This window comes from Apodemus sylvaticus, chromosome 4 (genome assembly GCF_947179515.1).
Source record: "Apodemus sylvaticus chromosome 4, mApoSyl1.1, whole genome shotgun sequence".
NCBI lineage: Eukaryota > Metazoa > Chordata > Mammalia > Rodentia > Muridae > Apodemus > Apodemus sylvaticus.
This window is the reverse complement of record NC_067475.1, coordinates 57,338,585-57,410,673: the sequence shown is the minus strand read 5'-3', so window position 1 is coordinate 57,410,673 and position 72,089 is coordinate 57,338,585. Positions and strand designations below refer to the sequence as shown.

The 72,089-nt window shown below is 38.1% G+C and overlaps 1 protein-coding gene and 1 pseudogene across 1 annotated transcript; both read left to right on the top strand.

Moving 5' to 3' along the window:
- The first annotated feature begins 14,476 nt into the window (after positions 1-14,476).
- Positions 14,477-45,619, top strand: LOC127683581 (acidic mammalian chitinase-like). The gene is made up of 12 exons (XM_052180916.1): positions 14,477-14,626; positions 15,210-15,252; positions 16,444-16,473; positions 16,972-17,173; positions 30,370-30,426; positions 31,121-31,286; positions 42,427-42,551; positions 43,200-43,323; positions 43,582-43,767; positions 44,260-44,379; positions 44,466-44,607; positions 45,375-45,619. The coding sequence occupies exons 1-12, from the start codon at positions 14,477-14,479 to the stop codon at positions 45,617-45,619; spliced, it is 1,590 nt and encodes a 529-aa protein (XP_052036876.1).
- A 17,953-nt stretch (positions 45,620-63,572) lies between these two features.
- LOC127682144 (protein ABHD18-like) lies at positions 63,573-64,974 on the top strand (annotated as a pseudogene).
- Positions 64,975-72,089: the final 7,115 nt, after the last annotated feature.

Below are 72,089 nucleotides of genomic sequence, written 5' to 3'. Positions count from 1 at the left end.
CCCTCACTTAAGTCCTCCTTCTTGAGCTTCATGTGCTGGCTGAATTGTAACTTGTTTATTTTGAGCTTTTGGATGAGCATCCGCTTATTAGTGAGTGCATATCATGTGCATTCTTTTGTGACTGGGTTACCTCGCACAGGATGACACTTTATAGTTCCATCCATTTAGAAATGTTCAATATCATTAGTCATTAGGGAATTGCAAGTCAAAACAACCCTAAGATTTCACCTCACACCAGTCAGAATGGCTAAGGTTAAAAACTCAGGAGACAACAGTTGTTGGTGAGGATGTGGAGAAAGAGGAACACTCCTCCACTGCTGGTGAGATTGTAAGATGGTACAACCACTCAGGAAATCAGTCTGGCAGTTCCTCAGAAAACTGGGCATGACACTTCCAGAGGACCCTGCTATACCACTCCTGGGCATATACCCAGAGGATTCCCCGGCATGCAATAAGGACACATGCTCCACTATGTTCATAGCAGTCTTATTTATATTAGCCAGAAGCTGGAAAGAACCCAGATGTCCCTCAAAGGAGGAATGGATACAGAAAATGTAGTATATTTACACAATGGAATACTACTCAGCAAGTAAAAACAATGATTTCATGAAAATTATAGGCAAATGTTTGGAACTGGAAAATATCATCCTAAGTGAGGTAACCCAATCACAAAGGAATACACATGGAATGCAATCACTGATAAGTGGATATTAATTAGCCCAGAGGCTCTGAATACTCAAGACACAATTAGTATATCAAATGATTTACAAGAAGAAGGAAGGAGTAGGCCCTGATCTTGGAAAGGCTTGATCCAGTATCATAGGGGATTACCAGGACAGAGAAATGGGAGGGGTGTAATTGGGGAATGGGTGGAAAGAAGAGGGCTTATGGGACATATGGGAAGTGGGGAACTGGGAAAGCGTAAAGCATTTGGAAGGTAAACAAAGAATAGAGAATTTTTTTTAATAAAAAGGAAGTTAAAAAAAAAGAAAAAAGAAAGAAAAAAGAAAACCCAAATTCTCTGCCCCAATGTCACAATAAGCTTCTCTCCTGCTGCCTTTCCTTAATGGCAATTTTTTTCCAAAATGCTGGGTTTATGGCTCAGATATTATTTTCACTTCCCAGAATCTACTCCTAAAAGCTGTATGTGCAGAATACAATGACTCCCTCCATTTATATAAATACACCTTTTGTAGATCTGTGTCTTTCATAATGAGTGTTGAATAATACAAGGTAATATATTGATAATTAAATATGACATTTAACAGTCTGAGTTTTCTCTATCAGAGGGAAAATGGAAATGTAGCAGATGAATTCATCCTTTTCTGGCTTTATCAAAAATGTGTGCAAAATAATTCATGTGTAGAAGTCTATTCAGCTTCAAATCTATCAGTTATTGATAATAGATAGTTTCCCACTCTGAATTTAGGAAATTCATTGAGAAATTAGACTATGACCTTGAGAAAAAACAGGGAGTGGTATGAGAGAAAGCCTGGAAGGAAGAAAGGAAAAATGGAAAAATGATGTCATTATGATTAAAAAAATAAGAGAAATAGCTAGAAGTGTCAATATACTCTCCTTTATAGTCTATAAAAGGCAACTAATTCAATTCCTATCTAATATTATTCTTGGGTTAATTAATAGGTTTTTTTTCAGTTCTGTGCTATTAAATGCAGCAACACCCAAAACCAGCCAAGTAGCTTCTTATATTACATGTGGGATTAAGAGGAAAATCTCAAAATAGTTACTAGGTCCCAAATTTTGAATATTCCTTTTGGTATGGGTATTGCTCAATGGGAAGCAAGATAGTGAAGCTGTGGAGTGAGACTTCTGGGTGGAGAGAATGGGTCTATTAAAATCTGGCTCTATAACCTTCAAAGATATTTATTATGTTTGATTTTTAATTTTCTTATGGAAAAGAAAATTATAGTAACTGTCTTCTAGAAACACTGTATTCAACAAAGTAATGCAATAACTAGTACGCTCACATCAAATAGTTGATGCCTTCTTGCTTTCATTTGTTCTTTATATTTCATTGACTATATATATATATATATATATGTGTGTGTGTGTGTGTGTGTGTGTGTGTGTGGTGTGTGTGTGTGGTGTGTGTGTGTGTGTGTGTGCAGACTATCAAAGTAGCTCCGATTCCACAGATCTCTCATTTCAAATTACTGCCCCTTTCTTTTCTAATTTCTGCTCCAACTTCATTTATCAAGGCATCTGTCTGTTATGTCACATTTGATAGGCTGTGTTTTATCCCTTCTCTTGGCACAATACAATGTTATGCATTGACATTAGAGGGCCCCAGAAAGATATTTTGCTCTGATACATTGAAGCATGACAGCCAGGAGCACACAGGGTCTTTAACAAGTCCCTACCTCTTTCTGGGCAGCACTGTCCAGTTACAGCTTCCTATTAGATCATCCCTGGAGTAATTGACAAGTGATTTCTACAGGATAGTACCTGTGTGTGGGAAGTCCCACTGAGAGTTTGGGAGGGCAGCATCCCATCAAAATACCTTTAAGAAAATTTATGAGGAGTTCTGAGATATAACACCCACTTGTTGAGCATGTCCTGCAGTTGAGCAAAGGAATCTTCCCAAGGAATCTTATCATCATGGCATCTCCATGAAATTTTCCACATTCTGGATTTCTGTCATGCTTACTTCAATGAAAACTGAAGACCTCTTCTGTATTTATTTCATTTTCATTTTCTGTGCCTCAACTTTAGAAGTATTGATTTTAGTAAGTTTTTATTTACATGACCTTTGGAATTCTTTTAACCTATTTCTTGTTAGACCTTGTTACATTAAATATTCTGCATATTACATTTTCCTTGTTCAAATTACTACATAAGTCTATCATCCAATGAAAGTAATATAAAATACCTTACCCAGAACAGAAAGCTTAGAAGTAAAGTTTTATTGCTGACTACATACACACCACATTTTATTTACTTGGACTTCCATAGATTGATTCTGGGCTGTTTTTTCCCCTCCTGATCCATATTTATTTATTTATTTTTTAAAAATTTTTTCGATATATTTTTATTTACATTTCAAATTATTTCCCCTTTTCTTGTCCCCCACTCCCTGAAAGTCACATAAGCCCCTTTCCCTCCCTCTGTTCTCCCACCCATCTCTTCCCACTTCCCTGTTCTGGTTTTGTCTTATACTGCTACACTGAATCTTTCCAGAACTAGGGGCCACTCCTCCGTTCTTCTTGTACCTCATTTGATATGTGGATTATGTTTTGGGTATTCCAGTTTTCCAGCCTAATATCCACTTATTAGTGAGTACATACCATGATTGATCTTTTGAGACTGGGTTACCTCACTTAGTATGATGTCTTCCAGTTCCATCCATTTGCCTAAGAATTTCATGAATTCATTGTTTCTAATGGCTGAATAGTACTGCATTGTGTATATATACCACATTTTTTGCATCCATTCTTTGTTGAGGGATACCTGGGTTCTTTCCAGCTTCTGGCTATTATAAATAGGGCTGCTATGAACATAGTGGAGCATATATCCTTATTACATGCTGGGGAATCCTCTGGGTATATGCCCAGGAGTGGTATAGCAGGATCTTTCGGAGGTGACATGCCCAGTTTTCTGAGGAACCTCCAGACTGATTTCCAGAGTGGTTGTACATGAAGTGATTATTATGCATAACCTCTCTTTCAACTTTTAACACCACTTTTCTGTTGACATTTGATTTCATTTTCAATGGGAAAACACCCATGAACAGAACATCCTAGACATAGAGCTGATTTGTTTTCCCCATTTTAAAATGTATGTGCATGAATATTGTCACACTCTTCATAGCTAGGTTCCAGAAACTTGACTATGGTCATGAGGGAATGAATAAGGGACAGACTCACAGCCCCATGCACAGAAAAGCTGGGATCAGGTGGTCTGCCTGCTCGGTCTTCTCTGAGATACTACCTCCACCAGTAGCATCTTGGAAATTTGATAGGTTTATTTTATACATCTGATTTGAAAATACAGGTTTATTGTATTCAGCTCAATAAGGTGGTAGGCTCATACTATTTAGCTGAGCAAGGAGACAGAATTTATACAGCTAATCTCTTCAGGAAGCCTCTCTAAAGAAGTCTGAGGCTGTAGGCACTCAGCAGGTGGAAGCTGTGGCTGATAATGTTTCCATACACTGTCATTCTCACTCAGACTAGAAGGCTTTACTATGCTTCTGACTAACACCTGAGAAGGCTTTGCTGTCCCCACAACTCTGAGTGATGGGATTCCTTGACATCCAGTCTATGTTCATGTCAATAGTCCATATTCACTCAGGACTTCACTGCTCCTTACACTGTATGATGTGCATTCATGTGTATGTGTGTGCATGTGTGCTTGAGTATGTGTGTGCATGAGTGCATGTGAGTGTGCCAATGTATGTATGTTATTCATGAGTATGTGCATGTATGTGTGCATGTGTGTGTGTGTGTGTGTGTGTGTGTGTGTGTGTGTGCTTTGTAGAGGCAGAGTTCAAGGACTGCCTTTGGTGGCAGTCATTTCACCTGCACTTTATTTGAGATAGGGCCTATTATTATTTGATACTATACATGCCAGAGTCCATAGATTTGAAGGATTTTTCTGTCTCTACATCTCTTCTTGATGTAGGAGCAATGTGATTTCAGATGCATACTGCTGTGCTGTGTTTCACAGAATTGCTTGGGATTTGAACTTAGGTCTCCATGTTTGCCTGGTGAGCATTTCACTCACTGAATAATCTTCCCAGCACATGTATTTCACTGTATGGAACTTCGCTTAATTCTTTTATCCCACCGATAATGTATGAAAATCATGGTTGCTCTATATACACTTCAAAAATTGCTCTTTTACAGCCTCATTCTGAAACAAATACTGAAAGGCTCAGATGTTCAGAGATGGTTTGTTGTCCTTGCTTTCATTTTATACTTTTTCTGTTCCTGACTCTCATGGATGTTCTGTATTCATTCTTTGAGAACAATTATCTACAAACAACTCCAGTGTTTTACAATTTTTCTGTCCTTCCTTATTCAAGAACTCTTTTTGAGTATTAGAATGTTTATTGATTTGGGTGTGGTAGTGAATACCTGTAATCCCCAGCACTAGAAGGGCAGATGCAGGCAGATCTCTGTGAGTTAAGTCCATTATGGTCTACATAGTAAGTTCAAAGAAAAGCAAGAGCTTTGTACTTTGATCCTGTCTCAAACAAACAAGATCAGAACAAAACAATCAAGCAATAAAACAAGTAGTCAAACAAACAGTAATTTTTATTTTATTCTACCTTGTTATACTGTGTTGCTGATACAATCCTTAATCTCTGAGAGTCAACTGAAAGCTCAGACTATGGCTTAAACCTAGAGTGACTGTACAACACAGTTTGTTGAAACTGTGTTTGGATGATGTTTGTTAGCATTCATATGCTCCTAATAATACAAATATTTAAAAGATTTTATTTTAAATTATGATACACATTATGTGAATTTGGGAACATGAATGCAGGGCACATAATAACAAGAAGAGGACATAATATCCCTGAACGAGCTCATAACAACATGAGGAATGAGTGAGAAACTTGTGCCCTCTGTAAGAGCAGTAAGTAAATTCTCTTAATCTGATGAACCATTTCTCCAATACCTAGCAATATTTTCTGAATTGGTACTGACCTGTTCTCCAAGACACTTAGATAGAGATTTAAAATAATATTTTTTTTCATTTTTATATTTTTTGGTATTAGTATAGCTTCTTTTTTCCTCATGGTTACAAACCTTACATTTAATTTTTCATGCTTTATTTTAAATTCTTTCTTTTTTGGTACAATTGAAATGTTTATATTTTATTAGATATATTCATTTACATTTTAAATGTTGTCACCTTTCCTAGTTCCCTCCTCCCCCAAAATCCCAAAAGCCATCTTCCCTTCTTCAATCAACCCTACCACCTTCCCTGTCCTGGCATTCCCCTACACTATGGCATCGAGTCTTTCCAGAACCAAGAACCTCTCCTTGCTCTGGTATCCAACAAAACCATCCTCTTCTGTCTATGTGTCTGGAGCCATGGGTAACTCCATGTGTATTCTTTTGTTGATGGTTTTGTCCCTGGGAGCTCTGGGAGTACTGGGTAACTCATATTGTTCCTCCTGTGGCACTGCAAACCCCTTCAGCTCCTTTGGTCCTTTCTCTAGCTCCCACATTGGGGACCCTGTGCTCAGTTCAATGGCTGGCTGGGAGTGTCCCCCTTCTGTATTTATCAAACACCAGCACTGCCTCCCAGGTGACAGCTATATCTGGCTCCAGTCAACAAGCACTTGTGGGCATTAATAATAGTGTCTGGGTTTTGTAACTGTACATAGGATGGATCCCTGGGTTGGGTGGTCTCTGGATGATCTTTCCCTCAGACTCTGCTCCACCCTTGGTCTCTGTATCTTCTTCTGTGGGTATTTTGTCCTGCTTTCTATAAAGGACCCAAGTATCCATACTTTGTTCTTCCTCCTTCTTAGGCATCACTTGGTAGGTGAAATGTGTCGGGTATTCCAAGCTTCTGGGCTAATATCCACTTATCAGTGGGTGCATACCATGTGTGTTCATGTGTGACTAGGGTTACCTCACTCAGAATAATATTTTCCAGTTCCATCCATATGTATAAAACTTTCATGAATTCATTGCTTTTAATGACTGAATAGTACTCCATTGTGTATACATACAACATTTTTTGGTATCCGTTCCTCCGTTGAGGGACATCTGGGTTATTTCCAGCTTCTGGCTATTATAAACAGGGCTGGTATGAAGATAGTGGAGCATGTGTCCTTATTACATGATGGAGAATCCTCTGGGTATATGCCTGGGAGTAGTATAGCAGGGCCCTCCAGTAGTATTATGCCCAGTTTTCTGAGGAACTGCCAAACTGATTTCCAGAGTGGTTGTACCAGCTTACAATCTCACCAGCAGTGGAGGAGTGTTCCTTTTCCTCCACAACCTCTCCAGCACCTGCTATCTCCTGAAATTTTGATCTTAGCCATTCTCACTGGTGTGAGGTGAAATCTCAGTGGTGTTTTGATTTGTTTTTCCCTCATGACTAAGGATGTTGAACATTTCTTTAGGTGCTTCTCAGCCATTCAATATTCTGAGGTGCACTTCCTGTATTCAGCAAAATGTTGAATTCTGCTTACATATCCAGTCTGTTAGTCTATGTCTTTTTATTGGGGAATTGAGTCCATTGATGTTAAGAGATATTAAGGAATAGTGATTGTTGCTTTCTGTTATTTTTGATGTTATTTTTATGCTTGAATGGTTATCTTCTTTTGGGTTTGTTGAAAAATAGTACTATTTTGTTTTTTCTAGGGTGTAGTTGCCCTCTTCATGTTGGTGTTTTCTATTATCCTTTGTAGGGCTGGATTTGTGGAAAGATATTGTGTAAATTTGGTTTTATCATGGAATATCTTGGTTTCTTCATCTATGGTGATTAAGAGTTTTGCTGGATATAGTATTCTGTGCTGGCATTAGTTTTCCCTTAGGGTCTGTTTAACATCTGTCTAGGAATTCCTAGCTTTCATAGTCTCTGGTGAGAAGTCTGCTGTAATTTTGATAGGTCTACTTTTATATGTTACTTGACGTTTTTCCCTTACTGCTTTTAATATTTGTTCTTTTTTAGTGCATTTTGTGGTTTAATTATTATGTGATAGGTGGGGTTTCTTTTCTGGTCGAATCTATTGGGGTTCTGTAGGCTTATTATATATGTTCATGGTCATCTATTTCTTTAGGTTAGGGATGTTTTCTTCTATAATTTTCTTGAAGACATTTACTGGCCTTTTAAATTGTATAGTGTCGCTCTTTTCTATACCTATAATCCTTAGGTTTAGTCTTCTCATTTTGTCCTGGATTTCCTGTATGTTTTGCGTCAGTACCTTTTTGCATTTTGCATTTTCTTTTACTGTTGGCTCAATGCTTACTATGGTATCTTCTGCATCTGAGTTTCTCTCTTCTATCTCTTGTATTCTGCTGTTTGTTGATGCTTGAATCCATGAATCCTGACTTCTCTCCTAGATTTTCTATGTCCAGAGTTGTTTCCCTTTGTGATTTCTTTATTGTTTCTACCTCTATTTTTATATCCTGCATGGTTTTGTTCAATTCCTTTGACTGTTAGGTTGCACTTTCCTGTAATTTTTTTTTCTGTTTACCTGTGTTCTTTTGTATTTTTTGAGGGAGTTATTTGTGTTGTTCTTGAAGCCCTCTATCAGCATCATGAGCTGTGATTTTAAATCAAAATATTGCTTTCCTGGTGTGTTGGTGTATCCAGAATTTGCTGTTGTGGGAGAATTGGGTTCAGATAATGCCATATTGCCTTGATTTCTGTCAGTAATATTCCTATGTTTGCCCTTTGCCATCTGGTTATCTCTGGTGTTAGTTGGTCTTGCTGTCTCTGGCTGGAGCTTTTCCCACCTTTGTGCCTGCAAGCCTGTCCCTGCACTTCTGGGTGATTAAATTGTATAGTGTCCTGTGTGCAGGTTGAGTTCTGGTTGACCCTGTCTCAGCTGTTCTGTCACTACGATATTCCCTGCATTCCTGACTGTACCCTCTTGCTCGGTCACAGAAGCAATGATGGCGGCCTCACCTTTAAATGTGGGACCCTCTCTATATGCTGGACTCCCTGTAGAACAGATCTCCTTTGGCAGAATAGGTGCACAGATGGCTGTGGCACCGGCGATTTCCTTGGTATAGGTGGGGCCATGGAAGACTGTGTCCCAGCTCTTCTGACACTGGAGTATTCCCAGTGTTCCTAGCTGTAACAGCCTGCTCAGTTGCTAGAGTGAAGATGGAGGCCTCACCTCTAAATGTGGGACTCTATGCAGAGTAGATGTCCCCTAACAGGATAGGTGCACAGACAGCTGTGGCACTGCCCATCTCCTGGGTGAAGGTGGGGCCTTTGCAGACCATTTTCCAGCAGGTCTCAGGTGTTGCCTGCATTCCTGGCTGTACCTGTCCACTCAGTTACAAGAAAAAGGATGGCAGTCTAGGAGTTTTCTTCCATAGTTTTCTGTTTGGTCTGTTACATTTTTAAGGCATTGTGAAGGGCTGAGCATAGGGGCTGTCACAGAAGCTTTCTATGTTTTCTCAACTTTAAGTGTGAAGTCTACAAAACCATGACAAAAGTAGCTTCACAGTCAGTGGAAACACTGATTATGAACTTCCACATGGCTTCTGGGGAAAGCACAGACTGTGGACTTCCATAAGGACTTCCACCTCAACTCTCTGGTACAGACCACAGACATCAACACAGTTGTCTGCTGCTACAAAAACCACAGATACCATCACAGTCCTTAGTGGCAGCACAGGCCAAAGGCATAAACATAGTCTCAGATGGCAGCACAGGATACTCACATCAACAACTCCCTAACTCCTCCCAGGTGACATGGCTTCAGGCAGCATTACACACCAAGAATATATAAATGGCCCTCAGTGGTAGTAGGGGCCTTGGATATTACCACAGTTCCTTGCCACAGTTGGACCATGGACACAGACATGACCCTCACTGGTAGGAGGGACCATGGACACTGGCAAAGCCTCTGGAGGTGGCCAGATCAGAGACATCTAAATACTCTTAAGGCTATAGACATTAACATGGCTCCCAGGTGCTGTAAGACCATGGGCATCTACATAAACCTTGAGTTTCAAAAGGGCCTGGGGAAGTAGACCACAGCTATCAAAGTAGCCATTTTTTTGTTTTTTGTTTTTTTTTGTTTTTTGTTTTTTGGGGGGTTTTTTGTTTTTGTTTTTTTGAGACAGGGTTTCTCTGTATAGCCCTGGCTGTCCTGGAACTCTGTAGACCAGGCTCTGTAGACAGCACAGACCATATAGGTCTTTTGAGGATGTTCAATTCATAAAATGAATAATTCTTTATCCTGACATCTCTTTGTTGCTTAGAAGCAGGGCAATCATGCATCTTGGCAGTGTGTTGGGGGCTGAATCAGAGTGCAAGGTCGAGGCTTTTTCTCATACCTATTACCACCTTTGAGTCCCTAGTTCTACCTCTCTCCACTGTTCACTGTTCCATTCTTTTACCTTTCCTACCTCTCTATTGAATATTTGTTTATTGTAGTGGCAATGGAAACAGGAGTGTGTCATAGAGTATTTCATATGTATGACATGCATACATACATACATACATACATACATACATACATACATATATACATACAATCATGCACACACACACACACACACACACACACACACACACAGAGAGAGAGAGAGAGAGAGAGAGAGAGAGAGAGAGAGAGAGAGAGAGAGAGAGAGAGAGAGAGAGAATGAATCAGGGACTGGTTTTGTGTCAGTTCCTGGCTGTGGCACAGCTCTCTGTCCTAGAAGTGATGTATGCCAACTCTAGGCTCACCAGGCTCAACCTCTATACTGTAACACTGCTGCTCCACACTCTCTGTCCTCTATCAGGGCAAACAGTGCGGGCAGCTGCAGTAGCTCCATATTAGTGGCTGGTTTGTCTTTGGCCTAGGGCTGGCTCTATTCAACAATGACCTGTTTCTGCAGGAGCCTCAGGCTGGCACACATCATCTTGTGTTTTGTGCCAGAATCCCCTGGCTCATCAAGAATGACTTGCACTTGTAGTCTCGGTAGAGATTTATAATTCTTTTTTTGTTTTTTTTTTTTTTTTTTTTGAGACAGGGTTTCTCTGTATAGCCCTGACTCTCCTGGAACTCTGTAGACCAGGCTGGCCTAGAACTCTTAAATCTGCCTGCCTCTGCCTCCCAGAGTGCTGGGATTACAGGCATGCACCACTACTGCCCGGTGAGATTTATAATTCTCTGCCATCTTTCCTTCCAATTTTGTGACTCCACATTTTAAAAGTATCTTCTCATTAGAATTGCTTTCCCCCCACTTAGTTTTTTTGGAACTATTGCTGGCCCTTGCAGATTCCTTTCTGCTTCTGTATCACCCCCCCCCTCAGATCCTCCTTGTGGTTCTCAGATTCCTTGTATCTCTGTGGCTTCCACTGCCACTTTTTTATTGTTTCATGTTGCCACCTTCTCAGTCCCGCCTGCAAAAATTCTTCACAAGATCCTCCATACCCTTTGCCTCTGAGAGAGTGCTCTCACCTCCCCACTTGCGTACCTAAAGCTCAACTTGTGACCACATCCCCTTTCCCTGGGGCATCAAATCTTTATAGGATTAGGCAATCCTCTTCCACTGAGGCCCAGCAAGGCAATCCTCTTCTACCTATGAGCCAGGGGGCCATGGAGCAGCCCATGTATGCTCTTTGGTTGGTGGCTTAGTCTCTGTGAACTCTGATGGGTTTGAGTTAGCTGATACTGTTCTTCTTATGGGGTTGCAATCCCCTTCAGCTCTTTTAGTCCTTCCCCTAATTCTTTCATCGGGTTTCCACTGACACTTTTGTGCTTTTCCTAAACAAATAATTTTTAAGAAAGAAATTTTAACAGAAATACCCCATGTGTGTAGAATATGTTCCCAGAAGCCATATGTTAAGTGAACATAAATCCCAGTGCTAACCATGGGATATTTCCTATGGTTGTTAATCATGAAAGCTGTGATAGTTTCCAAACAATTCAGGCTATTCACATTGCACTTGGTCACCTATTAGAACTAGACTATTAGTTAGACCTTCTTGCTTCAGGAACTGCATCCTGTGGCTGTAGTTGGAAGCTTCTACCTTTCATAGTGTGCTGTGTGGGCTGCTGTTGAAGAAAAGTTACTCATTTTACAAGGCAGTAGAAGATGTATATTTTAATATTGATCTGTCATGCAAGATGGTTTTATTGGTACCAGTTTGAAGTGACTGTTATGGGGTTAACCAGTGACTTTGTGGTTTGATTTGAGGCTTGTTGTACAGGAGGTAATTTATGTTTGTTACTTTAAAACTAATCAAGAGTTTGGAGAACCCATTTCTATGTTTTGCAAAATGGAAATTGTGTCAAACTTCCTTTTAAATGTTTATGTTTGTAGTTTTAAATTAATGCCATTGTCAGGACTGTTGAATAAAACATTTTGTCTAAAGTAGAAATCTACTAGCAGAAAAGGCAAATCAGGATTAATTTCCCATTCATACATTCTTAAACCAAATCACCTCATAATTTTAACTTGAAGTCACTCTACATATTTGCTTTACATTTCAAATTTTTCCCCTTTCCTCATCAATCCTCCGAAAACCCATATCCCTTCTTCCTGCTAACCAACCCCCTCACCCCCTCCACTTTCCTGAACTGCCATTCCCCTATTCTGGGGCATAGAGCCTTCACAGGACCAATGGCCTATCCTCTCCTTGATGTCTGAAATGGCCATCTTCTGCTACATATGTGGATGGAGCCATGGGTCCCTCCATGTGTACTCTTTGGTGGTTTAGTTCCTGGGAATTCTTGGAGTACCAGTTGATACATATTAGTGTTCCTCCTATAGGGCTTCAAACTTTTTCAGCTACTTGGGTCCTTTTTCTAGCTGCTCCATTGGGGACCCTACAATGAGTCTATTGGTTGGCTTTGAGGCACGAGTATTTTGATCTACCTTCCAATAAAGATCAAAGTATCTACACTTTGGTCTTCTTCAGTTTCATATGGTCTGTAAGTTGTATCGTGTGTATTCCTAGCTTTGGGATTAATATCCTCTTATCAGCAAGTACATACCATGTGTGTTCTTTTGTTATTGGGTTACTTCACTCATGATGATATTTTCTAGTTCCATCCTTTTGCCAAAGAATTTCATGAATTCATTGTTTTTAGCAGCTGAGTAGTACTCCATTGTGTAAATGTACCATATTTTCTGAATCCATTGCTCTATTGAGGGACATCTGGATTCTTTCCAGTTTCTGGCTATTATAAATAAGGGTGTTATGAACATAGTGGAGCATGTGTCCTTATTACCTGTTAGAGCATCTTCTGGGATCCTTCTGAGCATCTTCAGCCCAGGAGTAGTATAGCTGAGTCCTCACGTAGTCCTATGTCCAATTGTAAGGAACCACCAAACTGTTTTAAGGAGTGGTTTTACCACTAGAAAAAATAGAAGAGTGTTCCTCTTTCTCTATATCTCTCCAGCATCTGATGTCCCCTGAGTTTTTGATCTTGGCTATTCTGATTGGTGTGAGGCGAAATCTCATGGTTGCTTTGATTTGCATTTCCCTGATGATTAAGGGTATTGAACATTTCTTTAGGTGTTTCTTAGCCATCTAGTATTCCTCAGCTGAAAATTCTTTGTTTAGCTCTGTACCCCCTTTTTAATAGGGTTATTTGGTTCTCTGGAGTCTAATTTCTTGAGTTCTTGGTAAAGATCTTTTCCCAATTTGTTGGTTGCTGTTTTGTCCTATTGACAGTGTCCTTTGCCTTACAGAAATTTTGCAATTTTATGAAGTCCCATTTGTCAATTATTGATCTTAGAGCATAAGCTATTGGTGTTCTATTCAGGAAAATTTCCCCTGTGCCCATGTGTTCCAGGTTCTTCATCATTTACTCTTATATTAGATTTGGTGTATCAGGTTTTATGTGGAGGTCCTTCATCCACTTGGATTTGAGCTTTGTAGAGGGAGATAAGAATGAATCAATTTGCTTTCTCCTACATGCTGACTGCCAGTTGACCCAACACCCTTTGTTAAAAATGTCTTTTTTCCACTGGATGGTTTTTAGCTCCTTTGTCAAAATCAAGTTACCATAGGTCTGTGGGTTCATTTCTGGGTCTTCAATTATATTCTATTGATCTATCTGCCAGTTATGGTACCAATACCATGAAGTTTTTATTACTATTGCTCTGTACTATAGCTTGAGATCAGGAATGGTAATTCTTCCAGAAGTTCTTTTATAGTTTGGAATAATTTTCGCTATCCTTGTTTTCTTGTTATTACCAATAAATTTGGAAATTGATCTTTCTAACTCTATGAAGACTTGAGTTGGAATGTGGATGGGGGATAACCCTGTCAATCATAAGCATGGGTGATATTTTTATCTTCTGAGATCTTCTTCAATTTCTTTCATACAGTTCTTTCACTTACTTGGTTAGTCACACCAAAGTATTTTATATTATTCGTGACTATTGTGAAGGGTATTGTTTCCCTAATTTCTTTCTCAGCCTCTTTATCCTTTGAGTATAGGAAAGTTATACTCTATCAGCATTATGAGCTCTGATTTTAAATCAAAATCTTTCTTTTCTGGTGTGTTGTGGTATCCCGGACTTGCTGTTGTGGGAGAACTGGGTTCTGATGGTGCCATATTGCCTTGGTTTCTGTTGGCAATGCTCTTGCATTTGTCTTTTGCTATCTGGTTATCTCTGGTGTTAGTTGGTCTTGCTGTCTCTGGATGGAGCTTGTCCCTCCTGTGGGCCTTCAAGCCTGTTTCAGCACCCCTGGGTGACCAGCTCTCTCCTGGCACAGAGTGCTGTGACTCAGACTACCTCCTGGGTACAGATGGAGCCTGGAAGGACCCTGTCCCAGCTTCTCTGCCACTCCTGTGTTCCCTGTACTCATGGCCATACCCACCTGCACAGTTGCTGGAGAGAAAATGGTGGTCTCATCTCCAAATCCGGTAGTCAGCACACTACCTGCAGACCAAATCTCCCATGGCAAGATCAGTGCACAGATGGCTTTGGTGCAGCCCAGCTCCTGGGTGCAGGTGGTACTCAGACTATGTCCCAGCTGTTATGCCACTCCTGTGTTCCCTGTACTCCATACTGTACCCCAAAGTCTTTCTTAAGAATAGGTATAGGCAGAATGTTTAGGAAGCATCACTTAAAGAGGAAATGTTATTTAGGCACAGGTTGTACATATTGCATATGAAAGTTCGTTGGGAAAAAAATCAGCAGCTAAATAAAGATTTTTAAAGCAGCTAATAATTTCCAAGGGTTTTTGGTATTTAATTTGCAACAAGAGCATTCTTTTATTCCAGACATGAAATGTCTACAAAATGAAAGTACTTCAGTATATGAACAGGTGTTTGTCCACACTGGGACCTGCCAAAAAGGCTATTAAGGTTCAAGGTTGTTTCTATTGGTCTACATGACACTTCTAAAGAGACATAGTGTTATTTTTTCCATACAGTGAAGGAAAGTTGATGACAGAGGTAAGAGATCTAAGTAGCCAAATCTGCAAGGGAGATCTGTGAATTTAGTTATCAGTCACATACACATCTTGCTTAAACCCTGATCAATTAGAAACCATTGTAATCAGTAGGCACTCAGATGGTATAAAGTCATTTGAAGTTTGTCTGGAGACGTACTGACACGGCCAAGCTCCTTGTCACAGGTGAGTCTGTAGTCAGACCCAGAACTTTGGCCTCGCTCTATGTCCTTTCTTCTTTGGATCTCATAATCAGGAAACAATCAGTGCTTGGCACCTCTGGCCTTTTTGTTCCTTTCTTCTCATTGCAAATGTTCTTTTCTCATACAATAAGTCTTTCTCTTGCTCTCTAAGCTCACATCACAGGCATGGTATGGTGCTAAATGTAAGCCTCCTTGTCTTTCAGTACTTGTCTTACTCTTTTCTGTCATTTCCAGCTATTCATTTTCCTACTCATTTTCCTGCCTTAAATTAATATTATGTTTATTTACTTCTCTGTAAATAGGAAATAGTTCCTTTGGAGATAAAACAAAACCCAGCAGCAATCATCACAGAGATATGCAAGTTTTCTTTGCTCTGCCTTCTGCTGGATTATTTATTTTTCTTTATAATCCTGCTGAGGTGATGACAATATAACTGTCACTCCCTGGCATTTAATAAATTGTTGATTCAGTAGTTGTTTAGAGCCAATTCATGTCTAAAACTTACAAGCTGCTCTAAATTTGTGTTTTAGTAACTTTGTTATGCTTCAAAGCCCTTTTCAAAGGGATTCCAAAGCCTGGTATATAAAAGATGCTGAGAGAAGTGGCCCAGTTCTCCTGACAGTGATTCAAACCTGTAGTCCCCACACTCAAGTGGAACAGGCAGGAGCTTCTCTAGGGCAGCCTGGGATATAGAAGGAGTTAATGTCTAAAGAAAGTTTTCTGTTGAAGCCAAGGAGAAGCATCTGGAGGTATATCTTCTCTAGCAAAATTTCTCTGAAGATGTTACCAACGTGTTCCCCCAGCTTGACTCCCTGCTTTCGAGGATGTTTTCTCTGTTGAGGTCCTGAGCTCATATCAGTTCTGGGAATGAGGCACATTTTGCTTCTGTGGTCACTGAGTGCTGAGAATTTGGAGCAATTTCAGTTAGCCCTGCTTCACACATTTACATAGTAGACTTCACATTTACAAAAACCATGGAGCAGAATGTTAAAAAGGATAGTGACCAGTTTTGACCAAGTGGTAAAGTGTAGATCAAAGAATGTTACTGAAAATATCACCACCTTACACAACTGCAAACTTTCACTTCGACTGTCACAGCCCATGGTAAGCAGGATGGACTCCAAGGTCCTAGAGTTGTATCCTAGATAAATAAATATCTGTTTTCTCTTTCTAGGTTTGGCTCTTTTGCTGAATGCTCAACTGGGTAAGTCACCCATTCTATGTTCTACTTTTGAGAAAGTATTTAAATATGATAACACTTAAATATCTTAATTTACATAATGCAACTATCAGATTAATATAATTAAGCAAAAATACATTCCAGTATTATTATATTTGGAAAAATGTACCAGGATATAAAACATATTAGATAAATAGAGATGGGTTTACCTTATGGGATAGTAGACTTTTAGCTCAGCTGTTATTTCTAATTTCTACAGCTTGACAACTTGAGTTTATAATTCTCATCCACTAGTCTTTATGAGACCATTGAACTTCCTGAACTATGGGTATTTTTGTTTCAAGGTCTCCAAATGCATTCTTACCATCTCTCGATTTCTGTGTAACAGTGGTCACAGTAGTCACCTACACTTGGAGATCAGGGCTCTGAGGCAGGGAGGGAAAGAGATGCAAAACCCCAACTGTTTTCACACTTAAATACCAAAATATACCAGACCCTCATACTTATTCCTGATCACCACAGGGTCTTCCTACAATCTGGTATGTTACTTCACCAACTGGGCCCAGTATCGGCCAGGTCAGGGGAGCTTCAAGCCTGATGACATTAATCCCTGCCTGTGTACTCACCTGATCTATGCCTTTGCTGGGATGCAGAACAATGAGATCACCACCATAGAATGGAATGATGTTACTCTCTATAAAGCTTTCAATGACCTGAAAAACAGGTAAAAGAAAGGAGCAAATAGATATCTAAGTTTTATCTTTTGGACCAGTAGTTTCTACCACCATTACTTCTGAAGATGTTATTCATAACCAACAGATTTATGATATGTAACAAATCAGTGACTATCATTTATCTATCTATCTATCTATCTATCTATCTATCTATCTATCTATCTATCATCTATCATCTATCTATCTATCTATCTATCTATCTATCTATCTATCTATCTATCTATCTACCTATCTATCCCTCCATCTATCCATCTTACTTACTGTAAAAATAATTATAAGAATTTGCATAATGTATTCAAATCATACTATTCTCTTTCCAAACCTTCCCAGATGCTTCACCTTTCTCTACCTATGCAACTTAGTGTTCTTGTTTTTGTTTTAAAGCCATTTAATATAATTTATGATGCCCATATATTTTTGGGTCCATGGGCATCTATTGCAGTAAAGTTTAGTAAGTTTTACCTACTAGGAGTCACACTCTTCAAGAAAACAGACTCTCCTGGAGGCTATCAATTGGCACTAGTGGCTTCAAATAGGGATGGGACCTTTTCTCAATCTTCCTTTTCCAAGATAATATTCTTTCTAGCCTGAGGTTGTGGATATGTTGGTGCATGCTATTATAACTGTTGTGATTTCATATGCACAACTTCTCTGTGGGGTTTGAAAAATACCTTTCTTATAGTCTACTGTCTCTATTAACTACAGTCTTTCTACCCTCTCTTCTGTGATTACTCTGTTTCATTTTTGACCTGTTCCACATGATGAAACTCATACATGGCATTGTAACCAGGGCCAAGAACCTCTGCATAGACACTTCCTTGTTATTTGTATTTTGTTGCCACAACCATATGCATACATTGATATTCTGAAATAAGTACAAACTGTGGCATGGTTCATGTGAAAATTAGCAAATAGTCTTCACATGTTTATGATAAAACATTTAAAATAAATGTTTAATGCTTTTCAAAATACTACACAGTGCTATGAATAGAAATAGTGTCCAAAGATGAGCTCTTGAACTTTTTCTTCCTATTTCACTAAAGTTTATATTTGTTGAGTGACATTTCCTTAATCCTCCCTTCCACTTTTTAAACCTGGTAACTTCAATATATTAGTTTTGTTTCATTTTATTATATTTTATTTTGTTTGGTTTGGTTGTTATATTTTATAAACATGCCCTTTTATAGTGAAAGACAAAAATGGAACATATCCAAGGGTATGGGGTGGGAAAAAATGGAAGTAGAAGGAGGAGATACTATAATCAGGATATTTGTATGAGAAATTTTATTTTCAATAAAAGGAATAGATCTTTCCATCTACTTTTGTGAGTTCAAATATTTTGCTTATAAACGATATGTTATTTATCATTTGTGCCTTGTTTTTTTCAGATAACACATTATCTTTTAGATTTAAACATATTGGTATATTTTATTCCCTTTATGATTAAGTAATATGATTTATGCATATCATTGCACATACTTTTTAATGGTTCATTCTTTGATGAACACTTACAGTGATTATACATCTCAGGTAACCAAGAATAACATAGTAATAAGCAATAACAATAGTAAATAAGAAAGTGCTAATATCGGAATCATTGGTTTTGCATCATTTGTACCTAAACTTGTTAAGAATGTTGCTAAGCCTTACCATGTTTCTACTTTAAATTTGTTCAGGAATCTCTTCACTTGTGTATAATGTCTATAAACATTTACATTTACATCAACTGTTTTCTGTATTCTCTACATTATTAACAATACCTTTTATGTACCCTGTTTACTGTTGTTGGGAAAAAAACATTATCAATGCTGGTTTAGTTTGCAATTCTTTTATACGTAATGAATTAATTCTGTTTTATAGACCTTTGGGCCATTTATATACTTGTGGAAAATGTATACTCAGGTTTTTGATCGTCTTAGAATTAGATTATTTTTTTTCCTTGTTACTGAGCTGAGTTCTTGATATATCTGTGCCGGCCCATGTCTGCTTCTCACTCAGGGTATCCAGGACCATTGTACACTGGGTATGCTGGGCTGGAGGGAGTGATGCTTACCCAGGCATAGGTCCATACTGTACAGCATCTAAGTAGGCGATGAGTATATGGACAATAAACACACCTGGGAACAGCTTCATAGAACTGGTTCATTTTTGGGGTGGGAGTGAGGGTGAAGGGGTATTTATGCCCCTGGGGAGGTGACCAGTGTTTCGGTAGAAAAGGTTTTGTGGCTCTGTATCATTGGCCAGGCTAACGGTGTTAGAAGATGATTCCTCGGCATACCCAGGGGCTGTAGGGTCTAAGTGTGTGTAGGAGAACCTTATGATGTCAGACATAGAGTAAAACTTGATAACTGTCAGGGTAATAAATTCTTACTAGAGTTGATGGAAGAGCAACTAACTTTATAGCATGAGGTTGGGAGGGAGCAAGTAGCCAACTCCTTCCATCTTCATCAGAAGTATCCAAGGTAGAAGCTCCCTCATCCCTTCCTCCATAGCCCTGGGTAATTACAGACCTACATATGTGGAATATCATCCTTTAGCAAAATAAATTATGTATAGATATTTTCTCTAATTTTTTAAGCTGAAAAATGAATCTACCTCAAGATCCAGTTCTAAAATTCATTGGCATATACTAAATGGAATCTATATCTTACTGCAGACATACTTGCCCACCTACGGTCATTGTTGTGTTATTCATAATAATTAGAAATAGGAAACAGCTTAGATGTTCATCAACTGAAAAACAGATAATGAAAATATAGCACATTTACACATTTCCATATTCAGCTGCCAAGAAAAATGAAACAAACAGGTTAGAAATCCCCATCCTGAGCAAGGTACCTAGGATTCAAAGAGACAGCCATTGTATATTTTTCTTATATGTGAATGTTTGATTTTAAGGTTTATATTGTTCCAAAGACTGGCTTCAATGCATTAGATCCCGAGGGGGATGTGTGGCATCGGCGATTAATCACTGGGCAGACTTTTCTGAGGGAGCAAAACTTAAACCTCTAGGGGCCAGTAAAAAAGGATAGATACACACACACACACACACACACACACACACAGAGAGAGAGAGAGAGAGAGAGAGAGAGAGAGAGAGAGAGAGAGAGAGAGAGAGAGAGAGAGAGAGAGAGAGGATGAAGCATGGCTCCAACAACCTTTATTTTTCTTCCATAGCTTATAATTTCCACCAAAATCTTTCAGACAGTATAAAAATTACAGAATAGTTACATTCTTTCTTAAGTGGATGATTACAGTAAGTAAAAATAAAAAACCCAACATGTTTCTGAATACCTTATATGATTAAACATTTTACATTATGCCCAATAACCCATATGCATTTTTGTCTAAGCACCTTGTTATAAATTAAGTGTAAGCAAGCAAGGTATTTTTTCCCAGCTAGTTTTACTGGCTGTCTACAATTTACAGCTACAAATCATTTTATTATTTTACTATTTATCTTAAAAAAATGTAATCTTATAAAATCCTTTAAAATCACAGGTCTAAACTTTTAAATTAAAAATCAGCAACTTTTTACTTTATTTTTAAACTTTTACTTTATTAATAAATTTTTATTAATCATTTTATTCGTTTATATTTCAAATGATATCATCCTTCCCAGTTACCCCTCCACAACCCCCCCATCCCATTCCGCCTCTCCCCTCCCCTTTACCTCTATGAGGGTGCTCTGCTACTCACTCACCCACTCCCTCCTCATGCTCTAGCATCCTCCTACACTGGAGCAGCAAGCCTCCACAAGACCAAGGGCCCCCCTCCCATTGATGTCAGATAACACCATCCTCTCCTACATATGTATCTGGAGCCATGTATACTCTTTGGATGGTGGTATAGTCCCTGGGAGCTCAGGGTGGTCCAGTTAGCTGATATGGTTCTTCTTTTGAGGTTGCAATCCCCTTCAGCTCTTTCTGTCCTGCCCCTGCTCTTCCATCAGAGGCCCTAGGCTCAGTGTGATGGTTGGTTGTGAGTATCTGCAGCTGTATTGGTCAGGAGCTGGTAGTACCTCTCAGGGAACAGTCATACCAGTCTCCTGTCTCGAGTGCTTCTTGGCATCAATAATAGTTTAGAGGTTTGGTATCTGCAAATGGGATAGATTCCCTACATGGAGTGGTCTCTAGTTGGTCTTACCTTCAGTCTTCCATTTTTTGTCCCTGTCGTTCCTTTGAGTAGAAACATTTTTTGGTTAAAAATTTTGAGACACATTGGTGGCCCATTCCTTAACTGGGGGCCATGTCTATCTACTAGAGATAGTCTCTAAAGGTTGTATACCCCCTTTATTGGATATTTCAGCTTAAGTCATCACTGTTGGGTCCTGGGAACCTCTTGCTTCCCTGGAGCCTGGGACATTCTAGTGGCTACCCCCAGTTTCCAATCCCCCACCACTACATGTTTCTATTCAATTTCCTGACACTTTGTATTTCTTTCATGTCCCTTCTAATACCTGTTTCAGCCCCTTCTTTTTTTACCCTCCTCCTCCTTCTCCTCCTCCTGTCTCCATCCGAGGTCCCAGCCTCCCTCACCCTCCTGTGATTATTCTCTTCACTCTTCTGGGTAGAACTGAAACATCTACACTTTGATCTTCTTTCTTCTTAAGCTCCATATGGTTCATGGGTTGAATTGTGGGTATCCTGAGCTTTGGGGATAATATCAAATTATCAGAGAGTACATGCCATGAGCTTTATTTTGTGTCTGTGTTACTTAACACAGATAACAGGATGATATTTTCTGGTTCCAAACATTAACTTGTGAATTTCATGAAGGCATTGTTTTTAATAGCTGAGCAGTACTCCATTGTGTAAATGCACCACAATTTTCTGTATCCATTCTTCTGTTGAGGGACATCTGGGTTGTTTCCAGTTTCTGGCTATTATAAATAAGGCTGTTATAAACATAGTGGAACATGTGTCCTTCTTATATATTGGAGCATCTTTTGGTTATATACGCAGTAATGGTATAACTAGGTCTTCAGGTAGAACTATTTCCAATTTTCAGGAATCCCCAGATGGATTTCCAAAGAGATTTTACCAGCTTGCAGTCTGACAAACAATGGAGGACTGTTCCTCTTCTGCATATCCTATCCAGCATCTCCTCTCACTTGCATTTTTTGATCTTAGCCATTCTGATTGGTATAGGTGGAATCTAATGGTAGTTTTGATTTGCATTTTGACTAAGGATGTTGAACAGTTGTTTAGGTGCTTCTTGGTCATTCAAGATTCCTCAGTTGAGAATTCCTTGTTAATTCTGTACCGTATTCTTTAATAGGGTTATTTGGTTTTCTGGAGTCTAACTTCTTGAGTTCTTTGTTTATTTTTGATATTAACCCTCTATTGGGTGGAAAGTTGATAAATATCTTTTCCAAATCTGTGGGTTGCTATTTTGTCCCATTGACAGTGTCCTTTGCCTTACAGAAGTTTTTATGAATTTTGTGCTGTCAGTTGTCGAACTTAGAGCATGAACCATTGTTGTTCTGTTCAGGAAATTTTCTCTTGTGCCAATGTGTTTAAGGTTCTTTCCTACTTTCTTTTTTTGTTTTTGTTTTTGTTTTTTTTTTTTTTTTAAGATAGGGTTTCTCTGTGTAGCCTTGGATGTCTGAAATTCACTTTGTAGACCAGGCTGGCCTCAAACTCAGAAATCTGCCTACCTCTGCCTCCCAAGTGCTGGGGTTAAAGGCTTGTGCCACCACCACTCAGCTTCTTTCCTACTGTTTTTTCTTATTAAATTCAGTGCATCTGGTTTTATGTGTAGGTCCTTGATTCGTTTGGACTTGAGCTTTGCACAAAGAAATAAGAATGGCTCAACTTGCATTCTTTAAATGCTGACCTCCAGGTGAACCAGTGCCATTTATTAAAAATGCTGACTTTTTTCCATTGGGTGGTTTTGACTTCTTTGTCAAAAATTAAGTGTCCATGGGTGTGCTGGGTCATTTCTGGGTCTTCAGTTCTATTCCTTTGATCTACCTACCTGTCTCTGGTAGGGATGGTGATTCCCCCAGAAGTTCCTTTATGCTTGAGTTTGGTTTTTGCTATCATGTGCTTTTTGTTATTCCAGATGAATTTGAACATAACTATTTCTATATGTATGAAGAATTGAGTTGTAATTTTGATGGAGATTGCCTTGAATCAGTAAATTGCTTTTGGCAAGATGGACATTTTTACTGTGATAATCCTGCTGATCCATGAGCATGGGGGATCTTTCCATCTTCTGAGGTCTTCAAATTCTTTCTTCTAGGTGTTGAAACTATTGTCCTACAGATCTTTCATTTGTTTGGTTAGAGTTACACCAAGATATTTTATATTATTTGTGACTATTGTGAAGGGTGTCAATTTTCTAATTTCTTTCTCAGCCTGTTTATCCTGTGAGTAGAAGAAGGCTACTAATTTGATTGAGTTAAGTTTATATTCAGCCACAGTGCTCAAATTGTTTATCAGTTGTAAGAGTTCTTTCATGGAATTTTTGGGGTTGCTTATGCATACTATCATATCATCTGGAAATAGCGTTATATTGACTTCTTCCTTTCCAGTTTTTATCCATTTGACGTCATTTTGTTTCCTAGTTGTTTGGCTAGAACCTCAAGTACTCTATTGAATATACAGGAAGTAAGTGGGAAACCTTGTCTAGTCTCTGATTTTAATGGGATTGCTTCACATTTCTCTCCATTTAGTTTGGTGTTGACTACTGGCTTACTGTATATTGCTTGTACTATGTTTAGGTATCGGCCTTGATTTCCTGACTTTCCAAGACTTTTAACATGAAGGGATGTTGCATTGTGTCAAATGCTTTTTCAGCATCTCATGAAATGTTCATGAGATTTCTTTCTTAGAGTTCTTTTATATAGTGGATTACATTGATGTGTTTCCATATATTGAACTATTCTTGTATCTGTGGGATGAAACCTACTTGATCATGTTGAGTGTTTGTTTTCATGTGTTCTTGAATTTAGTTTGCTAGAATTTTATTGGATTTTTTGCATCAATATTCATAAAGGAAATTGTTTTGAAGTTTTCTTTCTCTGTTGGGTCTTTGTGTGGTGTAGATATCAGTATAGTTTGCCTTCATAGAAAAAATTAGGTAGTGTTTCTACTGTTCTTATTTTATGAAATAGCTTGAGAAGTCTTGGTATTAATCTTCTTTAAAGGTCTGATAGAATTCTACACTAAAATCTTTTGGCCCTGGGCTTTTTTTCTGTTGGGCAACTTTTAATGATTAGTTCTATTTCCTTTGGGGTTATAGGACCATTTAAGATGGTTCAACTGATCCTGATTTACCTTTGGTATCTGGTTTCTGTCTAGAAAGTCCTCCATTTCATCTAGATTTTCCAATTTTGTTGAGTATAGGCTTTTGTAGTTAGAACTGATGATTTCTTTGAATTTCATCCATTTCTTTTGTTATCTTTCCCTTTCATTTTGCATTTAATTAATTTGAGTATTGTCCCTGAGCTGTGTAGTTAGTTTTGCTATGGGTTTATCTATCTTGTTGATTTTCCCAAAAATCTATCTTCTAGTTCGTTGCTTTTTTATATAGTTCTCTTTGTTTCTATTTGGTTAATTTCATACCCGAGTTTGATTATTTCTTGTCATATATTCTTCTTGTGTATATTGCCTCTGTTCTGTTCTAGATCTTTTAGGTATGCTGCTAAGTTTCTAGTATGGCAGTTTGAGATCTGTCCAATTTCTTAATAAAGGCACTTGGTGCTAAGAATTTTCCTCTAAGTATTGTTGAGATCCCAGTAGGCAAGCGTGGGAGGGGCTCTCTGGCTCTGACCTATGTGTGGAGAGTTTGATCTGGCCTCCTGGGAGGCAGGCAGAGCTGTTGGGAGGGTTATGGTATGCTGATTTGTGACTGCTGCACTGCTACAGGTGTATTTGTTTCAGGAAGCTATTTGCATTCTTTTACATGTAGCCATCCAGTTTGACCAGCATTAGTTGTTGAAAATGTTGTTCTTTGGGCTTCTCTGCAAATATTATATGTCCATTGGTGTGTGAGTTTACTTCTGAATTTTCTCTTTTTATGACAATACCATGGAAGTTTGATTGCCTTATCTGTAGTACAACTTGAAATTAGGAATGATAGTATGTCTAGCCTTATCCTACTTTTGATATTGTTTTAGCTATTCTGCTTGTTTCTTTGTTTTATTTTTTCATATGAAACAGAATTGTCCTTTTAAGGTCTGTAAAAAAGTGTGTTGGAATTTTGATGGTGATTGTATTGAATAGGTAGATTGTTTTTGGTAGAATAGCCATTTTTACTTTGCTTATCTCAGTGATTGATAAGCACAGGTGTTCTTCCTATCTTCTGATATGGTTTTCAATGTATAAATAATTTTAAAATATGTAAAATATTCTGAAAACCATAGTATAGTGTAAAAACATAAAATAAACAGTCCTACTAATAAAGAGGCTGAGATTGGAGAAGCATGATTTCAAGACCATTATGCAATACACAGCAAGACAATGTCACATACAAACAAGCAGAAAGTGCTTATGGATTGTACAATATTGGCCATATTTCTCCAATTACCAAGTTAAAGAAATCAGTGTGTGAGAGCCAGCAAATTTCTATTTCCTCATCTTTTTGAATTTCAATTGATTAGGATATTTTGATGATTTTCTTTTCTTTTTTATATTTTATTTTTTATTAGATATCATCTTCATTTACATTGCCAATGGTAAAACCTTTCCTGATTTCCCCCTCCCAAAGACCCCTAACCCCTCCTCCCATCCCCTGCCTTGATGTATATACCCCTCCACCTAACTCACTCCCACCTCCCTTCCCCTCGATTTCCCTTTGTTGGGGTGCCTATTGAGCCTTTACCTGACCAAGGACCACTCCTCCCATTGATGCCCAACAAGGTATTCCTCTGCCACATTTTTTCACTGGAACCATGTGTACCCCTTGGTTGATGGTTTAGTCGCTGGGAGTCCTGGGGCATCTGGGTGGCCAAAATCATTGTTCTTCCCATAGGGTTATAAACCTCTTCAGCAACTCCGGACCACCAGCCAGCTTCTCCATTGGGGAACCCACGCCCAGTCTAATGGTTGGCTGCCAGCATCTGACTCTGTATGTGTAATGCTCTGGCAGGCTGCTAGTTCTCAAATGTTCTACTGCTCCTGGATGTCAAATGCCCTGCTGATGCTGGTTCTCGAATGCCCTTCTTCTGGAAGTTCTCTAGAGAGTATCAGGAAGTAGGAACTTCCCCGTTGTATCTTTTTTCAGCCTTAGTCTTTAATGACTGAGCCATCTCATCAATATTTATCTTGCATAGATTTTTCTCATCTGAGTCTTAGTCTGTAGTCCAACTCCTCAACAATGGTCAGCAGCAGCTGTGGATGGAAGTCCAAGGATCTGGCAGTTGCTCAGTCCCACAAGACAAGAAGGTAAAGAAGAGAGAGACTCGATATTAATTCTCATATTAAGAGATATTAAGGAAAAGTGATTGTTATTTCCTGTTATTTTTGTTGTTAGTGGTGGAATTATGTTTGTGTGGGTTTGTTGAAAGATTACTTCCATGTTTTTTCCAGGGTGTAATTTCCTTCCTTGTGTTGGTTGTTTTCCATATATTATCCTTTGTAGGGTTGGATTTATGGAAAGATAGTGTATAAATTTTGTTTTGTCATGGAATAACTTGTTTTCTCTATCTATAGTAATTGAGAGTTTTGCTGGGTATAGTAGCCTGGGCAGGCATTTGTGTTCTCTTAGGGTCTGTATTTCATCTGCTCAGTATCTTTTAGTTTTATTAGTCTCTGGAGAGAAGTCTGGTGTAATTCTAATAGACTTACCTTTATATGTTACTTGACCTTTTTTTTTCTTACTGCTTTTAATATTATTTCTTTGTTTGGTGCATTTGGTGCTTCAATTATTATGTTACAGGAGGAATTTCTTTTCTGGTCAAATCTATTTGGAGTCCTGTAGGCTTCTTGTATGTTCATGGGCATCTCTTTCTTTAGGTCAGGGAAGTTTTCTTCTATAATTTTGTTGAACATATTTACTTTCCCTTTAATATAGGAAGTGTCCCTCTCTTCTATACCTATTATCCTTAGGTTTGGCCTTCTCATTTTGTCTTGGATTTCCTGGATGTTTTGGGTTGGGAGCTTTTTGCATTTTGCCTTTTCTTTGACTGTTGTATCAATGTTTTCTATGGTATTTTCTGTGCCTGAGATTCTCTCTTGTATCTTCTATCTCTTGTATTCTGTTGGTGATACTTACATCTATGACTCCTGATCTCTTTTCTAGGTTTTCTATCTCCAGGGTTGTCTCCCTTTGTGATTTCTTTATTGATTCTTTATACATTTTCAGATCCTGGATGATTTTGTTCAATTCCTTCAACTGTTTGGTTGTTTTTTCTGTAATTCTTTATGGGATTTTTGCATTTCCTCTTTGTTTCAAGCTATTTACCTGTTTTCTCCTGTATTTCTTTAAGGGACTTACTTTTGTTCTTCTTGAAGTCCCCTATCCCTATCATGAGATGTGATTTTAAATCAGAATCTTGTTTTTCTGGTGTGTTGGAATATCCAGGGCTTACTGTAGTCGGAGAACTCATTTCTAATGATGACAAGTAGCATTGGTTTCTGTTACTTATGTTCTTGCCCTTGCCTCTTTCCATCTGGATATCTGTGGTGTTAACTGGTGTTGTCTCTGACTGTGGTATGTCTCCCCTGCAAGCCTGTGTGTCAGTATTCCTGGGAGAACAGTTCTCTCCAGGAGAAATTTTGGTATTGAGAGCTATGGCGCAGGGTCAGCTCTGTGGTCCAGATAAAAACTGGAATGATCCTGCCCCTGGCTGTTCCTTGGTTCTTGTATCCTATTGGGTCTGGGCAGGTCCTTGTTGGGCTATGAATTTGAGCAGAAGTGGTGGTCTTACCTGTGCTCACAGGTGTGTTGGCACTCCTGGGAGACCAGCTTTCTCCAGAAATTATTTGTGTATGGAGCACTGTGGCAGAGGATGCTCCAGGTGCCTTGGCGCAGGATCATCTCTGGGCACAGTTAGAAACTGGAAAGATCATGTCCCAGGTTGCTCCTTGGTTCCTGTGACCTCCAGGCTTGTCTCTCAGAGCAGAAATTGTGGTCTTAACTGTGCTCACTGCTTTGTCAGAACTCCTGAGGAACCCCTTCTCTCCTGGTGGTATTTGGGTATGGGGAACTATGGCAGAGGATCAGCTCTGGGTGTAATGGCACAGGATCAGCTCAGTGCTACATTTATTTTTACATTTGGCCTTTTATGCCTTCCTAGATTTCTTGGATGTTTTGTGTCAGAAACTTTTTAGATTTAACTTTTTTGACCTATGTATTTATCTTTTTATTATATCTTCAATGCCTGAGATTTGCCCTTCCATCTCTTGTATTCTGTTCACAATGCTCATTTCTGTAGTTCTTCTTTGTTTATCCTATTTTTAGAATTCACTCAGTTTCTGCTTTCTTTATTGCTTCTATTTCCATTTTTTTTTATCTCAAACTCTTTTATTCAAGTTCTTCAACTGTTTTCTTGCTTTCTTTATGGAATTTATTCGTTTCCTTCAGTCTTTTTCCTCATTTTATTTAAGGGATTTATTCATTTCACCTTGGAGATCTTTATCATTTTCATAAGGCTGATTTTACATCTGTTTTCTTGTGTTTTTGTTGTGTTAGAATATTCTGGGCTTTCCATAATTGGATAGCCTGGCTCTGAATATCCTGGCTGATATTGATTGTGTTCTTACAGTGGCACCTAGGAATATGGTTTGGAGATAATTATAGCTCTAGGTGCTAATTTCTGAGTTTGTCTTTGTTAGATGTATGTTTCCCCCTTGATTTATGTATTTTTTCTCTGGTTATCTGGCTGGAGTGGCCTGTGGTTGAGTAGAGGTACTTTACTCAAGTTGGTGCCTGGAGTTCTGGTGCCAGGTATGGCCTATGTTTTATTCAGTGATCCTCATCAGATTTTGGATGCAGGATTTGGTGATGAAGGTGTATCTTATGATGGGCTAGGCTACAGGGCACTGAATAAGGACAGTGTTGTGGTTGATGGATTATCTGTTGTTTTGATGGTCCCTATGTCCTCTGGTACAGCAGGGTGCCTCCTCTGGATTTAGGGGTGGGATATGGTAATAAGGAGGGCAAGTTGTCATGGGCTGGGCAAGCACTGAGAAACTGCGGCAGCCTACACACAACCAGTCTACCTGGGATTCTGGTGGATAGCATGGCCTCTGGTGTGGCAGGAGGAAACCAGAATTGTGGTCTCAGAATATGATGACAAGTGGAGGAATGGCAGTTGGGGGAAGGCTGGGCAGTCACTGAGGGAATGTAAGTGGTCTGTGGGTGGACTATTTTCCCAAGGTTCTAGGTGCTATTGTGGCTTCTAGACCCAATTCAAAATCTTATGCACCAAATAAAATTTCAAGTGGCAAGAGTGAGTGACACTGTATAAAATCACTGGCCAAAAGGGTTCCTAGCCAACCCCTTTAATCACAGGCTATTACTAAGGATGTTTTTTATTTTCTACAATGTAGTGATAAGGCTCTATTTCTGAGCACACTGTCACTTATATCATAAAATATGGAGAAATCAAGCTGGTGCAAAGCTAGAATATTCACCTCTGCCGCCTAGCATTCTTGAAGCTGGAAGTTACTCTAATATATTCTGCATGCTACCAGAAGAGAAAGGTAACTATTGATATCACTCAGCTACAAACCCTGTCATCTACATAGTGTGTCCTTTGTCTATTGCCTTTGTTTCTTTGCTGTATAGTAGCTTTAATTTTATATAATTCCATTGCCCCCTTTTCGCTTTTTACCTATATTTCCAGTGATACTCCAGATAACTTATATTAATTAAATAAAGGCTAAAATATGACTATACTTAAGCAACATTTAACATTTTACCTGAGGAAAGGACAATGAGCTAATTATGCTTTTTAAGTTATATGTAGTACAGATATTGCTAGCAATAAATCCAACAATTATATATTTCTGATTTCTTTGCATATTCTTGACCTTATTTATGGTGATTATACAAAAAGTTTTTGTAAACAAAGTTTCAGTAGTGGAAAAATTAGCTCAAATAACCCAAGTAAATAGTTCCACATCAGTCCTACCATGAAAAATTTGAGCAAGCTCAATATCATATACAGAAATGTTATTTTAAATGTCAGGACACATAGATTTAAACATTTCTCTGTTTCTCTTTTGTTTCATAGGAACAGTAAACTGAAAACCCTCCTGGCAGTTGGAGGCTGGAACTTTGGAACTGCTCTGTAAGTTCTCTCTAGAAAACCACTTATTCATTTACTACCAAACCAATATCGCATAATCCATATCCTTTTATACTTCAAAATTCCAGATGGATATTAAGAAGATACATTAAATGAATTATTTTTACTTAATAAATTACCACATCAGATCATCAATACTTATCAGAAGATTTTATATTGATTATTGTAGCTTTTATAGGGATAAATTTGGATGGATATTTTTGGACACCATCATCTAAGCTTTAGCTGCCCACTTCAAAAGAAAAAAATCTTAAAATATATGAAGGCTACAAGGTTCGATGAAGACCCCATATATCTTTTGTCTGTCTTTCTGGGAAAGGAAAAATGAGACCATATATACAAAAGAAGTCTTATTTGAGTATTGATGAACTGGGAGCTTATTTGAAGGCAGAAGGCTCTGAACTAAGTTAGTTGGGTGTTCAAATCAACAGAGGCATTTTGGGAAAATATTTCATCTGGGAGTTGGGAAGAAGAGCAAAATAAAGTGCATGTTGAGGTACCATGGCTGGAAAGAGTAGTGATTGCAATGAGAAACCAGGATAGCCCTGAAACACACTTTAGTCCTCAGTCAGGTCCTGGTCAATGACTGTGAGGCAGAAATTGAACTTCAAACTATTTTTATTCCAGTACATTCAGAACACCAAGACCTTACTCTGACTTTTTTTGTTTCTCTCAGTTTTACTGCCATGGTTTCCACTTCTCGGAACCGCCAGACCTTCATTACATCAGTAATCAAGTTCCTGCGTCAGTATGGGTTTGATGGACTGGACCTGGACTGGGAATACCCAGGCTCACGTGGGAGCCCTCCTCAGGACAAGCATCTCTTCACTGTCCTGGTAAAGGTAAGGATACCAGAAAAATGTTAGCTCTATAATATTCAAAATATTTTTTGCAGTGAAGACCATGTGCTTGCATAATAAAACCAAGCATGACTTTAGAATTATGGAATCTTAGCATAAGAAAGTTCCTTAGATAACATGAAGTCCTTGAAACATCTGTATGCTGCATATTACTTTACATGCTAGCTTCAGAACCACAGTTCACTTTACTTGACCATTACTAAATAATAAAGGTTCCTTAAACATTATGACCTTCATTATATGGATAAGCAACCAAGGTAATAAAAGGGCAAGTGTAGTTTGGACATCATACAGTTAGTGTCATATATACCTGCAATATTAGAGTCATTGCACAAAAACCGTCTACTGCTATTGTATGCTTTGTGGCAGTTATTGGGTATAGGTTAAAAGCAGGAGTAAGGCAGAGTCTTGATTTTAAAGAATACACATCTGAGGTGGAGACTTGAAATATAAGGAACAACTGTAGTACATTTTGATAAATGCTGTGATAAACTATACAGAATCCAAGGTCTACATAATCCAAAAGCAAATGATATATCACCTAAATCTTCTCTTGAGAAAGGTCACAAGGAGCTTTCTAGGTAAAGTGAGGCTAGATCTTAGTCTTGATTACTTGAATAAGATAACATTGTTATCTAATTCAGTACAGATAGAAACGACATTTTAAAAAAAGACAAATTTGTGTGAGCAAGTGAGGAGTGAGTTTTAAGCCTGTGAGAATGAACAAACAGCAAGAATCAAGTTACATGCACATTTTTAAGTTAAAAAATTAAACATTCCTAAGAAAAATGGAAATCTTTGAAAGATTTTGGCATTGATAAATATGACAAGACCTGTCTACTTTGCTTATCATTTTTTGTTTGGGTTGGGTGGGAATGGCTGTATTGAACTCAGGTTTTTAGTACATGGCAAGCACATTTACCATTGTGCTGTCTCCACATCACCACTTTACTTTTTGCTAGATAGCTCCAAAGACCAGAAATAGGACCTCTTCTCTTAGTTGAACAGGACTGTTATAAGTTATAACATCTAATCATTGGCTATAGTACTGCTCACTGAAATGATGCAGAATAAAACTGCATATATTACAATATCTGAATTTAACATTTGAAGATAGACATAACACTGTTTATAATAATTATTTTCAATTTTTTCTTTCTTTCTTTTTTCTTTTTTAGCTTCATATAAAAATACTTGTTTCATTCCTCCATTCATTCTTTTTTTCTATATGATTTACTTACATTCCAAATGATTTTCCCTTTCCTGGTTTCCCCCTCCCCCTAAGTCCCATAAGTCATCTTCCTTCCACCAGTTCCCCAATCAACCCCTTCCCACTTCTCTGTCCTGGCTATCCCATACAATGCTGAATCAAGCATATCCAGGACCCAGACTCTCTCCTTCCTTCTTCTTGGGAATGATATGATATGTGGGTTGTGTTTTGGGTATTCTGAGCTTCTGGGCTAATATCCACTTATCTGTCACTGCCTTCCATGTGTGTTCTTTTGTGAATGAGTTACCTCACTCAGTCTGATATTTCCCTGTTTGCCTATGAATTTCATAAATTCATTGTTTTTAATTGCTGAGTAGTATTCCATTGTGTAAATATACCACATTTTCTGTCTCCATTCCTCCATTGAGGGACATCTGGGTTCTTTCCAGCTTCTGGCTATTATAAATAAGACTGTTATGAACATAGTGGACCATGTGTCCTTATTGCATGCTGTAGAATCCTCTGGGTATATGCCCAGGAGTGGTATAGCAGGGATCTCCGGAAGGGTCATACCCAGTTTTCTGAGGAACCACCAGACTGATCTCCAGAGTGGTTGTACCAGCTTTCAATCCCACCAGCAGTGGAGGAGTGTTCCTCTTTTACCACATCCTCACCAACACCTGCTGTCTCCTGAGTTTTTAACCTTAGCCATTCTGATTGGTGTGAGGTGAAATCTCAGGGTTGTTTTGATTTACATTTCCCTAATGACTAATGATGTTGAAAATTTCTTAAGGTGCTTCTCAGTCTTTCGAAGTTCTTCAGGTGATAACTCTTTGTTTAGCTCTGTACCCCATTTTTAATGGGGATATTTCGTTTTCCGTAGTCTAACTTCTTGAATTCTTTGTATATATTGGATATTAGGCCTCTGTCAGATGTAGGGCTAATACACAGGCCCTATAAGGTTGCTGAAGATCTTTTCCCAATTTGTTGGTTGCCATTTTGTCCTTTTCATGGTGTCCTTTGCCTTACAGAAACTTTGTAATTTTATGAGGTCCCATTTGTCAATTCTTGATCTTAGAGCATAAGCTATTTGTGTTCTGCTCACCTGAGATTTCCCCTTACACCAGTCAGAATGGCTAAGATTAAAAATTCAGGAGACAGCAGGTGTTGGCGAGGATGTGGAGAAAGAGGAACACTTCTCCACTGCTGGTGGAGCTGCAAATTGGTACAACCACTCTGGAAATCAGTCTGGCGGTTCCTCCGAAAACTGGGCACCTCACTTCCAGAAGATCCTGCTATACCACTCCTGGGCATATACCCAGAGGATTCCCCACCATGTAATAAGGATACATGCTCTACTATGTTCATAGCAGCCCTATTTATAATTGCCAGATGCTGGAAAGAACCCAGGTATCCCTCAACAGAAGAATGGATGCAAAAAATGTGGTATATCTACACAATGGAGTAGAAAACCATTAGAAACAATGAATTCATGAAATTCTTAGGCAAATGGATGGAGCTAGAGAACATCATACTAAGTGAGGTAACCCAGACTCAAAAGGTGAATCATGGTATGCACTCACTAATAAGTGGATATTAACCTAGAAAATTGGAATACCCAGAACATAATCCACACATCAAATGAGGTACAAGAAGAAAGGAGGAGTGGCCCCTTGTTCTGGAAAGGCTCAGTGAAGCAGTATTTGGCAAAACCAGAACGGGGAAGTGGGAAGGGGTGGGTGGGAGGACAGGGGGAGTGAAGGCAGCTTAAGGGACTTTTGGGGAGTGGGGGGTCTAGAAAAGGGGAAATCATTTGAAATGTAAATAAAAAATATATCGAATAAAAAAAAGGTTTGAAAAAAAAAAGAACTTTCTTCCTGTGCCCATGTCCTCAAGGGTCTTCCCCAGTTTCTTCTTTTCTTAGATATTTTCCTTATTTACATTTCAAATATTATTCCCTTTCCTTGTTTCCCCTCTGAAACCCCCCTATCATGTCATCCCTACTCCTGCTCACCAACCTACCCATTCACTCTTCCTTTCCTGGCATTCCCCTTCCCTGGGGCATTGAGCCTTCACAGAACCAGGGGCCTGTCCTCTCACTGATGTCCAACAAGGTAATACTCTGCTATATATGTGGCTGAAGACATGGGTCTCTCCGTGTGTACCTTTTGGTTGGTGCTTTAGTCCCTGGGAGCTCTGGATGTAATTGTTGGTTCATATTGTTGTTCCTCTATGGGGCTAAAAATCCCTTCAGCTCCTTGGGTTCTGTCTCTAGCTTCTCCATTGGGGGCTCTGCTTAATCTATTGGTTAGCTGTGAGCATCCACTACTGTATTTGTTAGTCACTGGCAGAGCCTATCAGGAGACAGGTATATAGGCTTCTGTCAGCAAGCACTTATTGGCATCCACAATAGTGTTTGGGTTTGGTAACTCTATGTGGGATAGATCCCCAGGTGGGGCAGTCTTTAAATGTCCTTTCATTCAGTCTGCTCCACACTTTGTCTTTGTATCCCCTCCCAGGTGTATTTTGATTCCCCTTCTAAGAAGGACCAAAGTATCCACACTTTGGTCTTCCTTCTTTTTGAACTTCATGTGGTCTGTGAATTGTATGTTGGGTATTCTGAGCTTTTGGGCTAATATCCACTTAATAGTGAGTGCATACAATGTGTGTTCTTTTGTGATTTGGTTCGCTCACTCAGGATGATATTTTCTGGTCCCATCCATTTGCCTATGAATTACATGTATTCATTAATTTTTAACGTTGCTGGGCAGTTGTGATGCATGCCTTTTTAAATTGTTTTTATTTATTGAAAGGGGAAGTAAAGGGAAATCAAAACACTTTATGACAAAATGATAGATTTACATGGAAAATATATCAGATAAACACATTAAAATTGACAATTTTCATGGAAAATTAAAGAGTAAAGTGGGAAATATGCAAAACATTGCTAAATTGTTAATTGAAATATGGGATATAAACATTTTATGACAGAATTGAAGATTTGTGTGTAAAATATTTCTGATAAAATTATAGAAATATGTAGAGAAACATGTTAGAATTGAAGATTATCATGGAAAATTTTATGTAGATATAATAAGTATTTCTTAGTCAATTGAAGGTGGAATTATAAACAGTTTCTGATAAACTTGAAGATTTACATGTAAAATATTATTGATGAAATTGAAATATATAGAAAAACAGGTTAAAATTAAAGATTATCATAAAAATTATATAGATAAAATGATAGGCATTAAGATAATTCTAACTTGATTGAAGGTGGAATTATAAACATTTTTATAAAACATTGAAGATTTACATGAAAAATATTTCTGGTAAAATTCAGGAAATAAATAGACAGAGTTGTTAAAATTGACTATTTTATGGAAAATTTTACATATAAAACTCGTTCTAAATTAATTGAAGGTGGAATTAGAAAAATTTGTGATAAAATTAAAGATTTACATTGAAAACATTTCTAATAAAATAGAGGAAATATATAAAAAGACATTAAAAATGAAGATTATCATGAAAAATAATGCAGATGAAATAGTAGACATAAAAGACATTACTAAATTAATTAAAAGGGGAATTATAAACATTTTCTGATAAAATTGAAGATTTACATGAGAAATATTTCATTAGTCTATGTCTTTTTATTGGGGAGTTGAGTCCATTGTTGTTAAGAGCCATCTGGGAATAGTGATTGTTGCTTCCTGTTAGTATTTATCTTAATTTATGTTTGTGTGGGTATCTTCTTTTTGGTTTGTTGGAAGAATATTACTTTCTTGCCTGTTCTAGGGTGTAGTTTTCCTCCTTGTACTGGCATTTTCCATCAAGTATCCTTTGTAAGGCTGGATTTGTGGACAGATAATGTGTATATTTGGTTTTATCATGGAATATCTTGGTTTCTTCATCTATGAGGATTGAGAGTTTTCTGAGTATAGTAGCCTGGGCTGTTCTCTTAGGGTCTGTATGAGGTCTGACCAGGATCTTCTAGCTTTCATCATCTCTGATGAGAAGTTTGATGTGATTCTGATAGGTCTGCCTTTATAAGTTACTTGCCCTTTTCCCCTTACTGCTTTTAATATTCTTTCTTTGTTTAGTGCATTTGGTGTTTTGATTATTATGTGCCGGGAGGAATTTCTCTTCTGGTCCAGTCTATTTCGACTTCTGAAGGCTTCTTGTATGTTCATGGGCATCACTTTCTCTAGGTTAGGGACATTTTCTTCTACAGTTTTGTTGAAGATATTTACTGGGCCTTTAAGATGTAAATCCTTGCTCTCCTCTATGCCTATAATCCTTAGGTTTGGTCTTGTTATTGTGTCCAGGAGTTCCTGGATGTTTTGGGTTATCAGCTTTATGCATTTTGCATTTTCTTTGACTGTTGAGTCAATGTTTTTTTTTTTGATATCTTCAGCGCCTGAGGTTCTTTCTTCTATCTCTTGTATTCTGTTGTTGATGCTTGCATCTATGACTCCTGAATTCTGTCTAAGGTTTTCTATCTCCAGAGATGTCTCACTTCTTAATTTCTTTATTGTTTCTACTTCTTTTTTTTATTCGATATATTTTTTATTTACATTTCAAATGATTTCCCCTTTTCTAGCCCCCCACTCCCCGAAAATCCCGTAAGCCCCCTTCTCTCCCCCTGTCCTCCCACCCACCCCTTCCCACTTCCCCGTTCTGGTTTTGCTGAATACTGCTTCACTGAGTCTTTTCAGAACAAGGGCCCACTCCTCCTTTCTTCTTGTACCTCATTTGATGTGTAGATTATGTTTTGGGTATTCCAGTTTTCTAGGTTAATATCCACTTATTAGTGAGTGCATACCATGATTCACCTTTTGAGTCTGGGTTACCTCACTTAGTATGATGTTCTCTAGCTCCATCCATTTGCCTAAGAATTTCATGAATTCATTGTTTCTAATGGCTGAATAGTACTCCATTGTCTACTTCTACTTTTAGATTCTGGATGGTTTTGTTCAGTTCCTTCACTTGCTTGTTTGTGTTTTCTTATAATTATTTAAGGGATTTTTGTGTTTCCTCTTTAAGAGCTTCTGCCTATTGACTCATGATTTCCTGTATTTCTTGAAGGGATTTTTGTGTTTCCTCTTAAAGGGCTTTTACCTGTTGACCGATATTCTCCTGTACTTCTTTAAGGGAGTTATTTAAGTGTTTCTTGAAGGCCTCTATCATCATCATGAGACAGAATTTTAAATCCAACTCTTGCTTTTCTGATGTGTTGGGGATTCTGGGACTTGTAGTGGGAGAACTGGGTTCTGATGTGATGTGGCCTTGGTTTCGGTTGGTAGGGTTTTTAAGCTTGCCTTTCGCCATCTGGTTATCTCTGTTTCTAGTTGGTATTGCTGTCTCTGGCTGGAGTTTGTTCCTCCTGTGGGCCTGTAAACTTGTGTCCTTATGCCCCCCCCCCCCCCCCGAGTTGAAAAGTGATAGCACTGCTGTGAGATCTCTCTCTCCTGGTGGGCTATGCCCAAAAGGTTGTGGAGTCTCCTGGCTCCCTGGTACAAATGGCAGCAGGAAGACTTCTGTGCCAGGTGCTTCACAGATTACAGAAGGATGTGGAGTCTCCAGCCTCCCTAGTACCAGTGGCAGTGGGAAGACTTACATCCTAGTCGCTCCATTGATCTTAGGCCATGTGTGCTTCTAGCTGGTTCCCTCCAAAGAGAAGGTCGAATTCATTATTTTTAATAGCTGAATAGTACTCCATTTTGTAAATGTACCTCATTTTCTGTATGCATCCCTCTGTTGAGAGACATTTGGGTTCTTTCCAGCTTCTGGGTATTATAAATAGGGCTGCTTTGAACATAGTGGAATATGTGTCCTTATTACATGTTGGAGCATCTTCTGGATATATGTCCAGTAATGGTATAACTGGATCCTCATGTTATACTATGTCCAATTTTCTGAGGAACTGCCAGACTGATTTCCAGAGTAGTTGTACCAGATAAAAATTCCACCAACAATGGAGGAGTGTTCCTCTTTGCCCACATCCCCAGAAACATCTGTTGTCCCTTGAGTTTTTGATCTTAGCCAATCTGAGTGGTCTGAGTTGGAATCTCAGGGTTGTTTTGATTTGCATTTCTCTGATAACTAAGTATGTTGAACATTTCTTTAGGTTCTTCTTGGACATTACAATTTCCTCAGTTGGGAATCATCTGTTTAGCTCTGTACCCCATTTTTTGGGGTATATTGATTCTCTGGAGTCTAACTTCTTGAGTTCTTTGTATATATTAAATATTAGCCCTCTATCAGTTGTAGGATTGGTAAAGATCTTTTCCCAATCTGTTTGTTGCCATTTTGTCCTATTGACAGTGTCCTTTGCTTTACAGAACCTTTGTAATTTTAAGAGGTTTCATTTGACAATTCTTGATCTTAGAGCATAAGCTATTGTTCTATTATGTGCTCTAGGTTATTTTCCACTTTCTTTCCTATTAAAATCAGTATATCTGGTTTTATGTGTATGTCCTTGATACACTTGGACTTTAGCTTTGTACAGGGAGATAAGAATCAATCAATTTGCATCCTTCTACCTGTTGACTGCCAGTTGACCCAGGACCACTTGTTGAGAATGTTGTCTTTTCCCCAGTGAATGTGTTTAGATCATTGTCAAAAATCAAGTGGTCATAGGAGTCAGGGTTCCTTTCTGGGTCTTCAATTCTATTTCACTGTTCTATCTGCCTGTTCCTGTACCAATACCATGCAGTTTTTATCATGAGTGCTCTGTAGTATATCTTGATGTCAGGGATGGTGATTCTGACAGAAATTCTTTTATTGTTGAGAATAATTTTGCTATCCTGTGTTTTTTGTAATTCCAGATAAATTTGGAAATTGCTTTCTTTTTTTAGCTCTATGAAGAACTGAGTTGGAATTTTGATGGCATTGAAGTGAATTTGTAAAATGCTTTTGGAAGATGGCCATTTTTTACTATGTTATCCTGCCAATCCATGAGTATGGGAGATATTCCCATCTTCTGAGGTCTTCTTTGATTTCTTTCTTGAGAGACTTGAAGTAATTGTCATACAGGTTTTTCACTTGTTTGGTTAGTTACCCCAAGATATTTTATATTTTTTGTGACTATTGTGATGGGTATTGTTTCCCTAATTTCTTTCTTAGTCCATTTATTGTTTATATAAAGGAAGAAAACTGATTTGTTTGAGTAATATTTGGAAGTTAGCTTTTTGAGTTCTTTATATATTTTGGATATTAGCCCTCTATCAGATGCGGGGTTAGTGAAGAACTTTTTTCTAATCTCTAGGTTGTCAATTTGTCCAGCTACTTTGCTGAATTTGTTTATCAGTTATAGAAATTCTGTGGTCTTTCATTGACTTGTCCATTAGTGAGAGTAGGGTGTTGAAGTCTCAACACCCTATCAATGTGTGGCATTTGATGTTTTATTTAAGCTTTAACAATGTTTCTTTCATAAACAGGAATGCCTTTGCGTTAGGGGAATAGATGTTCAGAATTGAGGCCTCATTTTGGTGGATTTTTGTTTGGTGTCATGAAGAATCCTTCCCCATCTCTTTTGATTATTTTTGCTTGAAACTCTATTTTACTAGATATGGCTACTCTAGCTTGTTTATTGGGACAGTTTGCTTGGAAAACCTTTTTTCCAGCCATTTACTCTAATGTAATATCTACCTTTGTTCTTGAAGTGTATTTCTTACATTCAGTAAAATGATGGTCTCTGTTCAGGCATCCTCTCTCTTAGTCTGTGCCCTTTTTTTATTAGGGAAGTGTGCCAATTGGTATTCAGGGATATTAATGCCCAATGACTGTTCCTTTCTGTTTGTTGTGGAGTGTGTGCTTCTCTCATTTTGTTTTTGCTCCTGTGAAATTATATATTTCTTGTTTTTTTCCACAGGTGTAATTACTCTTTTTTCATTTGACTTTCCTTCTATCTTTGTAGTGCTGTATAAGTGAAAAGGTATTATTTAAATTTGTTTTTTCACAGAATATTTTTGGTTCTCCATATATGGTGATTAAAATTTTTGCGGTATTGTAGTCTGTCCTGTAAGCTGTGGTCTGCAAGACATCTTCCCAGGATCTTCTGGCATTTAGAGTCTCTGTTGAGAAGTCATAGGCAATTCTGATAGGTCTGCCTTTATATGTTACTTGACCTTTTTTCTTTCATCTTTTAATATGTTTTCTTTGTTCTATCCATTTAGCATTTTGATTATTTAACCATGTAATAGGAAGATTTTCTTTTTTAGTTCACTGATTTGTTGTTGTTCTTTAAGCTTCTTGTATGTTTACAGGGATTCTTTCCTTTAGGTTAGGGAAATTTTCTCCAATTAGTTTGTTGAAGATATTTTCTGTGGCTTTGAGCTGGCAATCTCTTCCTACTTCTATTCTTATCATTCTCAGATTTGGTCTTTTCATAGTGTCCCTACTTTTCTACATGTTTTTCATTATGAACTTCTCATATTTTGCATTTTTAAATCGAGGCATCAATTATATCATCTGTGCCTGAGATTCCCTCCTCCATCTCTTGTATTATGTTGGTGATTGGATCTTTAGTTTCTGTTTCAAGATTCTCTCAGTTTGTGTTTTCTCTATTGCTTCTATTTACATTTTAAGGTCATGAAGATCTTTATTCATTTCTTTCACCTGTTTGATTGTATTCTCCTGTATTTCTTTAAGATATTTATTAATTCCCTCTTAGAAGTGCTCTATCTACTCTCCACTCTACAAAATTGGATTTAAGGTCATTTTCATTTTCTTCAGCTGTGCTAGAATATCCATGACTTGCTGTCGTAGGATAGCTGATATATGGTGGTGCCTTGACCTGGCTATTGTATTGATTGTATTCTTACACTGGACCTTAACAACCTTTAGCTATTTTTCTTTCCTTGATATTGACTTAATGTTCTTGATTAAAACAGGACTCCTTCAGGGGTGGAGGAAGGCTGAGGCTTGGACCTGATAATGGACCTCAGGGAACAGAATACTGCATATCTCTACTGACTGTGCTCCAGGTGGACCTGGCAGGCAGGGGATTGGTGTAGAACAGCCTGACCTGGATGTTTCTGGTACATCCTTGGAAGGCAGGCAATAGAGCTTAGGGGAGGAGTGTGTATCTTACATCTGCTATCTCTGCCCCAGGTTAACCGTGGCAACTCTTACAAAGGAAAATGCTTTACTGGGGCTGTTTTACAATTTCATATGTTTAGTCCATTATTCTCGCAAGAAACATAGAGGCATGCAGGCAGGCATGAGTCCTAGAGAAAGCACTGAAATTTCTACATCTTTATTCCTAGGCATCAAGGAGAGCCTGGGTGCTACACGGAGCATAGATTGAGATTGAATATTTCAAAGCCCCTTTCTCCACAGTGGCACACTTCCTCCAACAAAGCCCCACCATCTCCACCTAGGCCATACCTCATAATAGTGCCACTTTCTAACATTTAAACATCTGGGTCTATGGTGGCCATATGTATTAGAACCACCACATACAGAATGTAGTTGAATTAACATCTGCACTGAACTGGAACTGGACCCAGCCATTCCCAGATTCCCCATTGGCTAACCCAGCAATTCATTGAATGAAATGTCTGTGTTACAAGGAGTATGAAAGTGACTTTCTAAATCTCTGAAAGCAATACAAGTATACTGCATAGAATGTATCTTCAAAGTGCTGTGATACAAGTGATCTCTGATTGGTCATCTGAGATCTTGGATTCCATTAACTTCCTGCAGGACTCTGGTGTCTCCCATACATACTACATAATTGTCATTTCTTAATACCATCTATATTATTGACTTTATTAAGATATGATAGGCTGAAGTCAGACCAAAGAGTTGAAAGTAATTTAGAGAAGAAAGACAATGTGCAAGCATGCATTTATTATTATTTAAATAACTGAAATTGACTTTAAGCATACTTGCCTTATTTTGCAGGAAATGCGTGAAGCTTTTGAGCAGGAGGCTATTGAGAGCAACAAGCCCAGATTGATGGTTACTGCTGCTGTAGCTGCTGGCATTTCCAACATCCAGGCTGGCTATGAGATTCCTGAACTTTCTCAGTGAGTGGTGTCCTTATCCTAAACTTCTGTGAGAACTGTTTTTCTTCTTCTTCTTCTTTTTTTTTTTTTTTTTTTTTTTGTATGCCAAAGCAAAGAGTCTTTATTCAAGCTAGAACTTTTACCTTCCATTCTCTCCAGTGCAGTGGATGGATATGGAAGGTCATGATTTGGTGAAGCTTTGCCTTTTTTATCACAGTTACAGCAGGGTGCATGCTTTCCAACTTAGCTATGATTGGTTAACATTTGAAAATTGTAACTTGGAGCAAATCTACAGGCTAGCAAGGATTGCAGCATGTTATGATCAATTGTGGTTAACTTGAATAGTCTACTTAAAAACATCTGGAATTAGGAGCTGATTGGATGTAGAGTGGCAGTTGTTAGGAAGTTTATGCTGTTTCTAGGTTGTCTTGATTCCTAGAATATTCTGAGGTTTTTACAGTACCTGAGTTCAGCCTGTGAACAAGCTTACCATAAGATGAAGTCTAAATACAAAATGGACTTTGAAACTTTAAAAGAATTGTACTTATTCTTGGGATGTCTTGTGCTCAAAGATCTTGTCTGTACACTTGCTGTGGAAAAGTTATCTTTGTCTGTATAGATGTGAGAAACAGTTGTCAAAAAATGATTTTAAATCTTACTGCCTCTCAGGTACCTAGATTTTACCCACGTCATGACATATGACTTCCATGGCTCCTGGGAGGGCTACACTGGGGAGAACAGTCCTCTTTACAAGTATCCTACTGAGACTGGCAGCAATGCCTACCTCAATGTGGTAAGACCCTACAGAAATGCACACAGGGGAAGAAGGTGTAAATCATAAAAAACCAGTCTCCAGATTAATGCAGTTCAGAGGCCAATTTATTTAGGCAAGTATTTTAAGTTATTGGCCATACTATTATTTCATCCAAAAATTTTGAAAAATAAAGTACCAATAAAGAAATTCACTCATTCTGAGCATCATATAATTTGTCTGGATCCTACCAACAGGCCATTGGTTATTCAGGTCCTGCCTAACCTGCTGCCATTACAGGACTATGTCATGAATTACTTGATGAACAATGGAGCCCCAGCTGAGAAGCTCATTGTTGGATTTCCAGAATATGGACACACCTTTACCCTAAGCAATCACTCTGATACTGGAATTGGTGCCCCTACTTCTGGCAATGGCCCTGCTGGGCCCTATACCAGGCAGGCTGGGGTCTGGGCCTACTATGAGGTCAGTAGGTTGGCTGTAAGTAGGTTGGTTGTGCTCTGTAAGTTACGTGCCCTAAGTTGTACATAACCTTCAGTTTAGAAAAGGGTTTGGATACTTCTATACATCTATAATTAATCCAAACATTATTACTTCAAGCAATGAACAATACTATTAAGGATATTTACATTAACAGAAAAAAATAGATAAACTACTTTTAGTATAGATTCCAAAATTTTAGGACTAAAATATGAATAAAATGTAGAATTTGAGAGGTAACACAATCTGGGGAATGTAGCTCAGTGGTTGATAGCTCTGGATTTCTTATAAAGGATGGCAAATTCTGGGTCTCATCCCCATCACTGAAAAGATGAAAATAACCCAATTTTACTTTCTACAAACAAAAAATTTAAAATTCAGGTAACCCCAAATGAGGATATGAAAGGAAATAAAATAATGTGTTTACTCTTTCATGGGTCTAATATTTAAAGGGTTTGACTCTCTTAACATGTAAAGATTTGCACCTTTCTGAGAAATGGAGCCACTGAGGTCTGGGATGCCCCCCAGGAAGTGCCCTATGCCTACAAGTCCAATGAGTGGGTTGGCTATGACAATATCAAGAGCTTCAGTGTCAAGGTAAGGTCAGCTCCTAGGATTTTCTGGCATAACAGACCCAAGGCTCAGGCAATCAAATGAATCTTCTGTCCTATCCTCTCAAATAGGCTCAGTGGCTTAAGCAGAACAATTTTGGAGGCGCCATGATCTGGGCCATTGACCTTGACGACTTCACTGGCTCTTTCTGTGACCAGGGAAAATTCCCTCTGACTTCCACTCTGAGCAAAGCCCTTGATATACCCACTGCAGGTAAATGACAGCATAAGTATAAGTGTTAATAATGTCTGCTTATCAATTTAAAGTCTGTCTTGGAATTTTCACCCTTGTTGCCTAGGGATATTCTTCCCATTTCAGTCTGTTGTACTTGCCCAGGTGACATAAAGTTATTGACATTACTAAATCTCAATTTCTAAGAGAATTGTGGAAAACCAAGCCTATCTTTGGAGTGTGTGAGATCAGATTTTCTAGGATTTCAAGGTTTGTAAGAGTCTGAAGAAATTGTGATTACCTTTAACATACAAAACTCTCTCTCTCTCTCTCTCTCTCTCTCTCTCTCTCTCTCTCTCTCTCTCTCTGTGTGTGTGTGTGTGTGTGTGTGTGTGTGTGTGTGTGTGTTCCTTATTGAATGTCTTGCTTGGGCCCCTGGAAAGAATTAAAGGAAGCTTTGTCAGTACTCTTATCTATCCAGTCTATCACTCAGAGAACATTTCAACCTCCATAACTGTTCCCATGTTTTTCTTTCAGAGGTATTTATAGTCAGATCTTTAAAATATCTGTTTTTGCATATTAGGTCTTTCTTGAATGCCTTAGATGGCAAAAGAGAGCACAAGATAAGGCTAGCATGTATTCACATTACAATTTTCTTTAGTTCCTGCTAGGTCTTATAGTCTTTTGAGTTGTGAGACTGCAGTTAATAGCATCCATTGTCTGGCAATACTGCACATAGTTTTCTTTACTTCCACATGAAGTTCACTGATGAAGCAAGCCCACCCCTTGACTCTATTTGTATGTTTCAGGTTGCACAGCCCCTGGTCTGCCTTCTGAGCCAGTGACTTTTCCTCCAGGAAGTGGGAGTGGGGGAAGAAGCTCTGGAGGAAACTCTGAAGGCAGTGGATTTTGTGTTGGCAAAGCAGATGGCTTCTACCCAGTGGCAGATGACAGAAATGCTTTCTGTGTCTGCAACAATGGAATCACATACAAGCAGCATTGTCAGGCAGGGCTTATTTTTGATACCAGCTGTAATTGTTGCAATTGGCCATAAATCTTCATTCTTCTCAAAGCTTATGCACTCTCCTTTACCCCCTCACCAAAGGTAGCTAGCTTCCATTTAATGTTATGCAATAAAATTGGTAGCCAAAATGTGGGTGTTCTTTATTTTTCTTGGTGTGATTGAAAACTTTTCTCCACTGAGAAATACCAAATAGGAGTGGGTTGGGGAGAGAGGATAGGGGGAGAAATGGTGGAGCCAACCAACATACATTTTTCAACTATGGAAGATATTTGATGTTTGGTGATGAATCAGTAACCTAGGGACAATTCTCGAGGGCTTTATAGTGTTTGAAATGCTTCTGGAGTTGCTAAGGAATAAAATACATGAATTTCTGTTAATCTTTCTGGGGATCTGTAACTGTTCTAGTAATTAGAATTGCTGGAATTAGAAGAAATGGGTAGAAGTGTGTTATGGACTCTACAGCATGAAGTAGCTGCCCAGCAGAGAGGCTTACAAGAGTCTTTATCAGGAATGTCAAACTGACTCCAAATGACTTAGTGCCTTTACAAAACTTCATCAGAGAAACTTCTTTCTACAGTAGATAGCAATTGCCACAAAGACCTGCAACTGGTAAAGGCACAAAGAATAAGAAACTTTGGAACTCCTGGCCCTAAATGAGACATATATGTCACACCCCTTCTCCTCCTAAGGCTCAGGGATCATCATAGAAGGGCTTTTCAAAAGATTGTGAGAGAAAATGGCAGAGGATAAATACAAGGAACCTTTTTTCTGGATACTATAGAGAAGTTGCAGATACACAGAAATTCACAACAGATGTGACAGTATACATAAGAACTCCACAAAGTCAATCCAACCAAATACCAACTTTGATAGGGAAGTCACCCACAAAGTCCCAACCCTAGCTGAGATGCTATGGATAATTGATAGCTTTTGTTAGACAGAGAGTCAGTTTTCTGTAAAAGTGTCCCACAATTCAAGAAAATATAAGCAGAACACACTAGTCTCAATAGATTGGAAACCATGGGAATACAAATTTGAGTGGATAAGGAAATGGGTGGATCTGGGAGGAGTATTGGGAAGGAGTGAACATGATCAAAATATAGTATAAAAATTCTCAAATATTTTTGCATCGATGTTCATAAGGGAAATTGGTCTGAAGTTCTCATTCTTTGTTGGATCTTTGTGTGGTTTTGGTATCAGCGTAATTGTGGCTTCGTAGAAGGAATTGGGTAATGTTCCTTCTGTTTCTATTTTGTGGAATAGTTTGAAGAGTATTGGTGTTAACTCTTCTTTGAAGGTCTGATAGAATTCTGCACTGAAACCATCTGGTCCTGTGCTTTTTTTGGTTGGAAGACTTGCTATGACTCCTTCTATTTCTTTAGGCGTTATGGGACTGTTTAGATGATCTATTTGGTCCTGATTTAATTTTGGTATTTGGTATCTGTCTAGGAAATTGTCCATTTCCTCCAGATTCTCCAGTTGTGTTGAGTACAGGCTCTTGTAGTAGGATCTGATGATTTTTTGGATTTCCTCAGTTTCTGTTGTTATATCTCCCTTTTCATTTCTAAGTTTGTTAATTTGGATACTTTCTCTGTGCCCTTTGGTCAGTCTGGCTAAGGGTTTATCTATCTTGTTGATTTTCTCAAAGAACCAGCTCCTGGTTTTGTTGATTCTTTGTATGGTTCTCTTTGTTTCTACTTGATTGATTTCGGCCCTGAGTTTGATGATTTCCTGCCTTCTACTCCTTCTGGGTGAAATAGCTTCTTTTTGTTCCAGGGCTTTCAGGTGTGTCATTAAGCTGGTAATGTATGCTCTCTCCATTTTCTTTTTGGAGGCACTCAGGGCTATGAGTTTTCCTCTTAGCACTGCTTTCATGGTGTCCCATAGATTTGGCTATGTTGTGTCTTCATTTTCATTCTGTTCTAAAAAGTCTTTAATTTCTTTCTTTATTTCTTCCTTGACCAAGGTATCATTGAGTAGAATATTGTTCAGTTTCCACGTGTATGTGGGTTTTCGGTTGTTTTTGTTGCTATTGAAGACCACTTTTACTCCATAGTGATCTGATAGGAGGTATGGGATTAGTTTGATCTTCTTATATTAGTTGAGGTCTGACTTGTGACCAATTATATGGTCAATTTTGGAGAAGGTACCATGAGGTACTGAGAAAAAGGTATATTCTTTTGCTTTAGGACATAATGTTATATATATATCTCTGTTAAATCTCATTCATCCAAAGCTTCAATTAGTTTCATTGTGTCCCTGTTCAGTTTCTGTTTTCCTGATCGGTCCATTGAGGAAAGTGCAGTGTTGAAGTCGCCCACAATTATTGTGTTAGGTGCAATGTGTGCTTTGAGCTTCTTGTCAACCGAATCCAAGAACACATCAAAACAATCATCCACCATGATCAAGTAGGCTTTATCCCGGGAATGCAGGGTTGGTTCAATATATAGAAATCCATCAATGCAATCCACTACATAAAAAAACTCAAAGAAAAAAACCACATGGTCATTTCATTGGATGCTGAAAAAGCATTTGACAAAATTCATCATCCTTTCATGCTTAAAGTCTTGGAAAGAACAGGAATTCAAGGCCCATACCTAAACATAGTAAAAGCAATATACAGCAAAACAGTAGCCAGCATCAAACTAAATGGAGAGAAACTTGAAGCAATCCCACTAAAATCAGGGAGTAGACAGGGCTGCCCCCTTTCTCCTTATCTTTTCAATATTGTACTTGAGGTACTAGCTCGGGCAATTCGACAACATAAGGAGGTCAAAAGGATACAAATTGGAAAGGAAGAAGTCAAACTATCATTATTTGCAGATGACATGATAGTCTACCTAAGTGACCCAAAAAACTCCACTAGAGAACTCCTACAGCTGATAAAGAACTTCAGCAAAGTGGCAGGTTATAAAATCAACTCAAGCAAATCAGTGGCCTTCCTATACTCAAAGGATAAGCAGGATGAGAAAGAAATTAGGGAAATGACCCACTTCACAATAGCCACAAACAGTATAAAGTATCTTGGGGTGACTCTTACCAAACATGTGAAAGATCTGTATGACAAGAACTTCAAGACTCTGAAGAACAAAATGGAAGAAGACCTCAAAAAATGGGAAAACCTCCCATGCTCATGAATCGGTAGAATCAATATAGTTAAAATGGCCATTTTGCAAATGCAATATACAGATTCAATGCAGTACCTATCAAAATCCCAACTCAATTCTTCACAGAGTTAGAAAGAGCAATTCTCAAATTCATCTGGAATAACAAAAAACCCAGGATAGCTAAAACTATTCTCAGCAACAAAAGAAAGTCTGGGGGAAATCAGTATCCCTGACCTCAAGCAATACTACAGAGCAATAGTGTTAAAAACTGCATGATATTGGTACAGTGACAGGCAGGAGGATCGACGGAACAAGATTGAAGATCCAGAAATGAACCCACACACCAATGGCCACTTGATCCTCGACAAAGAGGCTGAAAACATCCAATGGAAAAAAGATAGTCTTTTCAACAAATGGTGCTGGTTCAACTGGAGGTCAGCATGCAGAAGAATGCGAATTGATCCATCCTTGTCTCCTTGTACTAAGCTCAAATCCAAATGGATCAAGGACCTCCACATAAAGCCAGACACGCTGAAGTTAATAGAAAAGAAACTGGGGAAGACCCTTGAGGACATAGGTACAGGGAGAAAGTTTCTTAACAGAACACCAATAGCGTATGCTCTAAGAGCAAGAATTGACAAATGGGACCTCATAAAATTACAAAGTTTCTGTAAGGCAAAGGACACCATCAAGAGGACAAATTGGCAACCAACAAATTGGGAAAAGATCTTCACCAATCCTACATCAGATAGAGGGCTAATATCCATTATATATAAAGAACTCAAGAAGTTAGACTCCAGAAAACCAAACAACCCTATTAAAAAATGGGGTACAGAGTTAAACAAAGAATTCTCACCTGAAGAACTTCGGATGGCTGAGAAGCATCTTAAAAAAATGCTCAACTTCATTAGTCATTAGGGAAATGCAAATCAAAACAACCCTGAGATTTCACCTTACACCAGTCAGAATGGCTAAGATTAAAAATTCAGGAGACAGCAGGCGTTGGAGAGGGTGTGGAGAAAGAGGAACACTCCTCCACTGCTGGTGGGGTTGCAAATTGGTACAACCACTCTGGAAATCAGTCTAGCGGTTCCTTCGAAAACTGGGCACCTCACTTCCAGAAGATCCTGCTATACCACTCCTGGGCATATACCCAGAGGATTCCCCACCATGTAATAAGGATACATGCTCTACTATGTTCATAGCAGCCCTATTTATAATTGCCAGAAGCTGGAAAGAACCCAGGTATCCCTCAACAGAAGAGTGGATGCAAAAAATATGGTATATCTACACAGTGGAGTACTATTCAGCCATTAGAAACAATGAATTCATGAAATTCTTAGGCAAATGGATGGAGCTAGAGAACATCATACTAAGTGAGGTAACCCAGACTCAAAAGGTGAATCATGGTATGCACCCACTAATAAGTGGATATTAACCTAGAAAACTGGAATACCCAAAACATAATCCACACATCAAATGAGGTACAAGAAGAAAGGAGGAGTGGGCCCTTGTTCTGGAAAGACTCAGTGAAGCAGTATTCAGCAAAACCAGAACGGGGAAGTGGGAAGGGGTGGGTGGGAGGACAGGGGGAGAGAAGGGGCTTACGGGACTTTCGGGGAGTGGCGGGCTAGAAAAGGGGAAAGCATTTGAAATGTAAATAAAAAAATATTTCAAATAAAAAATAAAAAAAATTCTCAAATAGATTATTAAAAAGGAGAGGAGAGTGTAGAGAAGAGAGCATCCTCACATTGACTGACCGCTTCAGTCACTATTCCTGAGCTGACATTCACTTGTCACAGTACCTTGTCCTCATTTGTATGTGTGTTGTAGTAAAATGACTATAAAATTTGCTATATTTAGCCTTCTTAATTATGTAGTTCAGTTTATTAATACTGTTCAAATATCACTGCCATTCTTTTTCACCTTCAAGAATTTAAATTCCATACAAAACCAAACTAGTAACCCCTGCCCAAATATATCTGTTGCATTCCCTCATAACAATCTCAGTAACCACCAGTTTATTCTCTTTTGTGATTTTGACTGTTCTGAAAATTCCAATATTGACTAAACCTTTCAGTGTATGCCATTTTGTAATATACTTTACTCATTTAGCATAATGTTTCATCCACAATTGAGACATTCATAGTATCCTTTTTCAAATCTAAAGAACATTTCAGTCTAAGTATGCAATACAGAATATTTATCAAGTCACCCATGATAAATACTTTTTGCTTCCATGTTTTAATTACTATAAGAAATACTGCAATGAACCCAAGAGTTCAAATATTTCCTTTAAAATGTATTATTAATTTCTTTGATTTTGATACTTTCTAGTTATCTGATTATTTTTTATAGCCACCATACTGGGTATGAAGAAATAACTGACAGATATTTCCTTATTTATTAGTGATGAGCATCTCTTAATTTGTTTATTGTAATTCCTATATCTTTTTTGGATAAATGTCTATTCAAGTCCTTTGCTTGGTTTGGAATTGAGTTGTTTTCTTTTTTAGTATTTTTTTACATAGCATTTTATTTATCATTTCACATTTTTATACATGTATATAATATATTATTAAATTTTTGATCCAAATCATCCTCTTATTTCCCTTCCATATCCTCTGAATCCCCTCCCCCATTTTTATATTTGTTGTGATTTTGCTTTTTGTTTTAAATATATTTTTATATATTCTGGACATTAATATCTTTCCAGATAAGATTATTTACACAAATTTTCTCGTATTCTCTGGATTTCATTTCTGCTTTATTGACCATTAATTTTTATTTAAATTTTAATTCTCCTTGCTCCTCTTTACTACATATTTTCCTAATTTTAATTCTTACAATTATTGAGTACTATTACATGCCAGGCATTGTATATTTTCATTCTTAAAATATTAGTTCCCAGACCTGGAGATGGCTCCATGCCTTGCAAGTATCTGAAATGGGTAAGCATTTAACTTTCGAGTACCCAAGATGCCAGGCTCTGTTTTACCATGTATGTCTTCCCAGTGCATTAGAGAAAGTGACCCAGTCATTCAAAGGCCAAATCACCAACTCCTACAATGCTGTATGTGATAATTCTCTGAGATTGTCATCGCATTCAGAGGCTGCACATAAACATTCCCTTTCATGTCGCTGTAGTAGAGGCTGTTGTACCAATCCATATCTTAAAACAAAGACAAACAAACAGCACTTATCTCCATGTGTGCTAACAGAAGAGGGATGAGTCTATCACCCTGATGCCTCTAAACTATAGTATTGACATCGTTATTGGTAAGAACTTATATGGGTTTGTCAAGCATATTTCAGTTAGGGCTGCTGGTGGTGGTGCAGGCAGACCTTTACGTCCAGTACTTGGGAGGCAGAGGGAGTTAAATTGTTGCATATTTGAGGCCAGCCTGCTCTATATAGTATGTCCTAAACCAACAAAGGCTTCATGGTGAGAACCTGTCTTACACACACTAAAAAATATTCAGTAAGATAAGCCTCAAATCTCAATCCCTCAAACCTAGACGATGAACAAACCCACACAGAGCATGTTTGATGTTGTCTGAGGTGCTTTGTGTTCTAATTTAACTCCTGAAACAGGAATGGCACATAAGAAAATTATCATTTTCTTAGATCCCATGTGACTATCTGTTCTATCTGAGGCTTCAAAGATCAAGAAGAGGGAACCACGTTTGCAAACAACTCCAGGACATACTCTTTCCACTAGTGTCACACTGACCTTCTTAGTTTAGGTCTCTTGTTGGGTGGAAATGCTGTTGACAATTTATGGACCAATTAAAAATATAAAATAAATAGGTAACTACAGAAGATATCATCTTCAGGAAAGATTGTCATACCACTTTTGAAAGAACACTTATAGCAATAGTGCCCTGTCAGAACCTCAGAGTTCTCCTGGTCAACATTTTCCCCAAGACTTTGTTTAAAATGCTATGCAGTAATCTTCCTTTTCTAGTCTTGTAACAAAGTCAGAGTAACTAATTTAGGGAAATCTGTCTTAGCAGACCAAGATTGGTAGCTCTAGAGGGACAATATTGATACATTGAAACTCATGAGCATCAATCAAAGTGGACACAATAAGTAACATCACTTCCTAAGAGCTGATACTTTAACAATAACACTGGCAATATCCGCATGATGTAGTTGCCCTGGTAGCCAGAAGTCAGAGTTGGTAAATTACAAGAGTAGAAACCTACATGTAGGTCAGGGAGGGTGTCTACCTGACATATTTCCTTCATTAGAGGATAGGAATTCTCTTGGGATAAAACTACTGAGTGGTTTGCTCCAAAGCCCATCTTCTTTCACAGCCATGATGAACGCTGGCTCAGTAGCTGGTACCAAGGTAGTTCCCACTGAGGGTTTTGACTAGAGGCCTGGGCCTTTAGGAGAACTTACTCTCACAGAAACCATGTACTTTGTAGAACTTTGCAGGTACATTAATCATGGTCCCACTTATATTTGAGAAAACTTGAGTGATTTCATGAATGTCCTGGAAAGAAATTTTGACCTCTTAAGTCCAGTTCTGCCAGGCAGAAGGGCCTGAGAATGAGAAGAAGAAACCTTTTCCTTAGGTATCTGGATCAGGTGGGAGGGAATGCTATTGTTTTGTGAATCATTGCAATTAAATATTATATCAATGTGTTACTTGTTATAAGTAACAATGTGTTACTTGTGTGTGAGCTGCTATGTCAAATACTGTAAGATTACATGAGCAACAAGCAAAAAAAAAAGGACAGGGCAGAGATGCAGAGAGGCTGGGTGCTACTGAACCCTTGATAGCTTGCAATTTCTTTGCTATTGAAGACCAGCTTTAGTCCATGGTGATCTGATAAGATACACTGGATTGTTTCAACCTTCTTGTATCTGTTAAGACCTGTTTTGGGACTGATTTTGATCAGTTTTGGATACAGTACAATGAAGTGGTGAGAACAAGGTATATTCTTTTGTTTTAGGATGAAGTGTCCTATAGATATCTGTTAAATCTATTTGGTTCATAACTTCTGATAGTTTCATTGTGTCTCTTTAGTTTGTGTTTCCATGATCTCTCCATTAATGAGAGTGGGGTGTTGAAGTCTCCTGTCATTATTGTGTGAGGTGCAATGTGTGCTTTGAGCTTTAGTAAAGTTTCTTTTATGAATGTGGGTGCCCTTGCATTTTTAGCATAATTTTTCGAGAGTTCTTCTTGATAGATTTTCTTTTCATTTGATGAGTATGAGATGTCCTTAGTTATCAATTTTGATAACTTTTGGTTGAAAATTGATTTTATTCAATATTAGAATGGCTACTCCAGCTTGTTTTTAGGGACCATTTGTTTGGGAAATTGTTTTCTAGCCCTTTATTCTGAGGTAGTGACTGTCTTTGAAATAGAGGTGTGTTTCCTATATGTAGCAAAATGCTGGGTTGAAATTGAATATTCATTCTGTTAGTCTTTTTATTGGAGTCCATTGATGTTTAGAAATATTAAAGAATAGTGATTGTTGTTCCTGTTATTTTTGATGTTATTTTTATGTTTATGTGCCTATCTTATTTTGGGTTTGTTGAAAGAAGATTAATATCTTGCTTTTTCTAGGGTATAGTTTCCCTCCTTGTATTGGTGTTTTCCATCTAGTATCCTTTCTAGGGATGGGATTGTGGAGATACTGTGTAAATTTTGTTTTGCCATGGAATATCTTAGTTTTACCATCTATGTTAATTGAGAAATTTTCTTAGTATAGTAGTCTTGGCTGGCATTTGTGTTCTCTTTGGGTCTGTATGACATCTTCCCAGGATCTTTTAGATTTCATAGTCTCTGGTGAGAAATCTGGTGTAATTCTGATAGGTCTGCCGATATATTTTACTTGACCTTTTTTTCCATTCTTGCTTTTAATACACTTTTTTTTGTTTAGTGTATTTGGTGTTTTGACTATTATATGATAGGAGGAATTTCTTTTCTGGTCCTATCTATGTGGAGTTCTGTAGATTTCTTGTATGTTTGTAGGCATCTCATTCTTTATGTTAGGGAAGTTTTCTTCTATTATTTTGTTAAAGACATTTATAGGCCCTTTAAGTTGGGATTCAGCACTTTCTTCTATACCTATTATCTCTAGGTCTTTTTATTTCCTGGATGTTTTGGGCTAGGTGTTTTCTTTGGATTTTGCAGTTTTTTGTTGTTGTGTCAATGTGGCATCTTCTGCACCTGAGATTCTCTCTTCTATCTCTTGTATTTTGTTGCTGATACTTGCATCTATGACTACTGATTTCTTTCCTAGGATTTCTATATCCAAGGTTTTCTCCCTTTGTGATTTCTTTATTGTTTCTATTTTTATTTTTAGATCCTAGGAGATTTTGTTCAATTCCTCCACCTGTTTTGTTGTGTTTTCCTGTAATTCTTGAAGGGATTTTTATATTTCCCCTTAAAGACTTCTAGCTATTTACCTGTGTTCTCCTGTATTTCTTTAAGGGTGTTATTTATGTCCTTCTTAAAGTCCTCTATCAACAATGTGAGTGGTGATTTTAAATCAGAATCTTGCTTTTCTGGTGTTGTGGGAGTATCCAGGACTCACTGTGGTGGGAGAACTGAGTTCTGATGATGTCAAGTAGCCTTGGTTTCTGTTGCTTGTGTCCTTGCCTTTACCTCTTGCCATCTGGTTATCTCTGGCATTAGCTGGTATTGCTGTTTCTGATTGTGGCTTGTACCTCCTGAAAACCTGTGTGCCAGTACTCCTGGGAGACCAGTTCTCTCCAGGAGGAATTTGGGCAAGAAGAGCTGTGGCACCAGGTCAGCTCTGGGGTATAGACAGAAACTGGAAGGATCCTGTTCCCAGCTGTTGCTTGGTTCCTGTGTCCTGATGGCTCTGGGAAGGTCCCTCTTGGGCTCTGAATTTGAGCTGAAGTGGTGGTCTTACCTGTGATCACAGGTGTGTCAGCACTCCTGTGATACCAGCTCTTTTCAGAAGGTGTTTGGGCATGGAGCACTCTGCCACAGGATCAGCTTCAGGCACAGACAGACACTGGAATTTTCCTCTCCCAGACTGTTCCTAGATTCCTTTGACCTGAGGGTGTGTCTCTCTGGTCTTACCTGTGCTCACAGGTGTGGCCACACTTCTGGGAGACCAACTCTCTCCAAGTGGTATTTGGGGATGAAGCACTGTGGCACAGGACGAGCTCCAGGCTGAACATTATTTTTGATACAAAATCTTTTAACATTGTTATTTAACTCCATTTGTATATTTTTCCTTTTTCCATGCCTTTGTTATCATGTCTAAGACAAATTTCCAACCTTTTCTTTTCTCTGGTTTTCATGGGATTGCTGCAATTTTCTCTCCATTTAATTTGATGTTGGCTACTGTTTTGCTATCCATTGCTTTTATTATGTTTAGTTATGCTTCTTGAATTACTGATCTCTCCAATACTTTTAAAATGAAAGTGTGTTGTATTTTGTCAAATGCCTTTTCAGCATCTAATGAAATGATTATGTGGTTTTTTTTCCCTTTGAGTTTGTTTATATAGAGAATTACATTAATGGATTTCCATGTATTGAACCATCCCTGCATCCCTTGGATTAAGCCAATTTGATCATGGTGAATGATCATTTTGATTTGTTCACCATGATCAAGTTGTCTGGATTCAGTTTGTGAGAATTTTCTTGAAAATTTTTGCATTGATATTCATAAGGGAAATTGGTCTGAAGTTCTCTTTTTTTTTAGATCTTTATGTAGTTTAGGTATCAGCATAATTGTGGCTTTATAGAATGAATTAGGTAGTGTCCCTTATGTTTCTATTTTGTTCAATAGTTTGAGAGTATTAGTAATAGGTCTTTTTTGAAGGTCTGTTCAAATTCTGCACTAAAACCATCTGATCCTGGGTTTCTTTTGGTTGGGAGACTTTCAATGACTGCTTCTATTTCTTAAAGGATTAAAGGATTGTTTATATTGTTTATCTGATGCTGCTTTAAATGTGGTACATGCTATCTGTATAGAAAGTCATCAATTTTATCTAGATTTTTTCTTTTGTTGAGTATGGCCTTTTACAGTATGATCTGATGATTTTTTTTGAATTTCCTCAGTTTATGTTGTTATGTCTCCCTTTTAATTTCTGATTTTGTTAATTTGGACAGTGTCTCTGTGCCGTCTGGTTAGTTTGGCTAAGGGATTATCTATCTTGTTCATTTTCTCAAAGAACCAGCTTCTAGTTTTATTGATTCTTTGTATAGTGATTTTTTTTTCTACTTGGTTGATTTCATCCCTGAGTATAATTATTCCCCACAGTCTACTTCTCTTTGGCGTATTTGCTTCTCTTTGTTCTAGAGCTTTCAGATGGGCTGTCAAGCTGCTAGTGTATGTTCTTTCCAGTTTCTTTATGGAGGCACTCATAGCTATGTGTTTTCCTCTTAGCACTTCTTTCATTGTGATCCATAAGTTTGGGTATATTGTACTTTTATTTTCATTAAATTCGAAAAAGTCTTTAATTTCTTTATTTCTTCTTTGATCAAGTTATCATTGAGTAGAGAGTTATTCAGCTTCCAATTGTATGCTTGTTTTCTGCTGTTTTTGTTGTTATTGAAGAACAGTTTTGTCCTTGATGATAAGATAGGATGCATTTGTGTCTGTTGAGGCCTCTTTTATGATTGACTATGCGGACAGCTTTGGAGAAGTTTCAATGAAGTACTGAGAAGGAGATATATTCTTTTGTTTTAGGATAAAATGTTCTGTAGATATTTGCTAAATCCATTTGGTTCATAAATTCTGTTAGTTTCACTCTGTCTCTGTTTAGTTTTTGTTTCCACAATCTGTCCATTGGTGAGAGTGCCTTGTGGAAGTTTCCCACCATAATTGTGTGGAGTTCAACGTATACTTTGAGCTTTAGTAACATTTCTTTTACACATGTGGGTGCCCTTGAATTTGGGGCATAGATGTTTAGAATTGACAATCATCTTGGTGAATTTTTTCTTTGATAAATATAAAATGTCCTTCCTCATCTCATTTGATAGCTTTTAGATTACAGTCAATTTTATTAAGTATTAGACTGACCACTGCAGCTTGTTTCTTAGGACCATTTGCTTGGAATTTTCTTCCTAGCCTTTTAGTCTGAGATAGCATCTTTCTTTGTCACTGAGGTTTTTCCTGTGTGGAGAAAAATTCTGGTTCCTGTTCACATATCAAGCCTGTTAGTCCATGTCTTCTCTTTTTACTGAAGAATTATGTCCATTGACGTTAAGAGATATTTAGGACCAATGATTATTGCTTTTTGTTATATTTGTTGTTAGAGATAGAACTATGTTTCTTTGGCTCTCTTTTTCTGTTAAAGTTTAATTTCTTGCTTTTTCTTGGGTTTAGTTTCCCTTCTTACATTGGAGTTTTCTATTATCCTTTGTAGGGCTGTATTTGTGGAAAGATCTTGTGCAAATTTGGTTTTGGCATGGAATATCTTGGTTTTACCATCTAGGGTAATTGAGAGTTTTGCTGGATATAGTAGCCTGGGCTGTTATCTTTGTTCTCTTATGGTCTATATGAGATCTTTCAGAATCTTCTGGCTTTTATAGTCTCTGGTGAGAAGGCTGGTGTAATTCTGATAGGTCTGCCTTTATATGTTACTTAGCAATTTTCTCTTACTGCTTTATTCTTTCTTTGTTTTGTGCATTTGCATTTTGATTATAACGTGACAAGCAGAATTTCTTTTCTGGTCCAATATAGTTGGGGTTCGGTAAGATTCTTATATGTCTTATATGTTTATGGGCTTCTCTTCCTTTAGGTTAGGGAAGGTTTATTTTCAATAATTTTGTTGAAGTTGTGTACTGGCCCTTTGAGTTGGGAATTATTTCTCTTTTTTTATACCTGCTATTCTTATGTTTGGTTTGTTCATTGTGCCCTGGATATCCTTTATATTTTGGCCTAGGAAGTTTTTGCATTTTGAATTTTCTTTGACTGTTGTATCAATATTTTGTATAGTATCTTCTACACCTGAGATTGTTTCTTCTATCACTTGTATTCGGTTGGTGATGTGGACATCTATGACTCATGATCTTTTTCTTAGATTTTCTAACTCCAAGGCTCTCTCCTATTTTGATTTCTTTATTGTTTCTAATTCCCTTTTTATATCCTGGATAATTTTGTTCAATTCCATCACCTGTTTTGCTTTGTGTTTTTGTATTTCTTTCAGTGAGTTATTTCTGCCCTTGTTTAAGTCCTCTATCATCATCATGAGGAGATATACTTTTAGATTATAATCTTGCTTTTCGGTTGTGTTGGGGTATCCAGGACTTGTCGTGGTGGGAGAAAGGGGTTCTGATGATGCCATGTAGTCTTGGTTTTTGCTGCTTATGTTCTTTTACTTGCCTCTTGCCATTTGGTTGTCTCTGTTGTTAGCTGGTCTTGCTTTCTCTGACTGGAGCTTGTCCCTCCTTTGAGCTTTTGAACCTGGATGTGTTAGCACTCCTTGGGATTAAGCTTTCTCTAGATGGGATTGGCCTATTGATCCTGTAGCACAGGATCAACTCCCATGGCTCAGATGGAAATTGCAAGGATTATGTCCTCGGCTATGCTGCATTTTCTGTGTTCACTAGGCTGGCCCTAATTGGAACAGGTATTGGGGCAGTAGTGGTGTTCTCACCGCTGAGCTTGGGTGTGTCAACACAACTGGGGACAAAACTTTCTCTGGTCAGAAACGGGGTGTGGAGATCTATGGCACAGGGTCAGCTCCCAGGCACAGATTGAAACTGGAAATTACTTATATATTTATATATTTATTTTGTATGAGACTGATTTCATTTTTACAGATTGGATAACATTTACCTTCAAAGTCATTAAATGAGTAATTTTCCCATTACAATCAAATTATCATTTACATGTGAAATATCTTTATTATTATTGCTATTGTTGTTATTATTTATTATTATTATTATTATTATTATTATTATTTTCGCATTTTTCTTCTTCTTCCCCTTGTTTTCAAGAGGATAACCTTCCAACACCACACTCTCCTACCCAACCCTCCACTCTCTGGGTCCGTAAGTCTCTCCAGAGTTATCTGTGTCTTCACTTACTAAGGCCAGACCAGGCAGACCTCTGCTGTATATGCATCAGGGGTCTTTTACCATGTAGTGTATCCTGCCTGGTTGGTGGCTCAGTGTCTGAGACATCAGGGGTCCATGTTAGTTGAGACTGCTGGTTTTCCTATGGGTTTGCCCTCCTCTCCAACTTCTTCCAGCCTTTCCCTAATTCAACCACAGGGGTAACCAACTGCAGTCCATTGGTTGGGTAAAAGTATCAGAATATGTCTCAGTAACCTGATTGTTGGCCTTCTTGGAGGACAGTCATTTAGGCTCTTGTCTGTAAGCACACCGTAGTATCAGTAATAGTACCAGGCCTTGGAGCCCCCAGCTCCTGACATGGATCCCAAGTTGAGCTGGTCACTGGACCTCCTTTCCCTCAGTTTCTTCTCCATTTTTGTCCCTGCAGTTCTTTTAGACAGGAACAATTCTGGGTCGGTGTTTTTGACTGTGGGATGGCAACCCCATCTCTACACTTTATATGCCTTGTCTTTCCTCTGGAAGTGGACTCTACAAGTTCCCTCTACCCACTGTTGGGCACTTCATCTAAGGTCCCTCCTTTTGAGTCATGAGAGTCTCTCATATCCAAGGTCTCTGGTATATTCTAGAGGGTTCCCCACTTTTGCATATTTTCATTCTTTCTGTTGGACCTCAGGGATTATCTCCTGTTTCCCCCCCCAATAACTGATCTAGTTCAGTTATTTTCCTCCCCCTTTCCTGTTGAGTTTCAACCAGTGAGTTTCTGGGACAGCTTTCCAGCTCTCAGGACCTTGGGGCCAGCTCTCCTTCTTGTTGCAGTGGGTGAGTGGTGAGACATACATGGGAGCAATCAGATTTTTTATATTTTTATCAGAAAGAGAATATAATGGCAATTGCCAGGATCAATACAGTTATAAATGCAGGATACAATAAAGTTTGCAAGCTATACATAGTACACAAGATTGTCCTGTCAACTTTCTATCCTTCCTTGACTTTCTTGAACATAGAAATACTAAGTACCCTGATTCTTCACTGCCTGAGGTAGTGCATTGGTATCTCAGGAACTGAAAGGCACACAGTGCCCTAAAAGCCATGGACTCTGATCTGAAAAAGCCTTGGTACATGCATCTCAAAGTAGTTAGTCAAATACAACTCTGCACTAATAGTTTCAAACTGTCTCTCAGATAATAAATTTGAAAACAAAATGGACTTCTTGAAGAATTCTACCAGCAAAATTTCTGTAAGCAAAGGACACTGTCAAGTGAATGAAATGTCAGCCAACAAATTGGGAAAGGATCTTCACCAACCCTACATCTGACAGAGGGCTAATATCCAATATATACAAAGAACTCAAAGTTAGACGCCAGAGAGCCAAAGAACCCTATTAAAATGGGATACAGACAATAAAATGATTATGGCCTAAAAAAAATGGGATACGGAGCTAAACAAAGAATTTTCACATGAAGAACTCTGAATGGCTGAGAAGCACCTTAAAAATGTTCAACATCATTAGTCATTAGGTTAAAAACTCAGGAGACAGCGGGTGTTGGCAAATCTTAGCCATTCTAACTGGTGTAAGGTGAAATCTCAAGGTTATTTTGATTTGCATTTCCCTAATGATTAATGATGTTGAACATTTCTTAAGGTGCTTCTCAGCCATCCAGAGTTCTTCACGTGAAAATTCCTTGTTTAGCTCTGTACCCCACTTTTTAATAGGGTTATTTGGTTCTCTGGGGTCTACCTTCTTGAGTTCTTTGTATATATTAGATATGAGCACTCTGTCAGATATAGGGTTGGTGAAGATCCTTTCCAAATCTGTTGGTTGATGTTTTGATTTTTTAACAGTGTCCTTTGCCTTATAGAAACTTTGTAATTTTATGAGGCCCCATTTGTCAATTCTTGATCTTAGAGCAAGGATGTGGAGAAAGAGGAACACTCCTCCCCTGTTGGTGGGGTTGCAAGATGGTACAACCACTTTGGAAATCAGTCTGGTGGTTCCTCAGAAATCTGGGCATGACACTTCTGGAGGACCCTGTTATACCACTCCTGGGCATATACCCAGAGTATTCCCCAGCATGCAATAAGGACACATGCTCCACTATGCTCATAGCAGCCCTATTTGTAATAGCCAGCAGCTGGAAAAAACCCAGGTGTCCCTCAGTGGAGGAATGGATACAAGAAATGTGCTATATATTTACACAATAGAGTACTATTCAGCCATTAGAAACAATAAATTCATGAAATTCTTAGACAAATGGATGGAGCTGGAGAACATCATACTAAGTGAGGCAATCTAGTCTCAAAAGATCAATCATGGTGTGCACTCACTGATAAGTGGATATTATTAGCCTAGAAACTTGGAATACCCAAGACATAATCCCCATGTTAAATGATGTACAAGAAGAATGGGGGAGTGGCCCCTGGTTCTGGAAAGACTCAGTGCAGCAGTATAGGGGAGTAGCAGAAAAGGAAAGTCGGAGGGGTGGATGGGGGAATAGGGAGAGGGAAGAGGGCTTATGGAACTTTATGGGAGTGGGGAGCCAGAAAAGCAGAAATCATTTGAAATGTAAATAAAAATATATCGAATAAAAGAAAAGAATTGCTAAGATTAGAAATTTAAAGAACTAACATTAATCCTATTGAAAGTGTTTCAATTACTAAAAAGGAAGGTTTGCAAACTGTGAAATGGAAGTGAAGAGACAGCATTACATTTATTCCAAAATTAGATGCAGACATAATAAAAATAATGGTAGATTGATCTTGATGAACATAGATAAATTTTTTCTAAGCAAAATCTTGGCAAACTGAAATCAAGATACCAGCAAATAGTTCAGTCAAGATGGTCATAAAGTCAATTACCAATTTATGATATCATTAGGTAAGATAGTGGCCAGATTACATAGATACTATTTGCTAATGGTGAGCACAGTTTTATGGTAAGGTGTTCCCATTCCCATCAGTGCACAAATGACTGTGAAATTCATACATCTTACAGATTAAATGTTGGTAGTTTTGCCATTTCCTTCAAAAAAGACACTTAAACTCCTAATAGCAATTAAGTTACTTCTGATAAGGGGAAATGAGAACTTAGGAGTTAGACAGATCCTATGGTAGGCAGATAGGGAGAGGGGTCATTACTAGGTAGTAATGATGGTGAATTTATAATAGTTGGCTTCTTTCTTCTTAATCTGAGACTAAAGCCTGGCAAAGGCTTGCTAAGCTTCTGTTGTCCAACCTTTAGGACACTCTTTGCTGATGTGCCTGTCTGAGACTTCAAGGAGGTCAGGGCATATTTATTCAATAGTTGTGAGCTATTCATCAGTCTTGTCTCTGTTCAAACTGAACGACCCTAAATCAGGGGAAGAAAACACTGTAAACACTTAAGAAAAACTAAGCTTCTGACTACCACTTGGCAAAGAGTCTGTTCCCTTTGAGCATTGTCTCTGTTTCTCTATGTCTCTGTCTGTCTGTCTGTCTGTCTGTCTGTCTGTCTCTTTCCATGTGTATATACATGCACATGCATTTCCTCACATCTAATAAAAGGCTTTGTCACAAGCTTGAACAAAAGGATCATTCTTCATGAATGGTTTATTACAGAAATGCAAATGTACTATAAATGCACAAAATTATTATACATCACATTTTATTAAGAAAAGATTTATGGCGTGTCCCGTGGTCATCCTGCCCCGAGTTCATACTCCTTGCCTGCTGGGCTGGCAGCTAGCCAGCTGTTTGGTATCTGAGGAAATTCAGTTCTTGGCTTTCTGAGCTTAGGTGAAAGTTCGGTCCCCAGAGAGTGGAGAGTGGTGGCGCTCAGAGTCTTGGCAAGTTCCCTTTCAGGTGTGCGACCGCAAGCAGCCTATGCTGTTTGGCACTCATGGGTGTAAGCAAGTTAGATATTCTATACCGGAGACTTCTCCTCACAAAACTTTTCATCAGAGGATGGGGAAGGCCAGAAGATCTGAAGAGACTCTTTGAATTCAGAAAAATGATTGGAAATCGAGAAAGGTGCCAGAACCTGGTTTCAAGTGACTATCCGGTACACATCGATAAGGCTCCTGAGGGTTCAATTACTCAACATTAAAGAAGAATATTAAAGATGATTAGTTGAAGAACAGTCAGATTGTAAGATCCTATATGGACACTTTGTTTCTCCCATGGCCCACTATATGCCTGGTATCATGCAAATTGAATCTGTTATTGCAAGGTTTCAGTTTATTGTGCCTAAGGAATGAAACAGCAGATACAGACCTGTGTGCATTCATCTGGCTGGAACAGGAGACCATCATTACTGGAGGCGCAGAACACTCATGGCTTGTCCTATGATTAAGGAGGCCAGAATGGCTTCATTGTTGTTAGAAAACCCTTATTATGGCTGCAGGAAGCCCAAGGACTAAGTAAGATCCAGCTTTAAAAAATATGTCTGACCTATTTGTGATGGGAGGCACTCATATTCTTGAGTCCGCATCTCTCTTGAGGCTGGAGAAGGAAGATTGTGGACCTCTTGGGATGACTGGAATATCCATGGGAGGACATATGGCCTCCTTAGCAGTGTCCAACTGGCCCAAGACCATGCCATTGATTCCATGCCTGTCTTGGTCCACAGCGTCTGGGGTCTTCACTACAGGTGTATTGAGAAAATCAATTAATTAGTGGGAGCTGCAAAAGCAGTATTATACACAGACAGTTTATGAAGAAGAAATTATTCATATGCTTGAATACTGTGGGACAGATTCTTTCAAAATGGGACACTAGATTATGAAACACCTCCCTAGCAATGCAGACAAGCTGACTAACCTGAATATGGTTTCCAGAATTGTAAATTTAGATACGACAGACCAAGTTGTATCCCCAAAGCATGCCAAGTACCATAATTCTGGTAAAGCATCTATCAATGCTGCTTCAAAAGGACAGCTGTTGCATGATTCAGCTAAGATGGAATGCTTGAATGAAACACTCCTGACTAACAAAAGTTGGTTTGCAAGTTACAACCCTCAGGCATTTCACCTGCTCAGCAGAGAACAAAGAAGAAGCAATCGTCAAAAAGAATCTTTAATATTCATGAAAGGAGTCATGGATGAGTGCACTCATGTAGCAAACTTCTCAGTTCCAGTTGATCCAAGCCTCATTATAGTGGTACAAGCCAAAGAGGATGCTTATATTCCATGGGTCATATCAGTGCTTATCTCTTTAAACAAAGACTCTTTAGACAAGCCATCTATGATGCCTTTGAGCGTTTCCTTCATAAATATGCTAACTAATTGGATCAATGTATTGTATAACATCCTATTTTCTACTAAGAGTTCACTCTATGATGATGTGAAAAAAAAGCAGACAGCTCTACTTACCTGATTGCTGCCAAATTAGTCTGTGTTGCCAGTGTTATGAGTCAGTTACCAACTGCAGATAATTTCAGTAATGTAAAAGCAATGCTTGAATCATACAATGCTGAAGTATTTGTAACTCTTTAAAAAATCTCATATACTTTATACAATGTCTGTTGTTACTATTTATGAAGACATTTTAATTGTGAATAATTTGTTGATTCAAAATAAATAGAAACTTTTACTTTTGGTTTTGTAATAGAATTGTTGAAACTAAGATTGTAACATCACATGTACTGTACAATGTTCTATGGCAGTTTTTCTATTAACTTGATTTTAAAAACTTGTGTCTATCCTTTTTGTCTGTGTTTATAATCTGGTTTTAATAAATTAGGTAATTTATTGCCCTAGAAATACCTAAGATATTAAATAAGTGTTAGCTTTGAATTAAGATAACATCCTGAGTGCTGAGCTACACCCTATGCAGTAGTGCACTTGCAATCCTAGTGCTTGAGAAATGGAGACAGGAGGGGTCAGGAGGCCAGTCATTCTCTCTTTCATAGCAAATTTGAGGCCAACCTGAACTATCTGAGACCCTGCCTCAAAAATATGCCTGGCATGGTAGTTCATGCCTTTAACCATATCAGGTAGGAGACAGGCAAGCAGATCTCTTGAAGTGCCAGGGCTGGGATCTTCCTTGAGCAGCCTATCTAGACTCTGAGGCCAGTTCCCAGCACTGCCAAATGAAAAGAGAAGCTGGAGATGCTTGGAAAATGGGGATTATATTTGTTTTCTCTATTTAAGAGAGTTTTATGTTAAAAATTGGAATAATAAAAGAACATTGTACTAGAAAAACGATTTAAATAAAAAAGAAAAGAAAAATCCATTATACAATTCTAAACTTTGTATTACACAGTGAATTACACAGATGAAGGAGCAATATGCCACTGGACCACTTGTAGCAAAACTAGGAGGTCTTAAAGGCAAGGGTAGACTGAACATGATTGTCTGTATGTTAGAGAACGTTCCTTGGACCTTGGCACAAGTTCCTTGGGTTTTGTAATTGGTGCCACATCCCACATCTCACACAGTTCAGTCTCCTAGTCTGTTGTGCCATTCCTTCTCTCTGTTGATCACTTTCTCTCTCACCCTTCAAGCACAGAAAAATGCTTCCTCTTTCTTTGATAGTCCATATGCATTGAGGCTTCTCACTGACATTAATGCAGAAGGAATTTTTCTATTTTTGTTTTGCATTTACTGTAGCCATACAATATCTTCTGTACAGTTATAAAACTTGGCTACCACATTAAACTAGCTTTCTCTATAGGTTGTATAACTGGAATCTCTTGTTATATATATATATATATATATATATATATATATATATATATATATAAAACCATATACATAGTAGATGTTCAACAAATTGACTGTGAAATAAATGAATGGATATATATAACAAAGAAGAGCCCAATACATTCTTCATAATACAAACCAATATTTGATAAACACAAGAGGAGAGGAAGTCATATATTTGAATGTGGACTCTCTGAATTCCAGGCAAACTTTGAAATCTCTCCCAAGTCTGAGTTATTGTCTCACTTGTGATAAATTCACTTCCTTCACTTCATCTCTTATTGTTGGGACTGAAGGAATTTTCTCCAGTTATTGATATTGTTTACCAAATTGTCTAAACTAATGGCCAAGGCTATAAGATTTGGCTTCAGACAATCAGTCCATAGTAATTGAGTATTAACCCAATTATCAACATTCTCTGCTTATCTTATGTCTCCGGAGTTAAAAATGAGAAGAGACTCACAGGTGACAATGCACTATAGAAGAGTCTGTTTTCTAGTCAAACCTTATATTGATTTGTCAGCATAAGGAATATACCGAATAGTCCCCTTACTTGAGTAATAGCCTTCTTCAGAAATGTGTATAAGAGGATGTAATAAAGAAATGGGGGGAGGAGCAAGTACAGGGAAGGAGGGGCTTAGGACAAGTAGAGGGGAGTTGGCTAAAAATGTTTTAAAATTATTTGTGGCTCTATTAGAAAATGCTTTTGGCTCCTTTAGGATTTTAATTGTGTATCCAATTTGGGTTAATCATTTGCATTCTTGGAAGATTCTTTAAATACTGAAACACCTGGCAGTGAGGTAAGAGTGTCTGTAGACTTTTGTGATCTTCTAGACAACAGCTTCCCTGAGTACAACTAAAACATCACAGTAGAGATGTTATTTTGCCCCACTGCTGCAAAAACATGAGTGTGAGTACTAAGACCCAGGGACTCACACAATGAAGTGAAGAATTTAGTAGCATTTGGGTTGTTAAGTCAATGAATCCAGAGGAATCTACCTTTTCCTTTCTGCAACATTTCCAAATACCTCTTAATTGGATGATCATGATTGCTTTGTGTAAGGCTGCAAACTGCTAGGGCCAGTGATAGGGCAGCAATTTTATGGTTTCTTGAGGTTCCTAAGAGTATAGTATGTGTCCATATTCTGTGAATATAATATGCACATTTTCAGCTTTTTCCAATTTTCTTATAACTTTTGACATAAATTTGAAATAGGTTAGTAACATATATGTCTTACAAATAGCTTATATAATTATTATTTAAGCTTCTTTTGATGTTGTGACTATTTCATCCAGAACTTTCAGTATATTAAAAGTCATTATTAGAAAATTATTTAAATTTCACATTGTTCTCATTTTTAAAATTATGACACATTTATTAAAGAAATCATTTTAGAAATATTTGTAGTTATTCCTGATCTTTTATCTTCATATTCCAAGTAGGATGCTAGAAACACCATCCTCATTCATGATACTGGAAGAATAAATAATAACTTCCTGAAAGAGATTCTTTCTTATTAATTGATTAATTACTTGAAGTAATTTATTTTACATCCAGAACAGATTCTCTTCCTTCATTTCTTCCAAGCTCCCCATTTCTTCTCTTTCCCCACTCTGCCATATCCACTCCTTTTCTGTTTCTCTTCAGAAAGCAACAGCCCACCAAGGTATGTTAACCAAGTATGATATATCAAGTTGTAATAAGACTAGGCATCTCCTCCCCTGTTAAGGATATACAAGGTAACCAAGTATGAGTAAAGAGTCCCAAATGCAGAAAACAGAGTCAGAGACAGCTCCTGACCATGCTGTCTTATTTGTTTATCTATTTTATTGGTTTCATAGATCTCTACCTCCCTTCAAACCCTATTCCACCCTCATCCCTTCCAATCTCCAAACACTAGGAAGGAGAGAAAGAAAGAGGAACAAAATGGTATAGAACCCTTTATGGTACTTCTTGATGATTAGGGGCATATGATACTTAGGGGAAAATCCATTCTTTGCCATCAGAACATCCAGGAATCTGGCAATCCTGCAATCTAAAAATCCTGCAATTCAGCCATAGCAAACCATCTACCTAGCAAATGTAGTAATAACAAAAGTATCAGGAGAAATCAACAGGGATTGGCAGGAACATCAGCAGGGGAAGCAGCAGCTACCACAGGCCCTATTATGGCTCTCATGTTTATACCTTCCCCAGAGCCACTAGAATTAAACTATAGACAGTTGGCAAAATTCACATCCTGTTAGTTCATGAGGCAAGTCATAATCATCTGCTTGAAGTGAAATAAAATATATTCTCATAATGTAACTTAATTTTTTAAGAAACCAAAATTCTCACTACATTTCCCACTTTAGTTTAGTCCAAAAGTGGCCTTTTCTCTAATGTTAATAAACAATATACAACCAGAGAAATTATGAAAACTATCAAGTAAGAATTATACTTACCAGTTTTCTTTCTGCAAGCATTTCTTGGCATCCACAATAGTATCAGGTTTTGGTGACTGTATATGGGAGGAATCCCAAGATGGGACAGTCTCTGAATGTTCTCTCTTTCAGTCTCTGCTCTACACTTTGTCTCCACATTTGCTCCCATGAGTACTTTGTTCTCCTTTCTAATAAGTTCTAAAGCACAATGTGGTCTTCTTTCTTCTTGATCTTGTGGTCTGTGAATTGTATCTTTGGTATTCGGAGCTTTTGGGCTCCAAATTAAAATCACTTATATGTGTGTAACTACTAACTTGCATTTCTAATTATTTTAAACAGTCTGCAATACTGGCTTTTACAAGACTGGAACTTGGCATTACATTTCCAAATGAGTTGCATGTATACAATACTTTAATCAAGAGCTGAACAAAATAACCTTAAATTTCTAACAATGTGCAATCTTAATCTAAAAGGAGATACAAGAATCTACCCTTTCTATTATTATCCTATATGATCCTCTCCCTTTTTTATAACCATGTATTCTTGGGTCCTCTTGTCTGAAGGAGCTCATACATTTTCCTTCTGTCCCTTGTGCTAACCCTCCAAAGCTGTTTCCTGAGGGCAAAAATTACTTTGGATATCCCTCTTGGACCTGCACACACAAGTCCAATGACCTAGTCTTCCATAGCATCTACAAAACCCAGGTAGTCTTGGATTTGTTTTAAAAAAAAAAAGATCCCATTGCTGTTCGATTTTCCCATAAAAAATAGTGCATTTATCATAGTAAAGGAGAGAGTGAATTGGGGAGAGGCCGTGTGGGGGGGTATGTGAGAGAGAGAGACAGAAAGAGACAGAGACTGAGAGAGAGAGAGAGAGAGAGAGAGAGAGAGAGAGAGAGAGAGAGAGAAACAGAGACAGAGACTCTGGATAGATTGGGATGTAAAGTGGACAAATAACTTAATGGAAAAATTACATCCACCTACAAAAGAGAAGGATTAGGTTACACATTAAATAGATTACTTTTTTTAAAAGTGTATTTCCTTAAAGTTCTGTATTTGTCTTATATTCTCCTAGGTATAATTTGAAACAGGTTTTGAAATTGTTTTATTTTATGAAAGTACATGAAGTATTTTCACTTATCTCTGACATTATTATTATTATTATTTCCAGTAGGCAATTTTCAAATGGCACCTGCTCTTGTTTCTAGGGTTCAGAAAATTGCCACATAGCACAGACTAGCCTAAATGTTTTAATCTATTGGAATTTGTTTCCAAATTACTAGGATTACCTTTACATGTACCTTAGGATTTCCTAGACTGCCAGCTTCAGGATGGCAGAAAGTGGCACTTTTAAACTTCTGCAGTTATGAATCAATCCTTCACAGCAAGTCTATATTACACACTGCTAAATCTAACAGTGGCCATGGCACCACACCTGCTTGGGGAATCAGTTCTAGATTCTAGTGAGAGGTGACATTTTCAAAAATTAGTTTCATTCCTCTGCCAGGAAGACAGCAATTGTTATGTATGGAATCCTAAAGAACTTCAGAGCAGAGGGCTTCTCAAGAAATCCAGGCAATGTTAGGCAGATACAAAAAAAGACACATATGTACTGAATATACTCTGTGAGAGCCAGTAACTTGCAGTCCATTTGAAAAAGTTCAAGTCATCCATAAGCCTACCATTCCATCCCACATATATATCATTTAACATTTTATTCATTTGGTTTATGTGTATTGCATCACAGTACATGCTAAGACATATGTTAAGTCTAGAAAATTTAACATATTGTAATGAAGCTTCAGTGTTGTGAGAATTCTGGATAATTAGCCGAATTAGAAGCAACAACAACAAAACAAGCAAACAAACAACCCCCCCCCAAAAAAAAACCCAAGTGTTTTGTTCCTTGACTACAGTGATGAGTAGCCAAAAATAGAGTTTACAGAAGCTAGTCTAGCTCATTGAGAAGGATGTCTTCAGGTTAGCCAGATGAAGTGGGTTACAGGGCCAAGAAGTAGAGTGTGGACAGCATGAGGCAAGGTACAGAGAGTAAGGGATTGCTGAGAAAATCTAGGGGGGATTTATGTCAGAAAAAAGCAGGATCAAGTCTGTAGATGCAGTGAAAAGTCTGCATAGAAAGTTTTCCACCCAGCATACTATGGAGATAACTTCACCATGAAGTCAGTGGAAGGTACTGGAAGACTTACATTGGGGTTACTTAATACCAGATTTGCATCTTCAAAACTTTATTGGTGTACTGTGAGTGTTGACTTTAGTAGAGCAGAGAGATGATGACAATTGCGTAGTCAATAAGCCATAAGGCTGGAATAAACATTGGAAAGTTGACCCAAAGGCAGGCTGTGAAATTCAGTGAGTTTAGTCATAAAGAGGAAAACCAAAAACAAAATCCAAATGAGTAGGATTGTTGAAAGCTCTGACTGAAAAAATAGGGCAAAAATAAGACAACAGAACTCACAACATCATAAGTATTTTCCAATTAACATGCACTATAGTCAATCCATACATCCATAAGCTAATTTAATTTTTATAATAACACCATGATATAATTAAGATGAAGTTTGTTTCTTTGAATTTTATTACATTCATTTACCTATTTATGTATAGTATATAGATGTGGCATGACATGTATGGACAGATCAGAAAGACAGATGAGGGAGGTCAGTTCTCTTCTCTGGTTTGGCACCAAGCATCCTTATCCTCTATGCCATCTCAGTGGCCCTATGGCAGCAAATCAGAATAAAAAGTAGATTTTGGAACAAGCCTATAATCATAACAATGGGGGCAAAATAGGGCACTATGATTTTAACTACATGATGAGACCTTGTCTTGAAAAAATACACACCACCACCACCACCACCAGCAATAACACTAACAACAAAAAATAGATGAGCTTTAAGTTAAGTTAAAAGGACAGAGGAACACACAGAGGGTAAGACATTGGCAAGCATTGAGTTCAAATTCAGCAACCAAGGGCACTGACTGAATGATCAGTAGTAGTATTACTGACAGCAGATTGTTAAGGTTGGGCAGATCCAGAAAGACCACACCAGGCCAAACAGTTCCGGTGAGGTTTATTGAGAGAGGAAAGGGCAAGGTGGTGGTAGAGAGAGAAGAGGGGGAAGAGAGAGAGGGATCAGAGGTGCCTTTCTTTATATATAGATGGTAACACAGTCACAGGTAAAGTTGGGAGTTGAACCAAATGGATTCTGGGAATATGGTGGCTATTGCCTTGGCAATAGGTGTGCAGGTCAT

Coding starts and splice junctions, on each gene's coding strand:
- LOC127683581 (XM_052180916.1), top strand. CDS start 14,477: ATGGCCATACCCACCTGCACAGTTGCTGGAGAGAAAATGGTGGTCTCA. Junction 17,174..30,369: donor TTCAATGACCTGAAAAACAG/GTAAAAGAAAGG, acceptor TTTGTTTCATAG/GAACAGTAAACTGAAAACCC. Junction 44,608..45,374: donor CCTTGATATACCCACTGCAG/GTAAATGACAGC, acceptor TGTATGTTTCAG/GTTGCACAGCCCCTGGTCTG.